Source organism: Propithecus coquereli, unplaced genomic scaffold (genome assembly GCF_000956105.1).
Source record: "Propithecus coquereli isolate 6110/MARCELLA unplaced genomic scaffold, Pcoq_1.0 Scaffold334, whole genome shotgun sequence".
Lineage (NCBI taxonomy): Eukaryota > Metazoa > Chordata > Mammalia > Primates > Indriidae > Propithecus > Propithecus coquereli.
The window spans coordinates 1,257,664-1,329,564 of record NW_012148997.1 but is presented as its reverse complement, the minus strand read 5'-3'; the positions used below and the strand labels follow the sequence as shown (position 1 = coordinate 1,329,564).

The following is a 71,901-nucleotide window of genomic DNA, read 5'->3' as shown; positions in this document are numbered from 1 at the left end:
CCATCGAGCTGTGATCCAGCCCCACATCTCCCAAAATCTTTTCCTCAAAACACTAATCCCTCCAGAGGACTTTATAAATAAGTTCTGTGGTCAACTGAGTCTGAGAATTCCTGCATGTTAGATGCTTCACTTTAGGGCTCTCAATTCATATGAGCATAGCGAGTGCTATAAAAATTTCCTTGGTAAAGAAGAATTCTATTCCAGTTTTTAGCCCATGTTTTCCAAACTTATTTGATCACATAAAATTACTTTTATAACACATATTAACAGTTTTCTGGAACAGGAGATCTTGATCTTTTTTGACTTATTGTGAATTCTTCTTGCAACCACCTTCTGAAGCAAAATGATTTTTTTTTTCCCCTAAAGGTGAGTCTCTAAAGAGGATGTAAATCTACAAACAGTACTTAGATTGGCCTGTGAGAATCTTGTGCTGTGTTTGGGTACAGACAGTGAGGGTCTCTATTTTTAATGGTGCATCATCGGGAGATAATGAATCCAACTCTCTTTCTCATCAAAGACCAGCATTCTAGATAAGTCTCAGGAGATGGCCTCATTGAACTTGACAATCTTCTAAATTGGAGACAAAATATATATGATTCTGTATACATTTTCCTCTGTTTGCCACTGCATGAAATCAATCTAATTTTTATGTCTCAGAATTTTAAAGGTAAAGCCAAATTTCTCACAGAAATCTAGAATGATTTCAAAACCCACTACCTACACAGTTAAAAGCTATGTCAGTTTGATACACCACAGAAAACAAGTAATTTTGAGATGATGCATTTTCCTACATTGTTCTCATAAACATTTGTATTTAATTTCTTACTGTGTTAGTTCAAAGAATTTACTCCTATTCCCTAAAATAACTTTTTATAACTGATGGTGACATGGTGTTGAATACAGAACCATATCCTAAAACAACTGCTTCCATGATAATTGTTTTAGTTTGGTACTAAAGTTTTTCTTGTATGTCAGTTTCCTGATTTCTACATTTTCTGAAGCTTACCTGGAACATAAAAAGAAATGGAAAGGTTTTGATATTTACGGATGGCCTGCTATGCAACAAGATTTTCACACGATCAGAAGCCATTTTTTGGTGTCCCTAAATGTGTGTTTCTTCTCACAGTGGATGTGTAGACTCAGAGCACAGATGGGCATAATCTCAAAATTTGATAACTGTGCCAGATTTTCCCCCAAGTTTATGCCATGACCCCAGCAAGTCAGGGATCACACTGTGAGGAACTAATTAGTTTGGAAATTGGATGACTGACTGATACGAGATTTCCAAATAACACTTTGACCACTTTATGCTAGTAAAAGAATGCAGCAAAATGCAAATAAATATGACAATATATTAAGTAGCAAATCTTCTCATCCCACAAAAGGCAGGAAGCTTCTGGGAGAGGGTCCTTTTCTCCCCTTCCAAGAGGCACTAAACTCAGAATCTTCCACATTCAAAACAGAGATTAGAGAACACTTCCAACAGGTGATCTGCAGTGGTGGCTTGTGCCCTAGAAGACCCTCCCTTCAGGCAGGTTCTAATGAGCCCCCCTGGGACACCTTGTCCCCTCCTTGGTCTCCCCAATCCACTCCACGCCTCCCTAACCAGCTCCCCACAGCATCTCCACACCTTGGAGTGTCACCTGCAATCTGCTGACTTTCCAGGGTCCCTTCTTCCCACTTCTGCTGCAACACAAGGGACCCAGATTGCATCGGGGAGAAGCTGAGCTACAGAGGTTAACTCCAGGAGCTTATTCATTGTCACACACGTCCTGCTTCCTGACAGGATCACCTGAACCATCTGGAGACTGGGGAACAAGGGCAGTGCTAGGATTCATGAAATTCAAATAATGCCAAGTATTCAGGAGCTGTAATGAGAGACGTTGTCCCAGAGGTGTGCTCTGTGGCTGTCTGTGTTGCCTAATTGTGTGTTCTGCTGGGGATGAGAACAGAAATAGAAAAAGACAATTGCTTTGTCTCTCCTTCCCAGCGGAGGAGGGCATGCATGAGCGGTCATGACCCAGACTCTCCAGTGAGCCCTCCGGAGCTGCCAACTGGGTTGAGCCCATCAGAGAATAGCATCTCCTTTTCTGAGGGCTCTGCTACAATTCAGTCAGGAACAGAGGTGAGGGCTCTGCAGCTCCCACGGAAACTTCCAGAAATCAGGACCCATGTCCCAATCTTCAGGTGCTTCCCTTTCGGAGATCCTTGAGTCCAAATGTGGGTGCAAACCAAGCTGCCTTATTTCACGTTACTATAAATTCCTCTTACGCATGTTGTAGCACCTAGTCTTTGGTTAACAGTCACTCTGTTAGTGACACTATGAAGTAACAAGAAAGGAAGTAAATTACCTCTCTTAATGCTAAACATAGATGCTCATCATTCATATTGGTTCTAGGGACAAAAAAAAAAAAAACAAAAACAGATGCACATTTGATGGACAAATTATGTAAAGGTGTTTAGGATTTGTCTAGATTTGTTTCATTGGTAGAGAAATATCCATGTGGTAGAGATTTGTTTGGGAAAGATGACACTCAAAAAATAAGTAAGAAATTTCTGTATTATGGATTTTGATAAAACATATGGAATAATTTTTCTAGTTTAAGGAAATTATAGGATAATATATTATGGAGTGATATTATGTTTCAGAAAAATTAACATATGTTGGTTATTTCATAAATTGTGCATTTAATTCTTATCAGCACAGCCACAATACATACTGACTCTATGAGAGTATATTTATTGCAATGGAATATGAAGAGAAATGGATACTAAATCTGTATCTTATACTTGTCTTTCATTAAGCAAGCATGAAAGATAGTATCAGGCACCTAGAAGGTACTCGATAAATATGTGTAAATAGTAGACTTTCTGTAACCTGGAGGAGAAGCCTTCACGGTGGGGAGGGAAAGAGCACAGAAAGGGGACTGAGGTGTTAGGTGGTAGGGTAGCAAAATGGGAACAGGATGCAATGATCAACATTACTTTAAATTTTTATGTTTGGGGATTTTTATGTTTAATATCTACTTTTGATTTATTTCTGTTCTTCCTGCTGAAGCACATTTCCACAATAAAATCTTCACAAGCTCAGAGTTACCAATCTGCTGCACTACGCATTTTCCCACAGTGACCGGAACACAGGAGGCAATTCAGAGTATGAACTATCATTATCCACATTTAACAGATTTTTGAATAGTCTGTAAGTACACAAATCTGACACTCAGTTCTTCTTCCTGCTCCCCAATAGTTCCTATATCCAGTGAAATCACTTACCTTATCAACCCTTAACCCATAAGACAACTTTGCAAAGTCTGGGCTTACAACTATGCAAGCGATAAGATGCATAGTTTGCAGTTCTCCCTTGTTACTTACAAGCAACCAGCCCTACAGCTCAGCTGAGCCAAATGATCAACAACAGGTGATCATTTTAGGGAGTCCGCTTTACTCACGTCCACTACTTTAGAAAAGAACCTGCCAGTTCATCAAACTTTGAGATTTGCTTTTTAAAATACAGGTTCTATCAAGTTCTGATGCTTTGTTTATATATAAAGAGATTATTTCCTTCTTAAACATTTACTTTAAAATTTTAGGGTTGCCTGATCATTCATTAACCAGATAACAATCTGCCATTTTTTTTAATTCTAAAATTATACATATATTATATAAATTAATGTATATCACTATGCCTGAAAGCTACATTTGTAACTGGAATATATTTCAATATGGAGCTACCCCCTTCACTCCCTCCAGCCCTCTGCAAACTTAATCTGTGTGGTTTCCATGTGTTTGTTTTTAACAAATATTAGGTAAGCCACACAGGTATTAAATAAAATTTTAAAAAACAATAAAAGAAGTGTATCCAAAATTCAAGTGTTTAAACACTTTGCAAATCCTTTGGTTGTTCCTATCAATTTTTAAAAATTCTGTTTTAATACAGCTCATTAGAGATAAACCTCTTCTGAATTGTAGAACTTTATTTCCTTTGGGAGGAATGAGCTGAATTTGCCTTAATTATAGTAGACTATATTTTTTTAAAAAAACAGGTCTATATAAAAACATCAATACTTAAGTGCCTGATCATTTGTTTATATGTATGTGTCATTTAACAAATGTGTATTAACTTCCAGGGATATAAAAATGAACAAGTCTACTCCATTTCTCTAAAAGAAACCAAGACTGAAGCAAATACGCTACTGTGCTGAAAGAATATTAATGTACCTAATTAGACCTTTTCTTTCGTAGTTCAGTGGCTATCAAAAAGTTATAGTTTTTATTGTGTTTCTTTTTACCTTTATGTTTTTACCTTCAGGGAAATAAAGAAAAATTAGGAATGGAAATTACTATTTTATAAGTGGGTGGACTAAAATACATTTTTCACAGCCAAATATTATTCTATACCTTATGTGTTTAAAAAATAAATTTCAAGCACAGAAATTTTTAATATCAGCCTAAAATCAAATAAGCCCTAGTCATGTGTGAGGAATTTTTTAATATATTATTCAGACTATTTTTGTGTCAGGTGATTTTATTATTTATCAATAATGCTCATAAGAAAATAGACAGACACCTCATCTGTTGCTGTCAGGAAGGAAATGTGTTTCTTTCTCCAAGTCTTGTTTCAATGAGGTTACCCTGGTCCAGGGTCTGGTCCTCATTTTTTAGATCCAGCTCTGGAAATTTTGCAAAGAATTGCATCATGCTATCCAAAAGCACAACAGGAAAATGCATAAACAGAATACCTAGATGTTCATTTATTTAAACTTCAAAATGTAACTGTAAAATGAGCAAAGAACTTTGCATATCAACACATTCCTTCTTTGTAGAAATATCTGCTTAAAACGATAAATTATTACCTAACGGTTGATTGATGATTAAGAAGTCAAAGCAAGAAGGGATGGTCAGAGATATTACTAGCTAGGGCTATTGATGACTGATCACCCAGAGTATCCATCTGGTCTGTAAACACAGAACCACCAGGCGAGTAGGATCCTGCTGCCAACAGTTTCACTTTTCCCTTCCCCTGAAGGTCATTAAGGATGTATTACCAAACGCAGCTCCTCTGAGCTAAGTCTACACTACATACTGATCACCTCCCTTCTTTTTCCTATAGTCATTCTCCAGACAGGTGCCCAATACAACTGATTTCATCTGGGTTCATGAATCAATCACATCCTCCTACCCTGCTTCCCAGAGACTGCGTCAAAGCACATGGCATGGAAGTTTGGAAGCTCCTCAAACTCTCCAGTCACATTTTCCTGATATTTTCTTGTTTTCCACCACTAGATTGTTATTCTCATCAGTTACATGTGTGTTTCAAAAGTTTATATCTCAGAATGCAATTCTGTCTCTTAAGTCCAAGTTCCTCGGAGAATATTCCTTGACATCTCCATTGGTATTAACAACAGTTAAATTAGGGACTGGCCAAAAACAGCACCTTTCCTCACATAAACCCCCCAAAGTAGCTAAACCTAACTTATTTTGCCCTTGCAATGGCAGCGACAAACGTTCGCACTAGAAACCAGGTTGAACGTCAACCTGGTTTATTGAGGAAATTGTGATCTAAGATCCAAGGTCAAAAAGCCAAATTCTTCAATTTAGCATACCATCAATTAGCCTCTTACCACTAATTTGCTGATTTTACCATCTGTCCAGTGACAAACTGAATTATCAACTTGTCAATAATTTGTTTATATGAGTTACTTGTAAAGTATATGGCAATTCTCGTTGCTGAGGTCACCCACCCTTTTTTCAGTTTAAATAGCAATTTCTTGTGTTTTTTATTTCATGTATTACAAATATGAAGAATTGAATTAACATGTGAGTATTACAAATATGAAGAATTGAATTAACTGCAAGATGGGATTATTTTCTCCTCATTTTCATTTCAAGCTATGACCTTTTTTATTCTCTTGATTGGTTGATTTTCTATCTTGAGAAAACGTAGAAAGTGAGATCTGTACAGATAGTGCAGGAAATTATGACTGCGATTGTTTTCATATACACGCACATAGGCACCTACTGTACTCACCCTCCAAATCCTTGAGAGAATATGGCAACATACACATTTATACAGGTGCACATACAGGCCAGGCTTGTAATATTGGGCTTCTTGATGAAACACAAATTGCCCTAAAGTGTATGTTGTATTAGAAAAATTCCAGTGGTAAATTAATAATTCTGTGAATCATCCAGCTGACCAGTAGCCATGTTGGTTTGTTTCCATTTTCCAAGACAATAATGCACATTTTGGATACACACACACACACATAATGTATGAGTGTACGTGTGTATAAATATAGATATATATCACATATAGCATTATCTACAGCTATCATATCCACTTTCTCCTTCCTTCTCCCTAACTCAAAACATTGTCATAAAGTTACTGTTTCACAATTTGCTCTCGTGCTGTCATACAAGGCACTCTCTAGCCTCTAGTTAGGATTTAGATATTGATAGTAACTTAGTCATGATTTCTGTTGAAGGAAGTAAAATTCTTTTCTTTCCTAGGTCTATTCTCATTTTTAAAGCTCTTCCATTACTGAGTATGATTATTATCCATTAATTCTCCTATAGATTTATATTTATGAAGCTCTGTGACGATCTAGGTTTCATCAATATTTTAATTATATTCTGGTTCGATATTTCTTAATTCCTTCAGAATGTCAATGTCTCTACATAGCCAATCACTGGTGACATATTTCCCTTCTAAAAATTGGATAGCATTAAAAGTTTAGTCTATGTCAAGCACTTATTTTAAATTTTTAATGAGTAAAACTTTAGTTATTTATAACTGAATGAGTTCTTAAAGGTGTTTACTAATAATTTTCCACACACTGAAAATTTATGAAACAAGGAATAAAATAGATGTTTTAAAATAATTGTATCACATAGCTATTTGGTTCTCTCTTTAATAGTGAAATGGAGGAAAATCAGACAATGGTCACAGAGTTCATCCTACTGGGATTTTGTCTTGGACCAAGGATTCACATGGTCCTTCTTGGACTTTTCTCTCTATTCTACACCTTCACCCTGCTGGGGAATGGTGTCATCCTGGGGCTCATCTCCCTGGACTCCAGACTGCACACCCCCATGTACTTCTTCCTCTCACACCTGGCCATTGTCGACATCGCCTATGCCTGCAACACAGTGCCCCAGATGCTGGTGAACCTCCTGAATCCGGCCAAGCCCATCTCCTTCACTGGCTGCTTGACGCAAACCTTTCTCTTTTTGAGTTTTGCACATACAGAATGTCTTCTCCTGGTGGTGATGTCCTATGACCGGTATGTGGCCATCTGCCACCCCCTCCGATATTCTGTCATTGTGAGCTGGAGAGTCTGCATTGTCCTGGCCATAACTTCCTGGGTGTTTAGCTTCCTCTTGGCCCTGGTCCATTTAGTTCTCATCCTGAGGCTGCCCTTCTGTGGGCCTCATGAAATCAACCACTTCTTCTGTGAAATCCTGTCTGTCCTCAAGCTGGCCTGTGCTGACACCCAGCTCAACCAAGTTGTCATCTTTGCAGCCTGCGTGTTCATCCTGGTGGGGCCCCTCTGCCTGGTGCTGGTCTCCTACTCGTGCATCCTGCTGGCCATCCTGAGGATCCAGTCAGGGGAGGGCCGCAGAAAAGCCTTCTCCACCTGCTCCTCCCACCTCTGTGTGGTCGGGCTCTTCTTTGGCAGTGCCATCGTCATGTACATGGCCCCCAAGTCCCGCCATCCTGAGGAGTAGCAGAAGGTCCTTTTCCTGTTTTATAGCTTTTTCAACCCCTTGCTGAACCCCCTGATCTACAGCCTGAGGAATGCAGAGGTCAAGGGTGCCTTGAGGAGAGCACTGTGCAAAGAAAGTCATTCCCAATTGGAATGGCGTGTGACTTTCCAGCCTCAGTAGTCTCCTGGATTCTTGATGTCCAATTACTGCTTAAATGCAGAAAATTTCACTACTCTCTTTTGAACTGTGCCTTAATGATATAAGAGTAAGCCTTCTCTCTTTTCTGCAGGACAAACTTTAGATGTGTTGCATGCATTGACTTTCTATGAGATGTTATTTATCAGACATGATTTTTTTCTTTTATTTCTCATTGAATTAAATATCTGTGAAGTTTAAAATTTTTAAATTCATTTTCTGAGTCCCAAAGGTTGGATATCGTTCATCTACTTCCTAACTTAACTATATAAACTCACTAACTGTATATATCATAACATAAAAGATTTGAAAGAACCAAAAAAGTTTCATCCAAAGGAAGAGATCCCCTAAACCCAAAGCACACTGGTCCATTCTCCCACAATTGTACTTACACCCTGTTAAAACATAACTTAGAGGTATTTAGTAAGTTTTGTTGCATGTTGTTGGGAAATTCAGTATAAAAATTATTGGTCCATATATGAAAGTTTAACAGTAGGCTGAGTGAAGAAAAAAAATTAAAACAAGATATATAGGAGAAAAGAGAGAAGAGAAAAGCAAAAGAAACCCTACAGACAGTGTGGGAATAGTGAGCATTGTTTACAAATTTGGAGGTAAACTCATTAGCTGATGGCTGGCAAGGAGACAAATCTAGGCATTGCCCCTTGAATAGGCTGAAAATGCATATCAGAGAAAACTCTCTGGGCTGTTTATGGATTCTTCAGAAAACATTGAGTGCTGAGCTGTGACTTATACACACGTACGTTTATCTCTACACGTGGCTCTCCAATGCCTTTTTTCAGCATGTCCACCTTGGTTAGTCCAGTTTATACCATTTCCCTCATTAGAATATCTTACCACTGAAATAGGAAATTTTACCAGACAGTGTAAGTACCTAGCTAGCTATATTCAGCCACAGCGGTGGAGTAATTTTTGCTGATTCAATCTATTCTACTGTTAAAAGGTAAACTGAGGCACAGTGAAATTTTTAAAGACTTTTTTTGAGCAAAAAGCAATTCATGAATCAGGCAGCACCTAATGGGAAGTGTTCAGGGGTCCACCAAGGGAACACAAGGGAAGCCTTTTATAGGATGAATGTGGAAGTAAAGAAAGTATTTGATTGGTTACAGTAGTATAGTTGCCTTATTCGATCTATCTGTTGGAAAGTTCCTAGTTATGTAACTCTAAGTTAGTTGGCAGCTTCTGACTGGTTGAGCCTAAGTTTCATTTTTGTTTAATATAGGCATTTGCAAGAGATAGCCCAAGTTAAGTTTCACTTGTGTTTACAAATCAAGCAAGGGTAAGATCACTGATGAGGCCTAAACTAGCTTTGTCTGCTCAGAGATTCTTCCGGCTTGGTCTCCATTTTAAGGTACTTTAACATTACAAATTCCATGGTTAGAGATGAGTCCTTCCCCATACATTTTGAATAGCTTCCCAAGGTGTTATCTATAAGTTTCATTTTCTAACCTGCCCTTGGATTGGGATGGCCACTTGCTTCCAGAGACTTTCTCAAGCTCACTATAAGAGTGCATGTAATATTTGTTCAAAAGAATGAGTGTTTACCCTTCACCTGGGGGTTGTACTTGATGCAACTCTTAATTACTGCCTGTGGGTGAAGATACTTAGGCAGAGTTTACTAAACATAAAAACGAAATGAGTTTTTACAATAATAGTTAACATTTTGATTAATCACTTACTTAATGGCATATGCTACATGGTCATGCACTTTTCATGGACCATCTCATTTAGTCATCATAACAAATCCATGAAGAAGGTCCTATTATCATTCTTATATATGCACACATCCACGCAAGCAGTAAATGTCGGACTGTTACCCGGACGGTCTGGCCCCGGGGCCTCTGTATTTACCATGTCAGTGTAGCATATCACTATCCATGTTATCTTCAGAAGCAGAGTCAAATACTGCATGTTTTCGCTTATAAGTGGGAGCTAAACAGTGGGTACGTGTGGACATATAGAGTGGAATAGCTGTCATTGGAGACCCTAAAATGTGGGAGGGTGGGGAGTGAGGGATGAAAAATTACCTGTTGAGTACAATGTACACTATTCGGGTGATGGGTACACCAAAAGCCCAGACTTCGCCACTACGCAATATATCCACATAACAAAACTGCACTTGTACCCCAAAATCTATAAAGATAAAATAATAATTAAGAAAATCCGTGTTATCAAAGAATAAGGGGAAGGTATTCTACGGCACAATCTGTTAAGTGATGGATAGTTTCTTTACTTAACAGATTCTGTGCTCTGTAAGGCCTGGAGAGCCAGAGATCACGTGTGACTGGCTTGTTGCCCCAGATGGTGAACTTATGTGCAGAGTTGCAAGAAAGCATTAAGGTTTTAGAGGAACACAGAACAGGAAGACAAGAATAAAGGTTGTTCTTGTTGAGACTGTCTCTTTAGTTCAGCTAAGACTCAGAACCAAGACACCACTTGTCTTTCTCTCTCAAAGAGAGCTTACTTACTATGGGCCAGTGAACACTCTAAGCGTTTTACATGTATTATCTCAACTAAACCTCAAAACAGCCCTTTGAGACAGAAGACAATCAATAGCCTACTTTATATATAAGGAAACTGAGGCACAGAGAGATTGAGTAACTTGCCCAGTACCTCACAGCTAACAAGTACCCCGTCCAGGATTGAACTAAGGCAATCTGATTTCCGACCCTACAGTCATAACCACTATGCAACAGGCCTGTAGGGAGAATATCTGGATAAAGATCAGAGAAGTCATGAGAGTGAAACAAAACAAATGATTAGGACCAAACGATGGGCATTCAGCTTTAGAAAGAAAGGGATTTACACCTGCTGAAGCAAGCAGCTTGACTCTAAACTGATATGTGAAGAAGCGTGTGTGGTAACAGGAAAGGACTTTGACTCCAAGGGTCAGGGATGCACTGCCAGGAGGACTCTGGTGATGAGATGGACATCGAAGCAGACAACAGCGGAAGAAGATTAACATTGTAGATTTACATCGGTGCCTTACCAATTGAGTAGAATTAGAATGGATGTTTTACAGTATTTTATCTAAAAACAGCCCTTTCTCAAGACTAAGGAAGTCATGTTTCACTTTTCGTATTCAAAATTGTTACAGTCTTTCAGGTGGTATTTACAGAACATCGCTCGGGCAGATATCAAATTTCACCTAGGAGATGGGGAGCTCCATGAGAACAGGAACTGGAATCTGTTCATTGCTTTATCAGCAAACTAGCACCTGCCTAGCACATGGTAAGCACTCAGCAGGCACTGGCTGCACCAATTCATGAGCCTTTAACTATCCGTTGACTACTTAGACACAATTTCCAATGTTAAACTATTTTCTGATTTCTACATTTTTAAAATCCTTTTATTTGCAGAACACAGAATGGTAAAAAATACCTGTAGCTTAAAAATTATTTAGCACTTGCCATATGCCAGACAACATGTTAAATTCTTTTGACGTAATGCTCACAACACTGTGAAGTACGTACTAATCCTATCCTCATTTATAGAAGGGAAATTGAGGTTTAGAGAACTCACTCAATGTCACAAAATTATCCACTGGTGGAATCAGAATTCTAGTCCAGTCGATCTGATCTAGATTAACTGTGAACCATTCGTTTAAAAAGGGCCTACTGATATTTGTCTCTTCGATGGCTAGACAAGTGTCGGGAGAGCCCTGGATTGCCGCTGGGAGAGGTTCACGCCCGGGACAAAAGGGGAGGGAGTTGTTTTGGTAGAGGAGGAGAGCATGACAGGCACCGTTCTAGAGCCGTGGAGTTTGAGGTTCCCCTGACGTCCCGGTGCAGGGTCCAGGCGCATCTGCTGATGTGGACATCGGGGGGGAGTGGCTGGACATTGGCCCTCCCCAGTATTTCTGTCTGATTTGCTCCCTCATTGTTCTGGGGCTGGGGTACCTGGCCACCTCCTGCCCACCCAAAGAAGAAACCGTACCCCGCTAAGGTCAGCAGGCCCAGGAAGGACCTCGGCGGGAGGACAGGGCTAGCCGGGCTACACACACTCACGGGGAGGATGCCAGTTTTTCCTTCCCGATGCTCTCTGGTTTCTCCTGAGGTTTGACCCTTCCTTTGTCTGCTTTTGTAGATTCTGAAAACAACACGGCCACAGAGGCGGCAGGCCCTGAGGCAGGCATGGAGTGTGAGGAGAGCTGAAGGAGGAAGGCAACGCTTGCTGTTCCCAGACTCCAGTGATTGGCAAGAAAACCCAGACGAGCCCTGTTCTGATGCCCCCTGGACTGTGCAAGAAGTAAGTGTGCCGGCCCTGCCTCCCCATATCCCTGTTCTCACTCTGCCTGTTTCCTAGTAGGCACTCAATAAATGTTGACTCCAGAAATAAATGGTCTGGGCACAGCGGCTCACGTCTGTAATCCTAGCACTTTGGGAGAAAGAGACAGGAAGATCACTTGAAGCCAGGAGTTCAAGACCAGCCTAGGCAACACAGCAAGACCCCCATCTTTACAAAAATTAAAAATAATCATTTAGTCCATAGTCCTATCTTAAAAAAATAACTCCACAAAATATATAACTTAAATATGGCAGCATTAGACATCTCATTGTCCATTAGTCACTTGTAGTTGCAGACAGACTTTGTTCTTACAAAAGCTTCTACTGAGGTAAATATTAGTAATTAATTACATCTCATTCACCAACAGCCACAGCGAAATTGTAAACATACTAGGAGAAGGTATTTAAAGCTTAGTATAAAAAATTAGGGTGATATATATTTGTTTTTACCATATGAAACAAAGGTTATGGTTCTTTGAAAAAGAGCATGTCACATTGCTAAAGCCTATGGTTATGGTATGCCACCAGGGCGCTTGTGCTAGCAGAGTGGTCATGTACAGAGTGTCGCCCCTCCTCTCTCTTGCAAGAGGGTAGAGATATTAGGGGCTGTAATTACTGAAAATGATAGTGATAGGATTCTGTGGGTGGAAGTCAGTTCATGTACCACCTGAAATTGGCCCCCATGGTGTCTTTGGCGTCCAGAAAGTGTCCAGCCATGTAATATGTTCTCGTTGCATTATTAATAACAGTGGCTGCATAAGTCATCTGGGGATCTTGCAAAAACACAGGTTCTGATTCAACAGGTCTGAATGGAATTGGCAGAGATTTGCATTTCTAACAATCTCTTATACCCTGCTGATGCAGCAGAGCCACAGGCCACAGCTGTTGTTAATGGTATAGAGGATCGCTGTTAAAGAGTCAGAGTGTGGGCTTCACAGCAGTGCTGTTTGTCCAGACGACTGGAAGGCTCCATTTTTCTTGCCTTCTTGATGAACTTTGACTAGAGCACTAGCTCCATCTGATTTGTTCGTTTAGTTTTTGTTTGGATTTTGTTTTGGATTTTCTTTTTTGGGCTGCCTTTGCTTATTTGTTTGTTTTTGATTTGAGTTCTTTTGGTTTTTGTTTTTGAGACAGTGTCTTGCTCTGTTGCCCTGGCTAGAGTGCAATGTTGTCATCATAGCTCACAGCAACCTCAAACTCCTGGGCTCAAGTGATCCTTCTGCCTCAGCCTCCCGAGTAGCTGGGACTACAGGCATGCGCTACCACGCCTGACTAATTTTTTCTATTTTTTTTTTTTTTGTAGAGACGAGGTCTTGCTCTTGCTTAGCCTGATCTTGAACTCCTGACCTTGAGCAATCCACCTGCCTCAGCCTCCCAAAGTGCTAGGATTATAGGTGTCAGCCACCGCATCCAGCTTGTTTGTTTTTATTTTTCGTAATCCTGTTGGGCCAAGAGAAGAGGTGCACTGTTGGGCACAGTCTAGCTTGGTCCAGAGAGGGCCGGCTCAGAACTAGGATTTCTGGATTCTGTAAAGATTGGAAGAAACCAAAAGTGTTTTTCCTACTCTTATACTCACATAGTCACTCCAAAATCCACTTCTAACACCAGATGTTTGGGGTTTTTCCCCACACACCCAGCTATCAATGGACACCAGCTGGGTGTCCTATAATTCAATTCTGTTCTGAAACCATCTACTTGGACATAGTGTCAAATCTCACAGGTTAAGGGCTCAGTCCCACAAGACTGCTCCCACTTCAGATGGCAGTTGCAAGCCCCAGGTTGTGACCTGTACTTCTAATCAAATGGCTATAAATTGGGATTATCATGATCTTCCTTCCTAGATTCAATTAATTTCCTAAAGTGGCTCATAGAACTCAGGGAAACACTTTATTTATGTTTAACCATTTGTTATATTAGAAAGGATACCAATGAAAATCCAGATGGAAGAGATGCACAGGGCATCTCAGAGGTATGGGAGAAGGGGTGTGTAGCTTCCATGTCTTCTCTGGGCACAACATCCTCCAGGAACCACCATTCATCTATCCAGAAACTCCCCAAACCCTGTCCTTTGCGTTTTCATGAAGGGTTCATTATGTAGGCATGACTGATTACATCACTGGCCACTGGTGATCAATTCAACTTTGTCCCCTCTTGTCTCCCCAGAGGTTGGGGGATAGGCTAAAAGTCCCAACCCTGGAATCATGCCTTGGTCTTTCTGGTAACTGACCCCCATTCTAAAGTTATTTAGGAGCTCCCAGCCACCAGTCATTACATTAGCATAGTAAGTCCATTTCCTGCTGCTCTAACAGAATACCATAGACTGGGTAATTTATAAAAAAATAGAAATTTATTTCTTAGAGTTCTGGAACCTGGGAAGTCTAACATCAAGGTGACAGCAACTGGAGATGGCCTTCTTGCTGCGTCCTCCCATGGCGAAGGGTGAGAAGGTGAGCAAGAGCAAGAGAGGGCCAAACTCATTTTTATATCAAACCCCATCTCGAGATACTGAACCCACTCCTGCGACAATGCCATTAATCCATTCATGAGAGCAGAGCTTTCATGACATAATCACCTCTTAAAGGTCCCACCGCTTAACAGTGTTGCACTGGGGATTAAGTTTCCAACATAAACTTTGGGGGCCACATTCAAATCAGAGCACATACAAAAGATACTCTTACCACTCCAGAGACTCCAAGGATTTTAAGAGCTGTATGCCAGGAAATGGGGACAAAGGCCAAATACGTATTTCATAATATCCCAGGTTCCTATCCCAGTTTTACCACTGACTGACTGCATGACCTTGGAAAAGTCACTTAATTCCTCTGGGCATTTGCTTTTCCACCTGTAAAGTGAAATACTGGACTAGATGATTGTTAAGTTCCTCCCAATTCTCTAATTCTATGCCTCTTTATGAACTTCCTAGCATTTATACTTTTTCTTTTACATAGGAGACAAAATTAAATCGATTCTTTAAGAATAATCGAATATAATTAAATTCTGAACCTCACCCATAGTAGGAATTCAAAAGTAACCATCAAATTAATGAATAATTTAAATATTAACAATCTAAGAACTATGAATGGTATGAGACTTGGAGAATAAGGTATACGTCCACATTAACTGTCCTCCCTAAGGAAAAAAAAAGGGTTTCATTACCCCATCTGGAAAAGATTAAGAAGAACTTTTATTCACAAAGTTTCCCAGATCTCTAAGACTGCGCTGGTGTTGCACAAGTGGTATAATATTATTAATAATACCTTGCATTTACTGAGTACTTGTTCCATATTAAACACTGTTCTATGAGCATGTGTGCCTTCACAGCTAATCTAATCTTCACAACAATAGTCAAGGGTAAGCATTACTATTATATGCAATTTATACACGAAAAATATCAAGGCGCAGAGACGTTAAGTACCCCTCAGTGGTCACACAGCTATTAGGTGCCACAGAAGGACTTTCCCCCAGGTCTTCCAAAGGCCAAAGACCATGTCTGTAACTACCACGGTCCGGCAGCCTGGACCTATGGAGCCTTTTCTACCCATGATTAACTAAAGCTTGTGAAGAATGAACCTGAATTTTTCACTGGCCTGAAATTTTATCTTAAGAAAGGAGATACTAATGCAGCTAATATATTTTAACATATATAAAAACCAAAAGGGTAATACAAAAAGCCATAAGAAAAACAAACAAAAATATGTAATACATACAGACTACAGAATAAGCACAAGTCACCAATAAATGACAATGTCTTCTTCCTCAATCAGGAAATCTACTTTGAAATGAGATACAATTTTTTGCGCCACAGCCTGTGGGGCGGGGAAAGATATTACTATGTGATATTGGTGACATTCACATATTGTTGGTAGAAGTGTAAACTGGCACAAATTATGGGTTAAAAAATGGGAAATATTTACTCAACATTTAAAACATGCACACAAATTCTAAAAATCCATTCTACAGAAATATATAAATGATTGCACAAAGAAATCTACAAGGATTTTGTATCAAAACATTGCAAAAATTCCAAAAAATCTGATGTTCATTAATTTTGAAATTGCCAAATTATGACAAATATGTTACATAGCCATTAAATAGCACAAGTATTATCTATAATGAGCTGCAATGAAAATAGCTCATTAAATATAGTAAAATGAATAAAGCAAGTCACATTTTGATAATGCTTTCTCATTTGTATAGGGAAGTCTAGCTATACATGAATTCATACACATGTATGTGTGTGGGTACACATGTATGCACATATGTTTACATGTATCTATAAGCAATTTCATGATCTGAAGTGATACATGCTAAGTAATCAACAGATGTTGCTTTTAGAAAGAGGAGTGCTCTATGCGAAATAAATACTTCTATGTTTTTTGATAGTCTTAAAGTGAGCATATATTAGTGTTAGAATTTTTTTAAAAAGCCTATTCTCAAGGCAGTTGTGGTCCCTTAAATTCTCAAATATGTAACAGTACACATTTCTCATATATCTTAATGAAAGCCAAAATTAAATTAAGCAATCATTAAAAGCAGTTTAGAATTTTGTTGGATTATGCTAAATTACATTAAGGTGCTTCTTTGAAAATATCCTTTTTGTATCAATTTATTATTAAATATTATTATTTATTGACTCCAAAGTCCTAAACAATATTATGTTGTAATGTTTAAAGAAGTTAACCTGTGTTACTAATTAAAATAATTTGAATGAGAAACCAAACAACATGAATAATAAACCATGAGTCCTCAGACTCTAAGACAACTGCATGACATAAACAGAAGCCAATATTTAATGCAGTAATTTGATGCTCTTTACAATATGAATTGATCGTGAGGGCTCCTGATACTTTAGTTTCAGAGTTACCAGTCCTTCTTTACTTCTCTTAGCTTCATAATAATGTTAAGTGATGTATTCGTTAGGATAAATCCGTAGCAGATCAATCTCCAAATCACAGTGATTTAATAAGATAAAAATTTGCTTCTTGCTCATGTAAAGTCCTAGGCAGGTATGGGAGACAGCCCTCCACGTGGTGATTCAGGGACCCAGGCACATTCCATCTCATGGCCCTGCCATCCCACGTCCTTGGAAACCTTCACTTCCCCCAGTGGTGGGAGGCGCAGGCGGGAGGAGGCATGCCTACTTCATGCCCACTGCAGCCTTCGCACCTGCACAAATCTCTTCTCGTATTCCTTCGGTAAGAATACGACCCCATCTAAATGTCAGCGGGCTGGGAATGCGGTCCCGTGCTGGCAGTTACATCCAGAGACAATGTGCATAAGAGGAGCCCACATCTTTGAGGAACTACATCCTAGTTAAGGGAACACTACCAGCTGAAACAAATGAACCCTACAAGTGAGTCCTCACAAATTCCTTCTCTTCTGTTCCCTGTTTCTAAGGCTTGCAAATGAACTTTTGCCCTTAACTCATCATTACTCACGAAATGTAGAGCATTACCCTTTCCCTCTGCTCCCACTGCATTTCTGCCACGCCATCCTGAAGACACATTCGCCTGTGTCTTGGCCGTTTATCCCAACATTATTAGCTGCTCTTTTACAAAGTATTTCTTATCGTAATTTACTTTGCAAGGTGGTTAAATCCACCCATTTCGTTAGCTTTTATCTGTGTTACTCTCAAATGAACACTATGGTCAAATTTTACAAGTACTTTAATTATAAAAGTTCTAAATGTTCAGTGATATCTGCTAGCCCAACGCTAGCAGATAATGTAAACGTTTTCATTCCAATTAATAGTGATTGTTGTCTGTATGCTGAGTTCTTTCATATTCTTATATATCATTTTTTACTCTCTTCAAATAGTAAACACACTCAAAAGTTATTTCAGTTTAATTTTAACAGAATATTGACAATTTTGAGTTATAGCTATTGATGTTTATGTTGTTAAAGGGGTTTCCTAAGTTTTAGTCTGTGTGACGTTCCCAAATATTTTATACTTAATTACTGATTATCTTATTTCTAATTTTTCATCTTTATATCCTCAGATGTGTGTTCATAACCACTGTTTCTAAGGTACTGTTTATATAGAAAGGTATTCTCCAAAACTGTTCTTCACACAGGTTTTCAGCTTGCTAGTTGCTCCTGACTTCCACATGCTGACATATGATGTAAACATCTGTGAGCACATTCTTTTCAATTAAGACCTGACTGTTTTCCGTGTGTCATTTCCTTTGTATACATTTATGTCTGGTATACATTTATGTTTCACTCTGACCACTTTTAGAAGCTAAACCTGTCTCAACTTGAGATGTAATTTTCTATTTCTACAAGTAATTTGAAGCAATGCATTTCCTAGATTTTAGTTTGTTTGCATCATAAAATTTTATATTTACCTGTCTTGGTTCAAAGTTTGTTTTTTACCCTAAAATGACTTTTTATAACTGATGTTTATAGGGTGAGGAATATAGAATAAAATTTCCTAAAATTATTGTCTTTGTGGGAGTTCACGGGATTTTTGCCCTTTGTATCAGTTGCAGTTCACCTGGGAGTAAAAAGAAAAAGAAGAAAAGATTCTAAAGTTTATGGATGGCTTACTGTATACTAGGCTTTTCTATGATCAGAAGCACTTTTTTTGTATCCCTAAAGAAATCAGTATTTCCCCTCACAGTGGACAGGCACAGTCAGAGCACAGGTGAACATATTCTCAAAAACCTCATCACCTGTGCCCAGTTTGCCTCAAGTTTATGCCATAACCCCAGCAGGTCAGGAATCACACTGTAATTAACTCATTAGTTTGTAAATTGCACAATTGCGTGATATGAAATCGCTACCTCTCCTATGTCCAGCATAAGAAAGAAATATAAATAAACATGAGACTACCTTTGGCAAGCAAATATCTCTGACCTCCTGGGAGAGGCAGTACTTCCAGGGGAAGCTGCCTTAGGGAGGATCCTGTCTTCCCGCAAGGGGATAGACTCTGGATCCAGCATTCCTCCTCAAAACAGAGATTAGAGAACACTTCCAACAGGTGATCTGCAGTGGTGGCTTGTGCCCTAGAAGACCCTCCCTTCAGGCAGGTTCTAATGAGCCCCCCTGGGACACCTTGTCCCCTCCTTGGTCTCCCCAATCCACTCCACGCCTCCCTAACCAGCTCCCCACAGCATCTCCACACCTTGGAGTGTCACCTGCAATCTGCTGACTTTCCAGGGTCCCTTCTTCCCACTTCTGCTGCAACACAAGGGACCCAGATTGCATCGGGGAGAAGCTGAGCTACAGAGGTTAACTCCAGGAGCTTATTCATTGTCACACACGTCCTGCTTCCTGACAGGATCACCTGAACCATCTGGAGACTGGGGAACAAGGGCAGTGCTGGGATTCATGAAATTCAGATAACGCCAAGTATTCAGGGGCTGTAATGAGAGATTGTCCGAGAGGTGTGCTCTGTGGCTGTCTGTGTTGCCTAATTGTGTGTCCTGCTGGGGATGAGAACACAAATAGAAAAAGACAATTGCTTTGTCTCTCCTTCCCAGCGGAGGTGGGCATGCACAAGCGGTCACGACCCAGACCCTCCAGTGAGCCCTCTGGAGCTGCCAACTGGGTTGAGCCCATCAGAGAACAACATCTCCTTTTCTGAGGGCTCTGCTACAATTCAGTCAGGGACAGAGTGAGGGCTCTGCAGCTCCCACGGAAACTTCCAGAAATCAGGACCCGTGTCCCAATCTTCAGGTGCTTCCCCTTCGGAGATCCTTGAGTCCAAATGTGGGTGCGAACCAGGCCGCCTTATTTTACGTTACTATAAATTCCTCTTAGGTGTGTTGTAGCAACTAGTCTTTGGTTAACAGTCACTCATACACTGCAAGCATTGGTAAGGAAATTCACTCCTCTCTGATCATGTGCTGATTACTATTCTGCTATGGGAATAGTTTGAGGGAAAGTCAATGCTAACTTCTTTGAACATATTGCTCACAAATAATGTCAGTATGTATAGAATGACATGAATCATGTTTATATAGTGGAGAAGCAGTTGCATGAAAGCGACAAACCTATGAGCGTTGATGCTAGACGAAAGAATAAAGAACAGGTTACCACGAAGTCACCCTGTTGGCTCACACTATTATAATCAAGACTACAAAACTGCCTTTCAGAGGATAATGGCAAATGAAGTGAATGGTTTTCAGGGACTACTGTGAATCCTGAGGGGGCCACACTTGTCAGGTCCATACGATCACAGGCTATCTAAGAAGCTGTTGAAGATGGATAATGATTGATCCCAGTTATTGAGTGTTCACTGCACACCAGGAATGTGTTCACTGTATGACACATATTATCTCAATTAATCTCACAACCACCTCATAAAATAGGTATTCTCATTTTTCTCCTTTTAAAAAAGAGGAAACTGAGGCTTAGAGAGGTTCAGAAATAACTCAAGGTCATATAACTAATAATTGTGGGTCCAACCCCTAAGCCCAGGCTCACTAATTGCTACTTCATAGAGCCTTTCACTGTTTCTTTCCCTGAGAAACTGGCTCACAGCACAATGTGGAGAGCTCATTAATGTTTTATTTTCTCATATTTAATCAAGTTGATATCCTTTCAGGCAGTAAATATTTATTGAATACCTACCATGTTCCAGGAACAATATATGGTCAAATATATCGTTTTTTTTTTCTTTTTTATTTAAGGCATGAGATTCTAAGGATATCATTTTTTATTACTTACTAGATCAAAAAGATTTCTTCAATCTAAGGGTATATTTTAAACACAATCCCTAAGGAAATTAATTTTGAAGTATGAGATAGCTCTTATTGGCTATTATGGAATCAAGAAAGAATGCTTCAATATCCCAGATAAGTGAGCTGGCAGATAGTACTACTATGATAAATTATAAGATTGTATTTTCCAAGGTTGCTTAGAAGACAGTTAGCCTGAATGCAGACCTCCTGTGTAATCAGAATCCTCTAAGAAACCACTCCAATGTTGGAACTATTGACAAATCTCTAGAAATACTGTGAAGATGTATGTTGAGGAGGTAGGAAAGAGAGATTCTGAAAATGGGAAATTGTAGGAGAGAAAGAAAACTGGGGATGGAGAGAGGACATCAGAAAGAGGTCCAGAGAAGGAGAGATGTACCAGGAGAGTGAATGGTTCGGCAAGGCACAGGAACAGGTATGCGGGAGACCCAGTCATCCAGACAGACAGAGGAGGCTCTGTTTTGTTAGTTGTAACAAATATGTCTTATTACTTGGAAGTAAACCATCTAATACTTCAGTTGAACTGAGGATTTAAAAATAGGTTTCATTTTTGGAATGCTGCATGATTCATTAGAAAAGAGTTTGTCAGCTCGTCAGATCTTAAATTTTACCTTTTGAAACACAGGTCCCATCAAGTACAGACAGGTTTGTGCATGTGTAAAGAAAGGATTTCGGTCTTAGATGTTTACTTTGAAACATGCAGATGTCAGATAATTTATTAGTCATCAAATAATTTGCCCAGATTTTAAATGACTAACTTGTAAGTATATGTAAAATATATCATCTAAAACACACACAATGCCTGAATGTTACATCTAGAACCGGGTTATATTTAATTATTGTTTTTAGATTTCATTTCACTTCTTCCAATCCTTTGGCAAATTTAATCCATTTGAGTTTAAGTAAGATGTTCTTAGTATCATATAGAATGAAATAAAATATGGAGAGAAAAAGAAAATAGAAGTGTCTTTCAGGTATTAAATGTTTAAACATTTTTGGAGATTCCACAGTTATTTTTATCAAACTTCAGAAAGTCTTTCTTTTTTCCCTTGAGGGAAATGTCCTTAATTGAATAAAATCATACTAGGCAAGAGTTAAGCAAGCCAGAAATTCCAGATATGGTCCAAAGATGATCAAAAAAAATCAATATTTAGGCATTCATTCATTTATATTTATTGATTCATTTGTTCACACAGCATTTACTAAGTGTCAGAATTACAAAAATGAGTACATCTATTCCTTGTTCACAAGGGGTATGTTAATGATACAGTCCTGTAAAAGAAATCAGACTTTCAACCCATATGGCAAGTGTCCTTAAAGAATCTTAATGTACTCATTAAGCCCTCCTTTCTTCTTGTATTTCCATTTAGCTTTTAAAGAGATTTATACTTTATAAATAGTGGGTTTTTTCCCCTTTATGTAATCATTTGGAGAGTTATGAAAGGAAATAATGAAGGACTGAATAAAGACATTAAGATTTCTATAAGATGTAAATTCAAACTCATTTGAGCAACCAAATATTTTCGCATGCTTTGTATGTTTTCCAAATAAATTCAGAAAGTTGGCCTGGCACAGTAATTTTTTGTAGAATCCTGAAAAAATACATAAGCCTTGTTCATGTGTTAAAAAGTTATAATATTCACTAGAATTCATTTGTATCTTGCTGACATAATAATTTATTGATAATGCTTATAAGTAAACAACCATTTTTTGCCCCTACAGAAGGATCCCATGGGGATATCCTTCAGGGTTCTGGTTAGATGCTCAGAAAAGCTTTCTTTGGGTTGTACTTCAATGAGTTTCTCTCGGCCCAGGGCCTGGCCCTCACTTTGTAGATCCAGCCTTGGAAATTTTTTCAGTACGCACATTTCTCAACTGTATCATACTATCCAAACTAGAATGAATAACACTGAATAGAATTGATTCACTTTAAAGTGTAACTGCAAAACTGTTCAAAAACTTTGCTGATTAGCATATTTCTTCTTTGATAAAAATATCTGCACAAGAAAGCAAAATAATACCTAATGTTTGATTGGTGAACATGAGATCAGGGCAGAGGGTTAACTGGAGATCTGATTGACGAGGGTTATCCATCACTGATCACTGAAGCCACCTGGACTGCACCTGCGGACCTGCGGGTGGACAGCACCCTCAGGCCGTAAGGCCAGACTCCCCTGGACAGTGTGAGGACGCGCTGGCAATCGCTGCCTGTCCTGGATCCACTCCCTTATTCATTCCTTAGCCTGTCTTTACACAAGTACCCCTCATGGGTGATTACATTCGGGTTCACTGACAAAGTCACTTCCTCCTCCCCGCCTCTGTGAGGTAACATCAGAGTGCACCGGGTGGGCTGTGGGATGCCCTCCAGCTCCAGTTCCAGGCTTCCTCACATTGTCCTGTTTTCCTCCTCCCGTTCTTCTCATCCACCTTGAGCAGATTGTACAAATGTTGCTTATCGAAAGGAAGTAATAGTTCTCTTATTTCCAAGTTCTCTGGGGAGCATCTCACGGATGTCTCCACTGGTATAATGACAGCTGGGCCAGGCTCTTACCAAAAGCAGCACCTTTCCTTGCATTAATCCTGGAGAAGATTTTGTTCTGCAGAGGCAAGCAGGCACAAGTTCAGTAATTTAGCCTTAGGTTATTTTTGCCTAGCAAAGTCACTAACAAGAATATTTGCACTAGCAAAATGCTGGATTTCTACATGGTATATTGAGGAAGACGTTATCTTGGTCTTAAGTACAGAAATCCAAATATTATTTGGCACATCACCAGTTCACCGATTACGGAAAGAGCGATTACCTGACTAACAATTTATTGCTACAGTAATTTGTAAAATGACAAATTCCCAAAATTAACTTTTTGCCAAAAATCTTTTAATTAGCCATATGTAAAGTATATAGTAATTCTCATGTTGCTGAAGAAAGGCAGAGTTTTTTTTATGAATAGTCATTTCTTATGTTTTTGATTTTCACGTATGATACAATGCTAAGCACGGCACAAAGAGTAGGTCCTCCCACACGCTGGCATTCCAGGTACGGTCTTTCCTACTTCTGTCAGTACGTGGATTTGCTCTTTTGATAGGAGCACAAAAGGGATGAGTTACAAATCATCCATGAGGAAGTACGTCTTGATGTTTTCACACACGTCTACACACACACAGCCTTCATATCAATGCAGGAATGCCTGACCTCGTCCTCATTACAACCCTGCACTCAAAGTACACAAATATACTCATGATACATGCAGTGGACAGCCCTGAAAAATCCAATTCCTACAAATTGTATGGGTTACTATTGAAACTAATTTTTTGGTAAATCAGTAACCATGAATCAATCAGTAGATTACTTGCCGAATTGCCAGTTATCATTGGTTTTTAGTCATCATCCATTGTAAAATAAAGATAATACTTACAGCCCATAAATAGCACATCCATTAATTTCTTCTTAGGAACCAATCTAAACAATCACATCATCATAAAAGTTGCTTTTTATCTCTTTGTTTCTCCTGTTATCATGGAAACTTCTCTAGAGTGCAAAGGTCGATTTCAGATGTTGAAAGCAAAACAGCTGATATTTCTATTGAGAAACTGAAATTACATTTTTTTCCTGGAACTACTCTAATTCTCATATTTGGAGTGCTTCCATTACCAATTATTGATTATTTTTACACTTCAGAAATTCTCTTAATCATTTTGACATGCGCTTATTACATGGTCATTTTACTTCCTGTTTTGGTTTGATACTCTTTCTTCCCAGGTGTCAAAGGCTCTATGTACCCTAACATGGTGAAACAATCTCTTCTGTAAAATTGGATGTCTAAAATTAGTAGTTAACTTAATTAAGTAGATCATTAGTTTTATTTATGTTTTGAAAATGACTAAATTCATAAAATGTTATAAAATAATGCCTAGACATTTTTTGACGGTCCTATCCTAAGCTATCCATTTCTTTTCCACAGTGAAATGGGCGAAAACCAAACAATGGTTACACAGTTCATCCTACTGGGATTCCTTGTTGGCAGAAAGATTCAGATGCTTCTCTTTGGGCTCTTCTCCCTGTTCTACGTCCTCACCCTGTTGGGGAACGGGGTCATCCTGGGGCTCATCTCCCTGGACTCCAGACTGCACACCCCCATGTACTTCTTCCTCTCACACCTGGCCATTGTCGACATTGCCTGTGCCTGCAGCATGGTGCCTCAGATGCTGGTGAACCTCCTGGATCCAGCCAAGCCCATCTCCTTTGCTGGCTGCATGACGCAGACCTTTCTCTTTTTGAGTTTTGCACAAACCGAATGTCTTCTACTGGTGGTGATGTCCTATGACCGGTATGTGGCCATCTGCCACCCCCTCCGATATTCTGTCCTCATGAGCTGGAGAGTCTGCACCATCCTGGCCGTCACTTCCTGGGCATGTGGCTCCCTCCTGGCCCTGGTCCATGTGGTTCTCATCCTGAGACTGCCCTTCTGTGGGCCTCATGAAATCAACCATTTCTTCTGTGAAATCCTGTCTGTCCTCAAGCTGACCTGTGCTGACACCTGGCTCAACCAAGTAGTCATCTTCGCAGTTGGAATGTTCATCCTGGTGGGGCCCCTCTGCCTGGTGCTGGTCTCCTACTCGCGCATCCTGCTGGCCATCCTGAGCATCCAGGCCGGGGAGGGCCGCAGAAAGGCCTTCTCCACCTGCTCCTCCCACCTCTGTGTGGTCGGGCTCTTCTTTGGCAGTGCCATCGTCATGTACATGGCCCCCAAGTCCCGCCATCTTGAGGAGCAGCAGAAGATCCTTTTCCTGTTTTACAGCTTTTTCAACCCCATCCTGAACCCCCTGATCTACAGTCTGAGGAATGCAGAGGTCCAGGGTACACTGAGAAGAGCACTGTGCAAAGAAAGTCATTCCCAACTGGGGCAGCGTGTGACTTTCCAGCCTCAGTAGTCTCCTGGAATCATGGGTACCGATTATCACCTAAGTTCACCACTCTCTTTGTATCTGCAAAGAATTCCCTTTTTCCCCAGGAAGTATTTAGATTTTTCTCATTCATTATACTTATTATACTTAACAACTTTTTTCATTTAACTGTTTATTGAATTGAGAATGTCTAAGGGAAAAATTTATTTTGTACAGTGCTCTGGGTCCCAAAAGTTTAAAATAGACACACTACCTCTGACTTGGTCAGGTGTGCTCAGAAACAGCAGAATTTCAGGCATTACCAGATGTAGCCACATCAGTAAGAAATTTTTAAAATACTGCAGCCACAGGCAAAGGCCTCAGAGCCCATTGATGCCTCTGTCCATCTGCATCCCACATTTGGGTCTTTCCCCTGAATAGTATTTTCTATTACAAGTTTTAAATGTCTACTTAGGCTTGGAGGAAAACTGATTTTTTATTGGTTAAATTCTATAATCTGTCTGACAATTTCTGTAGTCAGAGAGTGACTTTATACACATTCAACTGGACACCCCAGCAAATTACACAACAAAACCCACTTTCCAATCTGCCCTGAGATTTCAGTGGCCCCTTGTTTCCAAACTCTCCTCACCTTCTCCACAAGAGTATCTATGATTCTCTCTGAATACGCACATGCTCTTCATTTAGGGGTAGTTTGCAAGTGCCACAAACCTTAACTGGTATGAATGGATAGCCCCAGGCAGAGGCATTTCAATGGCAAGAAGGGTTTTAATCATATTATTAATAGGTAGCATTATTAAGTACTTAGTCTGTGGCATCCACTGCCCATTGATAGGTACTTTATAGGGACAGCCTCATTTGATCATCACAGCAATCCATTTCCCATTATCACCCCAGTTGTATGGGTGCAAACATTAAGCAAACGGAAAATGTTAAACTTATACCCAAACACTCTGACTCCCAAGCCTTCTCTACTTAACCAGGACAACGCAGGACGTTATTATCAACGTTATCAAATTCAGAATAAATCTAACTTATCTCAATATGTTAGGTGAATGTGGGTTTCTTCTCAGTCTAATACATATTATGATGTAAGGCCAGGAGAACCAGGGATTATTTATGGAAGACTTCTTGTCCTGTTCAACAAGTCTTATGGGCATGGTTGCAAAGGAGATTAAGAGTTTTAGAGGAACACAACACAGAGAGGGTGGGAATGGAGGCTGTTCTCATTGAGATTAGAGAGCTACTTTAGAACTGAACTTGGTCCTGGGTGGCTGGGTGGTAATGTCCAGAACAAAGACATCTCTAGTTTCACATACTACACACACGTTTGTGCACATGTGCACATACCACACACTTGAGTACTTGGAGAGGCAGTGTTGTAAGCACCTTATAAACATTAGCTCTTTAAACCCTCATAACAACCCTATGAAGTGGAGACTATTATTACAGCTTTTAGGTGAGAAAACAGAGATATAGAGCGATTACATAATTTAACCAATGCCCCCAGCTAATAAGTACCTAGTCCAGAATCAAACTTAGGCAATATGAGTGCCAGACCCATAATCATAACCACTGTATAAAAATTAAAGTAATCATGAAGTTCCAGAAGGAGAAGGAAGCAGGGGAGAAATGAAAAGAAATTTTCAACCTATAGCCAAAGATGGGCATTGGGCTCCAGACAGAAGTACTTAAAGCTGTGAAATACAGCTTGATTTCATAGTGGTGTGTGGAAGTAAGGATGAGGTAGCAAGCAACCAAGGACTGTGACTCCAAGGGTCAGGGATGGAGGAGGAGTCTCTTGACTGGCAGGAGAGTGAGACAGAAAACAATGGAAGAAAGAGGTTGACACTGCAGGTTTAGATTGATGGTTCACCAATTGAAGAGTATCAGAGAGTGTTCTTGTACTGTATCCAAACTGGATATAGCATTTGTGATTCCATTATTTCCCAACGCAGTCTTTAAATAGTTGTTTAGTTTCATGACAGATGTTGCATATTGCATTGCAACATTTGGAGGGCTGCATTCAAGTGGCAGGGCAAGGGTGAAGAGCTCTCATTCCAGGGGTAGGTCTCAAGGGAAGAACACTACCCTGGTACAAGGTGAGCAGCAAAAAATCATGGGGTACAGAAACCATGCTTAGGGAGTCACCTGTGTGGACCCTAAACTCTGTGTGCCGTGCTCTCCTAGGGTTGGCCTCGGCGTCCAGGAAGCCCAAGATGCTGCCCAGCCCTTAAACGCATGAGATTTGTACTTAAAAGATCTGGGCTCTAGTCCCAGGTCTACCATTAGCTAGATGTGTTCTCTAAAACAAGTCCCTTAAACTGCCAGAGTCTCAGGCCATCATCCATAAATTACGCATGTGAGAGCTGCTTAAGATGCCCTAGAGCACTACTGAAAACCTCAAAGGAGACATGCAAATGGACACATTTTGGAGACTTAAAAGTACTATGCAAGGCATGCCCTGTAACCCCAGGATTTTGGGAGGCCAAGGCAGGTGGGAGAATCATTTGAGGCAAAGAGTTCAAGACCATCCTGGGCAATAGTGAGATTCCCATCTGTACAAAAAATTTAAAAACATTAGCCAGGCTTGTTGGCACGCACCTTTAGCCCCAGCTACCAGGGAGGCTGAGGCAGGAAGATCATTTGATCCTGGGAGTTATAGGCTGCAGTGGGCTATGATCATGCCACTGCACTCTAGCCCTGGTGACAGAGCAAAACGCTATCTCAAAAAAACAAAAGTTTTATGCAAACACAAGAAAATACTGTTATTATCACCATTATGTCAGGAATTATTTTAATCCTGTCAGGGTCACTGAACTTTCTGATCTGAGACCAAGACTGCCCTTTAGACAGGAAGAGTATTGATGCTTATAGGTCACCCAAACCTATGCCCTCATGGCTTAAGTTTGTCCCATGTCCCCTCTAGGGGCACAGAAGGCCACTTGGCCTTGGAGGGAACAGCCTGATAGAAGCCTGAGCTGCAACCCAGACTCGGGGCCCCTCTGTGAGTCAGCTGGCAAAGGCTCCAGGGGGACCTCTCTGAACCTGGTCCTAGCCCATCCAGTAGGGAAACATCAGATTTTGTTTTTGGTTGCTAACGTTTTATAATCTTTATTCCGGGATTTACAGTACATATCTCAAATATATTAATATATCATCTCTCTGGAAGGGAAAAGACAAGAATTGGTTCATCTCTTTATCCCTAACACCTAGGCATTCCTAGCACATAGCGAGTGCTTACTTGATGAAAAATTAAAAGACACTACCTATTGATCTCATTTCCAAATTTTCAGTGTTGAGGTATCTTCTCATTCCTAACCTTTCTTAAATCCCTTTAACTGTGGGTTATAGTACAGTAGAAATTTAACTGTAGCTGATAGTGACTGAGCACTTGCTATGTGATAGGCTCTATGTAAAACGCTTTAATATCCTCACGTCAAATCTGTGGGGTAGGGACTAACTCTATCCCTACGTAAGGATGGGAGAAATGAAGTTTGGAGAAATTAATTAATTTATTCAAAGTCACCAAATTATTCAGTGGTAGAAACATGATTCAAGGTCAGGCAGTCTGGCTTTAAATGAACTCCGAACCACTCTTTTGCAGCGGACCTAATGATATCATGTCCTGAATGGCTGGCACCAGCCTGTTCACAGGAGACACTCGATAAGCTTTGACTAAGTGAACACATGAATGGTCATTGTGCTCAAACTTCTACCCATAATATATGGGCCTGGGGATGTGTTACCCTTCATTCTTTTAAGATTAGATATCTTGTTGTGCATTAGACTTGTCTAATTCTTTCTTTTAGCATATTCATATGTGGTACATACTAATAATCAAGAACGTGTTATTGCTCAAGAGCAGACAAGAAAAGAAACAGATTAGGGTAGAAATTTCACCTGACTATAAAAAGTCCTGGGAATGTTTGTTTATTTTTATCCTGGGGTCCATGGTCATTGTCTTCTGAAAGGTGCGTGCCAAATCTGACTGAAATGAACCTGTCATTCCGGGAGGCCGGGACGGTGCTGTGCCAGGTGGGAAGTCACGTTGGGGTGTTGCTCTGGAAAACTCTGGCAGGCGGGTGGAGAACATTGTGGGCAATGACACTGGAAATGACAGGGAGGGGAATCTGTGTGCTGTAGTGAGTTCACTCGCCGCCTAAAATTGGCACCTGCGGCATCTCTGCCATGTGGACCAGGCACTGCCAACCACGGGCCTCTAGGATTGCTGTTTGTTGTTTGTTGTGAGTGTAGAGCACCATTGCTGTAATAAAGACAGGTTGTTGAGAGCAGACAACAATGAAAGAGATCTGGAATGCTGTCTCACTGGACTTCAGCTCTGTAAGGTTTTCCCAACCAGCAGACAGGTGTCTACATACCTTGTTTTCTTCACAGATTTTAAATAGCATTGGCTTGTTTTTATCTGTCTTTTTTAAACCTGTGTTTCTCGGTTTGTTTGCTTTTAATTTTTGAAAACACATTGGGCCAAAAGAAGAAGTGGACCCCGGAGCACAGTGTGATTTAGTCAACAGGGTGCTGGCTCAGCCTCGGGGCTCTGGGCTGTCATCCCACGACCCTCAGTTACTCTCTGTGTGACCTTAGGAGAGTTACTTAACTCTTCTGGACCTCAGTTTCCACATCTATATAAAATAAAAAGTTGAACTAGACACATTTTAAGATTCCCCCTTGTTTTCTAATTCCCTGTCTTTCTTGGTTTCTTCACATTTCATATGAATTTCGATTTTCACTTTTTCAAAGAAATGAATAAATTCCATGCAGAGAAAATGAAATGGACTTCTGAAGATCACTGAATCTCACAGGACTTAAACACAGTAGAAACAAAAGAGTAAGCACTGAATTAATGAATGAGTTGACTATTTTAGTGCTCTAGGAAACAGGAATTTCATAGGTCTGGCTAAAACATCACATGATGTGTCCACGCTAAGAAAAGAGAGTTTTATTATTCTCAAATATTACTAAAAGCAACTTATATTGGGACAGGTTCTAGGACCTAGACTAAAACTTAAATGTCTAATTCTGTACCTGTATTACCCACATTTTAAACAATAATTTTAATAGCCAGTATTTGTTGAGAGCTTATTAAGTGTCTGGTATTGTACTGAGTGACATGCATTATAATCCTATCTAAACTTCATAACAATTCTGTGAATCCTTTTATTACATTCATTTTATAAAAGAGGAGACAGAGACACAGAGATTGTAAGAAAGTTTTTTGTGGTCACACAGCAAGTATATGATACAAGCTGGACTCTAATCTGGGTCAGCCTGACTCCAGACACCATGCCCCTAACCTCTAGGCACACGGCCGCCCTACGGCCTGGACTTATGGAATCTTTTACTGTCAACAGTCAAAAAAATCAGCCTTGAGATCTATTATACAACATGTTAACTGTAGTTAATAACAATATATTGTATTCTTGAAAAATGCTAAGAGAGTGAATTTTAAGTATTCTTACCACAAAAATGATAAGTATGTGAGATAACACATATGTTAATTAGCTGGATTTAGCCATTCCATAATGTGTGTGTGTGTGTGTGTGTGTGTGTGTGTGTGTGTATTTTTGAAAGCTGATTGAAATTTGAGCTATTTTTACCTATTCAAAAACGAATTTAAAGAATAATCAATCTATTTGCCAAAGTGAGAAAGAGAAATGACTAGGCCTCATGAAAAATTTGAGTTCATAGAACCAAATTCAGAACAAGAAAATTGCAAAAACTATAACAGTAACTACACTGAAATATCATATTTCACCTATCAGATTAGCACAGTTGAAAGGTTTTAAAAACATACAGTTAGTGAGGGCATGGAGTGTCATACATTGCTATAATTTGGTACAAATGACCTCCATGCAGAACAGTTTCCAAGGTCTCCCACAATTATAAATACACCCTTTGACCAGCAGTTTCACTTCCAGGAATATAGCCCACAGGTAGACCAGCACGTGTGCAAAGCAACAGATGTAAGGGTTATTCATCGCAGCGTTGTTTATACTGCCAAACTATTGGAAACAACCTTAATAGGAGACTGGTTAAGTAAATGATGCTACACCCACTCAGTAAAACATCGTGCAGCTGAAAAATAAACAAGGAAGCTCTTTATGTACTAACATAGAACAATCTTCAATGTATATTTCTAAGTGAAAATTGCAAGTTTCAAAATATTTTGTTGTCTACCATTGATGTAATATATTTCCGATAAGCACAGAATATTTTTGGAAGCATTTCACAACTTATAATATTGGTGTCTCCAGGGAAGGGAACTGGATAGCTGAGGAACATGTGTGAAGGGAAAATTTTACTTTTGTAAATTTCTGTAAATTTACTTTTTTACTTTTGTTTTGGAAACATGTCAATGTGTAACTTTTTCTAAATATAATTTTTACGGGGAAAAAAACACACTTTTAAATTTTGCAAAATTCACACCCACCTTAAACTCTTAACGACGCCTGTCCCAAACCTTCCAAGAGAGATCAAGTCCATATCCGATCCAGACCAAACTGGGGACAAAAAAGACTGAGAAGATTAGATTGGGCATATTTTTCCCTCCACTAGAAGGTGGATTACTTACATTTAAAAGTCTCAATAGTTATTTAATGATTAAATGAATGTATGATTGTAAATGGAATCTTTTTCCAGGGATTATTTTTTTAGTGGACCCAACAAAATTTCTAGGAAGTTATGTAAGTTCCAATCAGCTATGAATTCTTCTGTGAACTCCCAACACTGTTACTTTAGATTCTCAATGATTAAGGGACCTCCTTTTCCCAAGTCCTGTGTCAATGAACCCTATTGCTTACGGAGGGAGGTGTCTGACACACCAGAGGAGACAGAAAAGAACAGTACCCAGTGTCTGTTTGTTCCTTTATTTTTGTTCAGGATTTAGAATTACCTTGCTAAATTCTCAAAAGGCAGGATCCCTTGGGACGTGGTTAAAATCCAAATCCAAGGACACATATCCTAAAAGAAATGAGTCTGAGAGGTGGGTCATCTTGGATCCTAAATATGTATGATTATTCTGCAAATAAGAAATCTGCCACTGGTGGGGAGCTCCAACTCAGCCATCAAAGAATGAGAATATACGAGAAGTCTTTTCTTACTAATAGACTATGCATTCCAAGAGTGATTTAGAGCCTTGAAGCCGTTTCAAGATCGACTTTTTTTAAGATGACGAAACTATTCAAAACAAAAAAGCTGGTGGTTTGAAGCATTTATTTCCACAAGATGGTGCTATAACTTCTGCCAAGTCTCAGCTCACATTTCCTTCAGGAACTAGAACTATGAAATATATTTCCGATAGGGGACCAAATCTGCACGTGCTCTGGTGAGTCTGTCAAAGAAACACATTGATCAAGAATATTCTGGTGGAGGCTGATTTGGGCCTAAAGAGTGAAATTGTTCCAGGTAATAATACCGTCCACCGCCTCCACACATACCTGAGTTGATGTCTCAAGGCCTCATGCTCAGCCTTCAGCCCCCCCGCCTTTTCTAAAATCCTACTCTTCCCACTGTCAGGTCTGTGTGTGGCACAGGCGGGGCCCGGGTATTGAGGAGGGGCACACAGTGCCAACGACCACGGCAATGCAGCAGCTTTCTACCCAGGGCAGCTCAAGACTAACCCCTTTACAGAGCTTTTCCTTACCACTATGGCCCGCAGTAATCATACCTTCTTTTGAATTTCTGTCACATTAGTATTTGTACCCCTCTTTGGGCTTGCTAGAGGTTGCTTTGGAATACTCTTTTACTGTTTCCATCTAAATGTTCCAAGTTCTTTTGGGACAGAGTCTATGTTCTAATTATCTGTGTACAACACACAGCAACGAGCATCCTACCTTGGATTTATGCACAGTAATGATACCATGAACACACAATCCAAAGTAAGTGCTCAGTAACCTTGGTTGGTAGCCTGAGTGATAGGGAGGATGCTAGTCCCAATTGGCCACTACCTGCACCTAGGAATTGATGTTAGAAGTCATAACCTCTCTGGAGCTGTTTGATCATCTCTAAAAGGCTAGGACTGAACTTTCCTAACTTTGTGTTTTGCTTTTAATGTCTTGCCACTCTGACGTTAACATCTTCAGTATCTTTCCTGTGAGAGAGCCATACAGGCAGGAATGTTTATCATAAGGAAAACAGAAGGATGTATCTGCTGAAGTGAATGGCATCTCCCTCTCTATTCACTTGTATTCTTGTCTCCATTTTTCTCTTGTCCATTCTGTGTCTCAGTGCCTTCACAATCAAAGTTGTAACACAGCTCTATAGTTGGCCCTCTGTATCGGGGGTTCCACATCCATGGATTCAACCAACCATGGATTGAAAATATTGGGAAAAAAATGGGTGGTTGCATTTATACAGAACATATATAGACTTTTTTTCTTGTCATTATTCCCTAAACAATACAGTGTAGCAACTTTTTACAAAGCATTTACATTGTATTAGGTATTAATAGTTAAGTAATCTAGAGGTGATTTTAAGTATACAGGAGGATTGTGTAGGTCATGTGCAAATACTATGCCATTGCCTATAAGAGATGTGAGCGTCCATGGATTTTGGTATCTGCGGGTGGTCCTGGAACCGATCCCACATGGAGACCAAGGGATGACTGTACGTGGTTGATCACTCCCTCTCCCTTTTATTACTATGACATCTCCACTCCCACAGAAGTAAGGGAAACATAAGTAGAGGCCTAAGGGCAGAGAGGCCACAGGACACTCTGGGGCCACTACCAAGAACAGGGAGGAAACCTGCTGTGCAGCCACAGGCTTAAGTAGCAGCTGAGTTTTGGAAGAAGAGTGGAACAACATGGATCAGGGCGGAGGAGAGATACTCAGACCTAAGAATAATCACTGGGAACTTTGACAGTGGAATAGAAAACCTGCAGAAATAGACATCAATGACTTGAGATTGAGGATAAGACCAAGGATTTACTATTGGCAAAAGGGAAAGACAGTGTTAGACCAACAAGGGCTGAACCAAAATTATTTCTGTGTTGAAAATAAACAGCCTGCTGTCATCAGTTTGTGTCTTATGTCTATCAGAAGGAGAGAAAATACACAAAGATCCAACTTATTCTTTCAATAATAATAACATTTTAGTCCAAAAAAAATTAATAAGATATTAAAAAAGTAAAGATATAATGCATGTTTTCAGCTTCTCCCCAAAATAGGAGGAAAAAATAAAAGATAAATGTATAAAAATGATAGCAAATATATTTGGCTTGACGCCCCCATCATAGGAATTCTTGGAGCCCTAACTCCCTCCTCCTACCCATGTAACAGCTAGTGTGAACTTTTATGTATGTATCAATGCGTATTTGCATGTGTGTAATTCTCATCTTATACCAAAAAGAATATGACTTGTCAATATGCATACACACATATGTATACACAAAATAAGATGGCATTAAATTAAAGGTAGATAAAAAAAATAGGGCAAAAGAATAAGAACAGAAAAATAAAAACAGAAGGTTCACAACCTATGCTTTCCTTCCAATACATCTCTGGAAGGTAGGTTACAATTTTGCTATGGAATTCTATTCTCCAGTTCAGAAAGGAAATGTGAGCAGTATAAATGTTCTTCAGACTGGCCTTGCTTTCTCAGTTTCTTCTAGAATGTCTGTTGATAAAATTCCACTAAGGTGCAATTTTTATAACCCCCTATCTTGAGAAAATAGAAGCACCATTATTAAGGATAAATGTCAGTTGAGATTCATAGTTTTCTACTCAAATATATTTCCCACCAATAATTACCTAATGTCCTAAAATTCACTTGGGTGTGGGGATTTCTACTGTCTCCTATCTCAGGGTTAGTTTGATGCCCACCTGGAGTTCTCTCTCAGAGGTTAAAGGGTAATCATTGTCTCCCTTTATTGAATAATCTTAATTTGTGTATTCTAGGGACTCCTTTCTTTCTTATACAAAACCAAACCCTGGCAGATTGCTTTGATATGCAGGGAGCAGCAGAATAGGTGAATCCCCAACCTTTGCAATGAATAACACCACCCCAAATGCCATACAAATCAGAGATGAAATTTTCCCTGGTCTCTTTTCTATCATTTCCCTGTTGTCATTTTTAGGGCAAGGTTTATTGTTCACTCGTCTGTGCTCCTTGGTTGGAGAATTTCTTTTCAAAAGGCTTTAACTAGATTCAATGCCATTGTCTTAAGAAAAGAACATTTGACTTACTCTACAGCTACAACCAACTGTGGAAAGACCTGGTCTCTCTCAGACATTCGCTACCAGACATTTTGGAGACACTTAATTGAATAAGATTCAGAAGCATACATATTTTTTATGATATATGCAACCAAGTTAAAAATGTCTCCATGTAGGAGCTACTTCAAGAACCGTGAGCCTCTAGAGACCCAAGGAGAGGACTGGTGTCACTGCCGCCCTATTAGCATCACACAAAGACACCATCACTTCGGTGTTGATTTATAAACTCACCAGCAGGATAATCTATTCCTCCTCCAAACTCCCAAGGCACTTTGCACACACCTGTATCATAAAGTGTACTACATTGCATTATTATTATTTATCTATGGCCTCCAGTAGCCTGTGAGCTCCTTGACATCAGGATCAGTGGCCTGTTCATCTCTTAGAACCCAGTAGAGTAAGTCAAATGTTCTTTTTTTAAGACAATGGCATTTTTCTCTTTCTCCCTCCTAGACAAACACCCCCCATATACACAAACCAGGGAGAACATCAACTATTTTAAACTTTGCTAATCTGATTTTTTGGATGGTAGTGCATTTTAGAACATGAATAATTATTATTATACCATTTACTGATCTCAAGTCAGGGTTTTCTCTTCTTAAAGAAGTTCAGTGAACTACAAGAATATATGGATTAAAAGATATTTTAACCGAAAGACTCCAAGTGGCCTTTGCTCATGCTAACACGGCGCCTCTTAACCCAGCTCTAAGGCATGTGAAGAGATCCAGTCCAGAGACACAGCTCCATGTAGCAATTTGCTTCCTCATTGCAACAGGCCCATCACTCACTGCCTCTAGCATCCCAGGGTGAGCCCCAAACAAAAGGTTGCTTACGCTTTCCTAACCTCAAAAATAATAGCGCACACATGTCCAGTGTTACACTGCAGTAAATGATCACATTTGATGTCTAAAGAAATCATTGAAAACTTGCTCTGCTTTTCCCCTTGTTGGCCTTACAATCCCTGTTTCTAATTTCCTTCCATCCTCAGTCCATAAAACTTCACGCCCAGTGGCCTAGCACAAAGTCTGTCTTCTTTTATTTCCTCAATGTTCTTAAAACAGACATTGCAGTCCACTGCATGTCTCGCCTCTCCACAAGCTGTCACGCCATGAGTCCTAGGCTTTACTGTGCTTGAGAATGACCCACAAAGATTTGACACACATATCAAGGGGACACGAATGCGGGAACACCACGAACTACACTTTGAGACCCTGCACAATTAGTTGTTATATAGGTTATTAATAATTCACAAGTGAACACAATTCACAAGCATGCTTAAGGCCAGAGTGGCCTCTTTAACTTCTGTAACTTCCTACACTCCCATCCTTTTCCTGCACACAGGACTTGACATATCTGAGAATGAGTGAATCTTAAAATATCTGAGCTAATATAAACATTCCTTTCATAAGCAAAACAGACCAGTTCCTCAGGAACCCTCCCCAGAGCCACCCCTCTCGCCGGTACTGAGTAAAAAAATAAGTGGTCCCAACCAAACCAGGCAAGCTGAAGCCTGTGGCTCCCAGACACAGATGATAACAGCTGTGGGTAACCTCCTCAGAAGGCTCTTTAATGTGTCTGTTCAGTCTATCAGCTTCTAACTCTTGAAAGCAAAATATCCACATTGAGGAAGGGCAGGCGAACCTGTGAAAAGCAAATCCAAGGCCAGCAGCAAAGCAGTCAGTCTTCCTTCTGCGAGTGAAAGAGCCATGGGGACAGCCACTGCAAAATCAAGAGCAAACTAGGGCTCCAGGACCCTGATGGCTTAGATGGGACACCATCGAGGAGGTGTCTCCAGAGTAGATACCCAGAGAGCACATCATTTTACCCACCTCCACCTCCAATAGCCAATTCTTAAAATCTGATCTTATTATTTCGCCTTAAAAAAAAACCAGAATCAGCATGGCACTGACACCCATCCCACTCTGACTTTTCCACTGCCACTGCGTTCGCTCAGCACGCCACCTTTTCTCACGCACACAATTGGCTTCCTCGCCTCTCCCCTGCCCACTCCAATCCATTCTCCTCTTTTCCCCCAGAGTGTAATTTTCTAACCTTCTAATCTGATCACATCATGACCTTGCTTAAAATCCTTCAGAGAGGCCCACCTCCAGAAGGATAAAGTCCAAACTCAGTAGCCCGCATGGCCTACAAGGCCTTTCTTGATGCGGCTGCCCGACTACATTCCAGCTTCATTTTCTGCTGTTTCTTCACAATGTCCCCTGTTAAGCCCACATTATTTGCATGTCCCTAAACAGAAGGTGCTCAGGCTCCTATTTTTGCATATTCCATTTCTGCAGTTGGTGTGCTTTTCCTCTACCCTCCTCTATACCAGTAACAGAGCACTTTTCTAAGACAAGTCAGCTCAAATATCACCTTATCCAGGCTTGCCTGATTCCCCAAGCAGTGACACCTGCTCACTCCTTTATGCCTCCATTGCACTTTGTGTCGATCTCAACACAACACTTATCGTGCTCCATCACTATTTGTTATGTGTCTCTCTCCTCAATCACATTGAGAGCTTCTTGGGAGCAGAGACCTGGTCTATGCATATCTGGTTTCTAAGAATGCATACTGAGTAAACAAAGAAAAGGAAAAAGTAAGGCAATTAGTATCTATACCTTGAATGGCACTAAATTTAGGCTAGGGCCAATGTGCAAAGGTTGAGAAAGTAAATAAGGAGAAACCAAGGATGAGAAAAGAAAAATATGCTCATCACAATGAAGCAGGATAGCTAAGAACCACAGTGGCCAACACAGCTGGATTTAAAGAGACAGATGGAGAGACCATGGTTAGCCAAGTTAAAAAAAGAACTGAGTTCGAAATCAGTTCAAAAGGTTCAAAGGTGGGTCACAGGACCAGCAAAAACAAGAGTCAGAAAGGCCTGAGCAGTACTCGAAAAACTAGCATTGGATCAGCTGACGGTCAGGGTTCACCAAGTAGAAAACCATGCAGCCCATAACAGGGGACAGTGGCACCGTGACAACATCTGGTCAGGACAGTGATAGCCCCAGGGATAATGCCGATGAGTTCCTGCTTCAAAAAATGTCACTGTAATTCCTTCAGTCTCCATACCTAGAACTACACAGGACAGTTCCCTGTCCCTCACCTGTCTCATAACTATAATAGATCTCAAAAGCATTGTCTCTAATTTAAGTGGTCCCAAATTCCAGAACTTATTTTTATTCTTCCTCGTCTAATACTGCTCTCGTTTTAAAATAACTTTATTTTGAATCTGTTTACCCTTCCCAGTCTCTATCACCTTGTTATTGCAAAGTTATTCATTCAACATGCTTAACTGTCAGGTGCTGTTAGGAAAGGACACTAACCCATCCTGATCACCTGCACACATCAGGTACTTTACAATGGTGATTTCTATATTTATAGCCTATTGAATCACCACACAAGCCCAGTGAGCTAGGTATTATTAAATATTATTATCCTCATTTAAGACGTTAGGAAAATGAAGCATAGGAAGATTAAGATGAAGCACAAGAAGGTTACTATGTCCAAGATTTCACACGAAGTGAATGGTGATGGCAGGATTCAAATCTGCTCCTGTATGAATCCAAATCCCATTCTCTTCCCACTATATCATTCTCTCTCCTCTCTAAACCTTCATAGAAGAAATATAAGCCCAAATAAAATGTCAAAATCTCAGAATGAAATGACAGGCCTGATTAGGAAGCCCAGTTACCAAGAGCAAGTACCAAGAAATGGAAAAGAAAAAAATAGAATAATGAGAACCATAGTCTGTGACGTAAAGGGGGAGAAGACCCAGGAGAGCTAGATGGGTTCCCACATGCAAACACGCCCTGCAGACAGGGACAGGCTTGATGGGAAGAGCAAACTCTCTAAATGATCAGTTTTAACTTTCCTACATTTTCTTACTAGTTGAAAAGTCAGGTCAAGCCTTGTATGCTTAACTCTCTGGACAAGAGCACAGGTATCACTGAATTAAAAGTGGTGAATTCAAGAACCAAAATGCTTCTAGGTCAGAGCTGGCAGAACAAGAGGTCAGCGCTATGAGACTTGAGATGCAGAGAAAGCAAAGAGATGAGAGCTGTAATCAAGGAGAACTGACTGAAGCTGGAGTGAAGCAGAAAGAATACCCAGGCTGGTGTAGGGGGCAGTTCTGGCACCTCTGACCACACTGCCCACTCCCAGGAGGCACTATGGAATATGCCAGAGATCAACAACTTCTGCCCAAGAATCAGAAGTTCACTAGCTTTTCTTATCCATTAGAAATCAAGGGCCCTCTCATACCTTGGAATAAGTTCTCTCTCCCAGCCTAGAAATAGAGACAGTTCTAGTTTAAACTTTCGGATTTACTGCCCTCCCTGTTTTTATCTCCTTGCCGGGCTTATGACACACGCTAGGCCTGCCCTAATATACCTGAATCTTAGTCTTGGTTTCTCCCACTGTTTCCCATACATTCCATGGCAGCTGCTGAACTGTTAAGGCTTAACCCCTCAAAGTAACATGGCATAAGTAGCACATTCTTTGAACATAAAGCAGTTCAGGACTCTATCAGAGAGAAGTCTATTCCAACTTAATTATATTCTATTCTACGGTCACCTTCAAAACACTGGTGAACATGTTCAGCCAAGATCAGTGCCATAGCTGATGTATATGGTAATCTGGAAACGGCCTAAATGAGCTGTTTGGACTTATAGACCATGACATTCCTAACAGCAAAATAGCCAGAGAGTCAATTAAGATTCTGCTTGACTTATATCACCATGGAAACCCCTGGAGTAATGAAGGGCTTTGTGGGGGTGGTCTGACTAAACCAAACATATCAAAAACCTCTGTCCCCTAGGTAAAGGATTCTTTCTCTTTGTGCGTGTGTGCACGCACACCCTAGAGAGAAACTTTCGGCATTCTTCGAAGTTATTGGAGGGGCACAGAGATAAACCCATTCAGGCTTGGCCTCTGAGACTAACAGAACACCACGTTTTCCTGAAAGAATCAGAAAAAAACAAAACACAGGCATGAGAAAACACACAGACTGGAGACACAGGCTTACAGACTTCAATGCAAAGATCAACTCACAAACACACCAGGCCCTGACACCCTGAGATGTCTGATCATTCTAAAGTGAACTCAGGGATACAGGTGCTACCTAGAGGCAGGACATGGGCCTGTTGTTTCAGAGACGCACATTTCTAGGCCCCGGGAGAGGGAGAGCAGCGCGGAGGAGAGGGCAGGAGACACCCGCTGTCATCAGGGAGAGGCAAGCAGGCATCAAGGAAGAAGAATTAACAAAGGGCCGGTAGATGAGGGACATGCACAGATGAACATAGAATCTCAGACATCCAGAGGCACAGGCAAGCCGCAAGAAACGGGAGGCAGAAGACGGCCCCGTCCGGAGTCAGGCTCAGGTGAAGACCTGAAGAAAGAGACAGGAGAAGACCCAGGGAGATTCTGGAGGCGCGCAAGGACGCGGGACGGTCCCGACTCCCTCCTCCCTCTGCCCAGGCCCTCCTCCGTCCCTCCTGCCTGCGGCCCGACCTGTCCCTGCCGGCGCCGCGCTCCCGCCCTCCCGCGGCCTGCGGGTGCGCCCGCTCGCTGCCAGCCGGCCGGCACGTCCCAGCTCTGACGGGAGCTTCCTTCACACCAATGAGGCTCCTGCGCGGAGGGGCCCTGCCCCTCCCCCGGGAAGGTGTGTCCCTGTTTCCTCACCTGAAACTTCCTAGGAGGACCCGATCCCTCCCTCCCGTCGGGCGGGCCGCGGGCGCGGCGGCTGGGGCGGCCGGGCCTGCGCTGGGCACTGCGGCCGCGCCTGGGACCTGGAGGGGGCTCTTGGGCCGAAGCAGCATGTGACACCGACCAGGTGAGCGCCCCCGCCCCGTCTCTGCCCGGGACTCCGGCGGCTGTGGAGCCCGGCGGAGGGAAAGCAGGGACAGGAAGGAGGAGGAAACTAGGCCTTCCCCGGGGAGCAGCCCCAGCTGGGTCCGGGGCGCAGGCTCCGGAAATGGGGGGCTGGGCCTACCGGCAGGGCCTCGGCTGTGTGGCTGAGCACCGTGGAGCTGGAGGAAATGCTCCTGCCTAAAAATTTTGCTTCCGGTGGGGTCCTGCTTTGGAAATGGGCACCCTACCCCCAGATGTTCCCCAGGCCAGTAAGCAGTGCGCTTGCTTCAAAGTCTGGGCCCCGGGGAAAGCGAAGCCCTATAATAAGGAATAACTGAGATTCCTTCTCTAGACTGTTCCTCACCTGGAGAGGTTTTATTGTCTCCTTTTTCTTAACCAGGCCTGGGCCTTCCTTCATGTATCTTCATACGTATTTGCATACGCTTGTATGCCTGTGTATGCACCTCTGACCTGTTAACCAAGGCTCTTGAACTCTAACAACTCCTGGCTGGTCCCCCTTCCTGTTTCCCTGCATATGGGGAGCTTCCAGAAGCTTCAGGTTGATCACAGCATTTCATTCTTAGGGCTGGGGGATGGGAGCTGTTTGGAGATGGGGGCTGGGGTGGGAGTGCTAGAACAGGGGTTCCGAGCATCATTTACCACTGCCTTCCAGCAAGGCTGCCCCAGGAGAGCTAATCCTGATGCCACTGGATTTTCAGATCTCAGTCCCCTTCTCCCCTTCCTGGATCTTGGGTTCCCAAGACAGATTTGCCCTCCTTATCTACCTAGAAATGAACTCTGTCCAGGACTCTTGTCAGGATTGAGAGGAAAGGGTGTGTCGAACAGACAAGACAGAAAGGGTGATTTTCCTTTTGAGCTTCCTTCCTCTTGTCCTCCCAATGCACTCTGTGGTCTGGGTCCTTGGCCTACTCCAGAAATCCCAACTCCTAGCTAAAAAGTTCCTGATGTGTCCTCTGTCTCAGACTTCCTGTTTTATCTAAAAACTAAAAAGTACGAAGAAGCTTTTGGCCTAGGTCCTAGAGAAATGAATATCATTTGTTATCCAATCTGTGGGCCTAAAACTGATGCCAAAGCCATCGAAGGGGTCCTGGGGGGCCTGGGAGGGGGGATGGGGATGTCAGTTCTGAGGAAGACTATTGTGCAGGAGGAATGCGTGTCATGGTCCCAGCAGGGGAGAGAGAGAAGTCAGAAGGAATGCAAAGGAATCCCTCCTATCAAAAGAGTACAGCGATTCTCAGCAGAGCCACGAGTCTTCACATATTAGAGTCCCTAGAGAGTGCGGCTGCCCATCACGTGGTCTGTCTGAGGTTCTACAGCCACATTACACATGGTGTCTGTGGGATAGACAGGAACACATCATTCCATTTGTGGTGTCTGGAGTGGTCAGTCACTATGTCGTATGGACAGGAACAGTGTCATTCCTAGGGTCATGGGTTGAACAGGAGCAAAATTACTCTAGTGTCAGTATATAGATACAAACAGGTGACCTACGGCATCTGGTATAGACAGAAGATGGGTCACTCATAGTGCCTGCAGAATAAACAGGAGCTGGTTACTTATAGTGTCTACAAGGTAGACCAGAATAAGGTCACCATCAGTGTGTGTTCAGGGCACAAACAAGTCCCTCATGATATTATCTGTGTGGATGGTACCGGGGCCATGGATGAGCTTGTGGGGTATGTCAGCATTGCCACTAATAATGTTCTTATAGAAGACCATCTGGTCTGCAAGGTGATGGTGTGATATTTTCAAACATTAGAGAATAGATAAGAAATGTTTATTACAGTTTTCACTGACATGGTGGGACTTTCCTACAGTGGATAGAACACAGGTCATAGCCGTCAGTGGTCCAGAAAGCTACCCTTACTTTGATATCTTGGTAGTATTGGGGTTAATAATGTCAAAGAGTGAATAAAGTTATACATCTGTGTGGTGCTTTTATTTTAATCTAAATTTTAATGACTTGTGTTGTAAGTTGGAATAGTTGAAATTGACATAGCTAGAAAATCTAGGAAGCATGGTCCTCAAAAAATATATATGGCACTGGACATCAGTTCAAAGAATAAGCAGTTGATTGGGGAGGCGATGTGTCTTTGAAATACACTTTTATGTCCTGGTGACTACAAATAAACAATAGCTAAGGTATCGGGGCACTTTGAAGAAGATGATGAGCTCTGTCACACACTGTGGTAATGGGGTGTCTTGGACCTTTGTCTCATCAGAAGTCGCACATGGATAGGGTCATGCAAATGCAAATGCAAAATGCCTATGGTCTGCAGGGAGGCCATATCCCCAGTATGCCATGCCCTGCCTTTACCCTTGCTCAGATAAACAGTGATTATTCACCCCCAGCAGAGAAGGAGATGAGGATGTTTGCCCTCTAACGTAATGGGCATTGCAAAAAAACTCTCTCCTGACGCCTTTACGTGAGTAAGACCATGTTTTATAGATTTCCTTTAGCTTGTCACATTCTAGCTTTGTCATGCCTGATTGCAACAGGATTACTAAGATAGGATCAAGTGTAGAGAACATGGGATATGTTCTCCCTTTGGGGTAAATGGTGACTGAGCAGATGACCACTGATACTTCCAAATGAAATAAACAGTGTTGGAAATAATGTCAGTGAGGTTACAGACAGACATGCATTGTGCCACGAGATTGGAACAGAAAACATCCAGGTGACACGTACCATACATAGATATGGCCTGGATATGGCAGAAACATTCACATATTTGGGGGCTACTTGTTTTGAGGACATGTTGGTGTATGTTGAAGAAAGGGCCTGCCCAATACCGATGTGGTTGAGGAGAGACTATAGGTTTAGGCAGGTAGGACCCAAGTTTCAGAAAGTGTCCTGCAGTGAGCAAGTGTATTATTTAACATGTAGAGAATAGCGTCACATCACAGAATCACCCATAGTGATTCCTATATTTCATGTAATCACTACGGCCTAGATATAGGGAGCAAATCACACACTGTGTCAGCTAACCGGAATAGGAAATAAAAGCCCTTCTCCATGGGTACAATTATACCATCTATATGGGGCAAAGATGTATCATCTTTGCCCCATATAGATGGTATCTGTGTCTATGGGGTGGCCAGGAACGTGTCACATACTGCATTTGCAGGGTGGCTGGGGACCTGCCTGTTTGGTTATGCCAGGTTCTATTGCATAGAGATTGCAAGGGCAGCTCACTCAGGGTGTGTGTGCACACGTGCAGTGGCCCAGCAGGACAGCAGGCGTAATGGACAGGTGGGCTTCCAGTTTAAACCTGAACCAGACAAGAAAGGTGCAGGGTCAGGTTCAGCATAGGGTCCATGGGATTCTGGGGTCTTTTCTGGACTAGTGACCTCCCAGCTTTCTCATAGCAGGACATCTGGGTGTTAACAATAGGCTGAAGTCAAGAGACCTTGGTTCAGGTTCACCTCTACCATTTGCTTAGGAGATCTGAGCAAGTGTCTAGAGTCTTTGACCTTTAGTTTCCTCATCTGTAAATTGAGCAAAGTTTTCTGTGTGTCTCTAAAGGTCCTTCCAGCTTTATAATCTTATGTTTCTCTCTTACACTCTTTCTCTCACTCTCAGATCAACAGTAATTAAAATACCCATCATTTCTATGACCCTTTTTATGTTATTTAATCTTCATTGGAATTGTGAGGGAACCATTGTATCCCTTTTTTAAAGGTAAGAAAATGGATGTTCAAATAAATTAAATGATTTCTGCAATTGTGTTAAAACTAGCAAAGATACAAAGAGGCAGAATTCACAATTGAACCATGCTCTTTTTACTGTATATTCTTTCTTCATTCATTCATGCAATACAACTTTCTCCAGGGCCAACTAAGCTTCAGGCAGAAGGGATTGATCAGGTACTGTGGCAGTGTTTGTGCCCTCGTGGAGCTCATGCTCTAGCCTGGAAAACAGACATTAAATATGTCATTACAAGTGCAAGTTGCTTTTGAGGAGAAGCAAAGGATTCTGTGGGGCAGGAGAAGAGGCTTCCAGGCAGAGGAGCAGTGCACACGAAGGCCTACAGGCGAGGGAGGGGGAGGGGAGCTAAAGAGACCAAAAGCTAGGGGGCGGGGCAGGTGCTGACAGGTGAGGAGGCTGTCGGAGAGGAAGGCAGAGGCCAGGTTGTGCAGGGTGAACAACCCATGCTGATTATTTGGCTTTCATGTCAAGGGCATTCAGAGGCTACTGAAGAATTTAAACTAGAAATGGTGCTTTTGAAGCTCATTCAGGTGCTACATGGAGAATGAATTGTAATAGAGCAAGATGGGTGAAGGCCAGTGGCCAGGCTGTGTCCAGGTGCAGTGGCCTGGGCGAGAGGACAGCAGCACACACCAGGTTCTAGCTGTGAAGGTGGCCAGAAGTGGACAGCTTTGAGCGATTTTTGGCAGGTGGGGTCAATAGGACTTGGTGATTAATTAAATGTGGGGAATCTGGGCCAGGTGGGAAACAAGAATTTTATCCTTTATGTGAAAAATATTTATGAAGCACTTAGTATGGTCCAGGTATTGAGCTAGGAATAGACAATTGAGCAAAACAGACATAGTTCTTCATCTCATAAAGCTTGGCATTTATTGGTTAAGATAGAGAGTAAATCAAAATACATACATAATTATACAATTATAATTGTATAAGAGCTATGAAGGAGAAGGAAAGTGAATTATTGCTGATAAGTACTATAAAGAGAAGTACTACAGTTTAATCTACTTAAAAGATTGGGGAAAACTTTAAGAATAAAACCAGGGAAAGGTAACATCACAGATAATAAGAAAGAGGGTATTTCTAACATCGATAGTGTCAAGTGCTGACAAGAACCACACAAAATAAGAGTTCATAGAGCCTTCTTTGGAATTAACAACATAAAGATCATACAGGATGCTGGCAGAATGGTGCTTATTTGAGCTGGGTTGGAGGCAGGTGGGTTGTGAGGGTATGAAGACAGCAGAGAGGAATAACTTGTAGACATGTGAAAGGTGGGAAGAACATGGGGATGCTTAAAAACTGGTGGGGTGGTTCCCGCAGAGAAGCCGAAGGTGTGAGAGGAAGAGACCATCTGTAGCCTGTGGAGCCAGGCTGAAAATGATGGAGCTAGGCTAAAAATGACCGGGCTTGGGGAGGAGGCAAGATGGGAAGAGTGGAAATGCAAGTCACTGGGGATTGCAAGAAATTGAAGCACTTCCTCTCCATTGGTTTTAAATGCTTGGCAAAGTAGGAGATGTTATGCTGGAAGTGAGCAGAGAGGTAGGAGGTCAAAATCTTGAGAATGAATGGGAAGAGTTTATGCGGCTGTGGGCAGAAGGGGCGAGTAATGAAGGTAAAGGCTTCCTTGAAGGTGGTAACCATTGTGTCTACTACCGCACTAGTCTGGTAAGTCCAGTTATCATCCCACCTTATAGCGGCTGCCTCTAGAATCAAAAATAAAATTGCTCATTAGTTACAAGGCTCCACTAGACAGTGTGGATAAAAAGATGAGTAAAATCCAGATTCTGTGTAAGAAGATGAAACTGTGGTACCTGCACCACCCCCGCCGGCTTTCGATGTCTTTAGCTCCCCCCCAACCCCTCGCCTCATGCGCACTGCTCCTCTGCCTGGAGCCCTCTTCTCCTGCCCCGTGGCATCCTTGCTTCTCCTTGGGCACCCCTTGTATGTACCGATCACACACTGGCTATAACCCTTGTCCACAGCTAAGGAGGAAGATCCCTTCCTGACTCTACTTCTCTGGGCTGTTAGATTTCGGGTATGTCACACACTGTGCCTGGGAGTTCTATGAGGCTGAGTCACCCTTGGTGTCTGGAGAGCAAAGTGGGAGAGACAGAATGTGACATGATACAGTCTGGAGGGGACTGACAACTGGGAGCCCTTGGCCCCTTCGATGATGGTCTTGTGCTCTAACTCAATAGTTTGTGACCTGTTTCCCCCACAAGACTTCAGGCTCCATGAGAGCAAGAGCTTTGTCTCTTTCATTACTGAATGCCCCACACTTAATAGGGTCGCTAGGTAGATATGTATTGAATAAATCTATAAATGACTTACCGAGGCTATTGCTTGTTTTGTTGAGTACCTTTTGTCTCAAAGAATGACCCTAAATGGAACCAAAGAAATGGGTCACTCTTCTTTTTCCTGGCTGCCCCCCAAGAGGTAAAAGCAGAGGTGTTAGAAACCTCTGTCTTTCATTCCTCCTTAGGATTCAGCCCTGATGGAGGCTGAGGAGCCCCGACATGGAGCCTCCACTGCCATCCCTGCCGTAGCGGAATTCAGCACCATCCCTGCAGTGCCCATGCGGAGCAGCCAGATCCCTGCATTGGGGCCCGATGCTCAAGAAGGTGAGGACCTATCCCACACATGGAGAGAGGAACACGGACTCCTGATGACCCAGCAGAGAGAGTCAGGGGACGTGCGTGACTATGCAGTTGAGAATGTGCCTTCTTTTCCAAAGGAAGGTTCCGCAGATATAGAGATCAACCAGGAAAACCCTGTGGCTAAGGCCTGTGACCCTCTAAAGTACCGAGAGGCAGTGCCCCAGAGCCTGGCAGACACGGAAGTAAGGACAAGAGATCCCCCAGAGCTCGGGGCCTGCCCCTTCCAGGGTGAATGTCCAGGCATGGTCTCAATATCCAATGAACTGGGCAGCGGAGTGGAGGTGGAATTTCAGCCGGAACTCACTTCTCCAACATTGGGGTCTAGACAAGCAGAAGAGAAGAAGGAAACCTCTCTAGATACCTCTGCTCCAACGAGATTTTGGCCTTCCTGTGAGGAGTACCCTGCAGGGACCAACCAGACTGAGGGCTCTGAAAATGGAACTGTCAGGCAGGAAGAGCTGCAGTCCTGGGAGATTCAGGAAAGTCAGGGGCCAGAAGGGCTCTGGTATCCCCAGGAGGCCCAGGGGCTGGAGGGGCAGGGAGAGCAGGAAGTGGGGTTTCAGGGGTGGGGAGCACTGGGGGAGGATGTTTGTGCCAAGGGGCTTTGGGGGCAGCTGGTACAGAGGACAGAGCAGGTTGATGGTATTGAGGGAGGACAGAGGCAAAAGCAGGAACAGGTACAAGATGATGTGCTTCCTGGGAGACTAGGAGAAAAGGAGGGACTCCATGGGGAACCGGAGGGTCTGAGGGATGGTGCGTGGGGTCGAGAAGATGTGGAGAGGAGCACGCAGGGTCAGCGAGGTCAAGAACAGGGGGAACTGAGAAAGAGGGAGTCGAGGGGGCTGGAAGAAAGTAGGGTGGACTTTCAGTATGAGGAGAGTCAGAGCTTAGTGGGGCCATCAGAGGAAGTAACTGCAAAGCAAGGAGATCAGGGTCTAAAGGGGGAAGTGTTGTCAGCAGAGGGGCTGGAGGAGGAGCCAGGGAGTTGGGATGGAGGCATGCTGAGGGGAGTGGGAGAAGAGGCAGTCATGGACGAGGAGAAAGAGCATCATGGGCCTTCGACACTGGCTCCGGTAGCCCCTGAGCTCTCTTTTCCCAGTGACTTGTTTCCAGACGCCTCACATCCCATGACTCAGATTCCTGGAACTCAGACGGAGCCCAGGGCTAAGGAACTGTCCCCCTTAGCTCTGTCTCCTACACCGGAGCCCATAGGATGTTCCCACCAGCCCGTTTCTCTGCCTGGCTCCTTTCCTATGTGGGAGTCACCTGACGATGAAATCACTCAAGACAGCCAGCAAGAAGGATACAAGCTGAGGAAGGGGACAGTGTCCAGCCAGGAGCCTGAGGTGGTCTCTGCCAATACATCTGTGACTCCTCCAAGGACACCAGATTCTCCTCCTTCTAGCCCTGCTGAAGTCCCCCCCATCACACCTGCCTCGTTACCTGCCAGCCCCCCACCTGCCTTTCTGAGGGAGACCCCTCCTGCTGCACATTCTCCAGAAGGCTCCAGAGCCTCTCTCTCAATGGACACCCCCCCTCCCTGTGGGACTTCCCAGACTCTCCCAGCCTCCCTCCATGGGGTCCCCTCTGCAGAGGGCACCTTGGAGCCATGTGCCAGCTCTGACAGGGCCAGCCCTCATGGCCTCGTAGCCAACTGCACAGGGACCATCCAGCACCTAAGGAGCAACTCCTTCCCCGGCTCCCACAGGACAGTGCAGACTCCAGACCTGGTGGGAATGTCACTTTCCTTCTCCCACTTGGAGTTGCCCCAGAGGCCCCCTAAACCTGCCATCTACGGCTCTGTGATCCCAAGAAGGGACAGGAGGAGTGGAAGGGACTGCAGCATCATTTTGGAATCCCCTACTGCGTTACCTGTTTCAAAGCAGGACTCTCAAGAATTCCCCTCAAGTGCAGAGCAGGCCAGCGGTCCTCACGGCAGCCGGCTGTGGGGCTCCCCACTGAACTCAGACTTGGCCGTAGGGTCTCCTGCCTTTGGTTCTTCCCCACCCTTTGTCTCCACGGATATGAGGAGCAAGGACCCTCTGCCCCCCCCTCCCCTAGAGAAGAGGCATGTACCCCACTCCATGGTGGAGAGAGATGGCCAACCTCTTGCTGTGGTCCCCACCCTGAAGCGGCATAGCCATCCTCCTCCATTGGCCCTAGGTTTGGGGCTCCATGGCCCCCCTAAAGGCCCACTCCCCCAAGTTCCTGATCCCCTTGTGGCAAGGCAGCACCGACCTCTGCCATCTACTCCAGACAGCCCCCACCACACTCAGACCTCTTTCTCATCCAGGCTGAGGTACAACAAGCCATTACCCCCAACTCCTGACATGCCCCAACCCCACCATCCTCCTGTTCCTCCTTCAAATATCTCAAGGATCTACAGACCTCTACCCCCCCTGCCCATCATGGATCCTCCCACTGAGCCACCCCCACTGCCCCCGAAGTCCAGGGGCAGGAGCAGGACCATTCAAGGAGGACTGATGAACTCAGGGGGTCAAGCCAAAGCGAGACCTGTTTGTCAAGACTGGACAGTCTCCACTGCCCCCTCTGTTGGACGTACCTCCTGGCCCCCGGCCACAGGCAGATCAACAGAGTCTCTGGCTTCCACCAGCAGGAGTAAGAGTGAGGTGTCCCCTGGCATGGCTTTCAGCAACATAACAAATCTTCTGAGTCCCTCTTCCCCTAGCACTCCCTGGACTCAGGAGCTCCAGGGACCCACCACTAAGGATAAACCAGAGCTCTCAGAAGAGTCTGAGGCCCCTGCAAGAGAAACTTTAAGAACAGCCCCTCAAGAAGGAGCCAGTGGCCCAAGGAGGGCAGCAGTAGGCCAAGCAAGGCAGCCAGAAAAGCCCAGCCATCCCCAGCTGGAGAAGGCGTGCAGCTGGCCCCATCGGCGGGACCCGGGCAAAAAACCTGCAGGCAGCAGTGGACAGGTCATGGTGCCTGGCGAGGGGCCCAGCAAGCACAAGGGCTGGAACCGGCAGGGCCTGCGCAGACCTTCTGTCCTGCCCGAGGGCTCTTCAGGTGAGCAAGGACCGGCACACCAAGCTTTGTCCGGCTCTTACCACCTCATCCCCTCTTCTGTCCCAGGGCCTTATGGTTCCATCTGCTGGCCTTCCTCACACGCATGCCTGACCTCAACACAGAAGCCCTGGGGCGCCCCCCGAGCTCTTCCTTCTCCTTCCCCTCTGTCCCCTGTCTCTCAATCCACCAGGGCCTTCTTTTAATGTACATCTCTTTTCCCCAATGTTGTCTGGACGCCTTCCTTCTGTTACCAACACCTGCTTGATCCCCTGGGTAACGGAGAGCCCTCCTATCCTTGTCCAGTTCCCATCTTCACTTGAGGACTGGGGACGCAGCTGGCGCTAGTCTCTGATGCTCTCTGCTTTGGCACTTTCTTCTCCCCGCAACCTACATCTGCCACTCTAGATCTTACCTAGGTTCTCTCTAAATGTCCCTCTGAAATCTCAGTTACTTCACCCATTTCCACTTTCAGATTCACAAGGTCCAGCTGTGGAAAGATCCCCTAACCCGTCAGACGCTATTGTCTTTCGGTGAGTCACCCTCTCTCCTGACACACACACTTGCACTCTCTTTGCTTGGAATACTGACATTTCCTAATTTCCATTGATATGGGTTCTGGGATCCTGAATGTCTCTTTTGAGGGTAGGGAGGGGAAGAGAGAGATGCCAGCATCCTAGGGCAGGGAGATTTTCTTTATCTACCTCATTCTGTCAGCCAAGTCTGAGTCATCTGTCCTCCCAAGCCCTTTGGCCATGAACTAAACCCTATATCCAAGTTCCACATGACATCTAAAGAAGCTCCAAGCTGCCCCCGAGTGGGTCAGGCTGCAACTCTGTGCCTCTCCAGGGCATGTCCCAGAGGTTAGAGACTTTCTCACCTGTAGTCACCCCGGGGTGCTCTGTGTCTAACGGCAACAAGTGCCCCAGAGCCCTTCTTTACTCCACAGTGAGAAAAAACCAAAGGAGGTGACAGGAGGCTTTTCAAGACGCTGCTCCAAGCTCATCAACTCCTGTGAGTACCTTGAAACAGAACACTAGACCCAGGCGGCTCTTCTGCCCAGGACTGGAGAGGGGCTTATGGCTGTCAGCAGTGAGGCGGGGTGTCCACAGGGGTAGGGAATTGTCGGGAGAACTGTTTCTGTGTCTCCGCTCACCTGCCCTTTCTCCCCAATTCTCTCCCTGCCCCACACTTCTTCTCCCCCGCAGCCCAGCTACTCTACCAGGAGTACAGCGATGTTGTCCTCAACAAGGAGATTCAGAGCCAGCAGCGGCTGGACAGCCTTGCAGAGGTGCCCGGGCCCAGCTCGCCCCGGCAGCCTCGCAGGACCCTGGTGTACTCCGAGTCATACCTGCAGCGCCTGTCAGTGGCCTCCAGTGGCTCCCTCTGGCAGGAGATCCCGGTGGTCCGCAACAGCGCCGTGCTGCTCTCCATGACCCACGAAGACCAAAAACTGCAAGAGGTGCCAAGCGGGGAAGGATGAGGTGGGGGGAGGCAACACAGAAAAGGTCTTGTTTACTAACATCCTTACCTCCTACTCACCACCGCCACCGAGAGCAGACTGTCCCCACCATACACACACACACACACACACACACACACACACACACGTGTGCATGCGCCATGGCCATCGGTCAACTCCATTATGAAGAATTTGAATTATTTCCCTCATCCCCACCTCCTCATGCCCTGGACCACTTAATCCCACCTGCTATAGGTTTGGGCTCATACATAGTGACCAAGCCTCTGAATTTATTGGGAGGAGTGTGGAATTAACTCAGTCACTGCTGTTCTGGGGTAGACTAACACGTCCCTCATCAACCAGGGTTTCAGGCTACATTGCAGATTTCCTCTTCACTAAAGGCACATATGCAAGGGCTTGTTATTGGGTCGCTTGAAGAGGACTCCTTGCAGCTGTCCTGTGGCCCATTGAACTAACAGAGGCTTTGAAATGACCATCAGTCCCTGCTCAGTAGCGACTCCCAATAGCCAGACATAAGTGGAAGCTATTTGTCTGATTCTAAGCTATGACCAGTAATAAGTTTTACACGGAGAACTTCTCTTAATAATCTGTCTAAAATAAGGGGTAGAAATTTTCTTCCCCCAAAGATAATATGGCACAATGGCACGGAATGGTGTTTAAGGAATTAGGTTCTGGAGATAATGACCTGGATATGAAGCCCATTTTAATATTTCTATTTAACTTTGGCCAAATAACTTGATCTTTCTGAGCCTCTGTTTCCTCATGTGTAAAACTAAGATACAAAGAGTTTTTAGAGGAATCAGAAAAGATGATTTCCTGGTACATAGTAATTGATCAAATGTCGACTATTTTCATTATAAGTAAAGCAGACCTGGGTTTGTGTCATGGCTTCACCATTTACTAGCTGTGGAGCCTTAGGCAAGTTATGTAACTTCACTAAATCTGTTTCTTCATCTACACATTGAGGTTAATAATGCATACCTTTCAGGGCTGCTGTGTGCTTTAAATGAAATAACACATATCTTGCTTAGCATAGGGTCTGGTGCATAGTTTGATAAATATTCATGCCATACTCTCTGCCTTTCAGAGGCAGGGAGGAGTAAAATTTGAGTCACAGGGACTTAGGGATAGGCATTGCTTTTACCAAGTCAAACAGACACAGACATACATTTTTAGGCTTTCAAAGCTCAGATGCGAGGGTCCTGTTTTGACTGTAACTTTTTATGCACATGGAAGTTATGTAGAAAATCACTGGCCTTCCCTACATTTATTGACCAAACAGTGGGGAAATGACAGGAACCCTAGCCCTCTTTCACCAACTCCAATGTACTGGGAAGTCTACCAGGGCTCTTGTTCCAGCCCTGGTCTCGCATTTGTGAAAAGAGAGACCTCTACATCTCCACCTCTTATACACACATATTCATTTCATAAACTAGCTCCCCTGCAGTCTACAAAGTGCTTTCACAAACTCCACTTCCTCTGAATGTCACATCTTTGTGAGGTGGGGGTCATATATCTACATAAAAAGACAAGAGCACTGAGGTTCAGAGAGGTTAAATGAGCCCCCTGAAGTCATATGGTCAGTGAATGCCAGAGCAAGATGCAAATGACCCTTCAGTGTCCCGGTCAGGGTGGTTGTATGGGAGGATCACATGGCCACCGTGTCATTGATCATCCAAGTCATCGCCAAGTGTACATGTGTCTTCTTTCTCTTTTATATCCAAGCATCTATCTTGAAACCCTGTGCCTGGATGAAAAGCGTGAAGAACCCAGCAAGGGGCATGGCCATGCGTCATGGTGCACCCTGCTGGAAACTCCAAGCAAGTCCTCAAATGCTGGGCTTTATCCATTAAACCACAACTGCACCATCTTGTTTTCAAATATCTTACTACTTTCCATTTCACTCCAAACCCCAGACTGAACTCATCACCTTCATCTCCTGAATCTGTTTCTCTTTCAAAGTTCTCAGGCTTAGTATGGTTGGTTCCAAAAATGCTCAATTTATTTACTTTTTTAAAATAATTTTTATTATATATATTTAAGATATACAACATGATGTTATAGGATACATAGAGATAGTAGAAAGGTTACCGTAATGAAGCAAATTAACATATCCATCTCACATAGTTAACCCTTTGGGGTTTTTTGGTTATTTAGGTTTCTTGAAAGCTTATTTTTCTCTTACACCTTTGGGGACTTGCACTTGTTCTTCAACCCCTAGATAAAATCTTACTCAAATGCTCTTCCCCTCTCCCCACAGATCAAGTTAGGTTCTGGTGTGACTGTGAGCTGTGAAAGGTTCTATCTCACTCACCGCTCTCCCCCTAAAGCATTACATGATGGCTGGCATACACCAGAGAGTCAATAAAAGTTCTTAATTAGTCTTCCCCCCTCCAACCTCCTAGGCCAAATTTGAGCTGATTGTGTCTGAGGCCTCGTACCTGCGCAGTCTGCACATAGCTGTGGATCATTTCCAACTGTCCGCCCCACTCCGGGCCACCCTTACCAACCAGGAGCACCAGTGGCTCTTCTCTCGTTTGCAGGATGTGCGAGACGTCAGCACCACGTGAGACTCCCCTCCTCTCAAATACCACTCGCTCCGCCTCACTATTGTTAGCCTTTAAACTGTCAGGTAGTTTTTTTCCCCTCTTAGAAACCTTGTCATTGTCACAGTCACAGGATGAAATTGGCCTCAGCTCCCTGCACGATTCCCTATGGTTGTAGGGATTGGAAAAGCAAAGAAGAGAAGAGAACATGTGGGTGGATAGATCTGTTGATGGATAAATAAATGAATGGGAAATGCTTCCTGGGTTGCGGTTTTGGATGTACCGTGGGCATGGACTGCATTGGAGATGAGGTGTAGAAATCATCCAAAGATTAGAAAACCTGAACAGGGTCAAAAGATGGAGAAATGGAATATTAAGATCAGAGAGTTAGACCGGAGCAAACTAGGGACAGCCGTGGAGAGGATGCGAGCGTGTGGCAAGGGCGCAGAGCGGAGGAGAGGCGATAGAAGTTGGCTAATGGGGAGAAGCTGTCAAAAGCTCTCACAGCAGGAGTCAGTCAACTGCTTAGGTGAGGCCCAGAAGTCTCATAAGACTTGTTTATATCCACCCAGGTTTCTCTCAGACCTGGAAGAGAACTTTGAGAACAACATCTTCTCCTTCCAAGTATGTGATGTGGTTCTGAGCCACGCCCCAGACTTCCGCCGGGTCTACCTGCCTTACGTCACCAACCAGACCTACCAGGAACGCACCTTCCAAAGCCTACTGTGAGACTGATCCCTGTTCAATCCCCATGTGGGCCCTGCCATGACAGTCCCCTGCCCAGAGTGCCATCCCAGAGCACGTGTCCTCATGCCTGTCTGAGACCCCGGAGGCCCACCCAGCCCCCACGCCAGGGCCCCTGCACGTGGGCTCCCGCCGTACTTTCCCAGCCCACAGATGTTCCTTGAGCTTCTATGCCCTGTGCCTCCACTCCATCCCCGTTGCTCCCCACACCCCACCTCACTGAGGCTCCTCACTGCTCCCGCAGGAATAGCAACAGCAGTTTCCGAGAGGTCTTGGAGAAGCTGGAGAGCGACCCCGTTTGCCAGCGCCTGTCCCTCAAGTCCTTTCTGATTCTGCCCTTCCAGCGCATCACCCGCCTCAAACTCTTGCTCCAGGTACGGCTCATCCTACCTTGATCCTCTCCCCTTAACTCAAAGGGATGCTCTTGGGAAGCCCCAAGGCAAAGGACCGTCTGTTCTTCTGCCACGTTTCCACATCCTGTGGATGTCATGAGCAGCCTCTCCACCTCCTACAGCCTTTTTCTCAGAAATATCCGTGGCTGAAATTTTGTCCCTGGGCTTTTCCATTAACCAGCGCCCAATCATTTCTTCCTCTTTCCCTTTCCTTCCTTTTTTCGGGCTCCTGCCTACTCTTCCTTCAATAGAACATTCTGAAGAGAACACAGCCTGGATCCGCAGAGGAAGCGGAGGCCACGAAGGCGCACCACGCCCTGGAGAAGGTAGGCAGCCACCACCCCCACCCACTCCCTGTGTGTCCTTTACAGAGAGGTCTTCACCTCCCACAAAGCATGGGGGTGGGACCTGTTGGTGGGAGGGCTCAGCTTCCTCACTGCGTCCACCTAAGCCCAGAGCATGCACACCCCATGGCCTCCTCTCCCGCAGGGAGCACAGTCTCTGCCACAGACCCCACATTCACCCTCATCTTCACTCAGTCCAGGAATGTTCTGTCTGGTCACACCAAGTATACCAGAGTCCTAGGACTTCAACTTGATGCTGCCTTCACTCAATTTCAGCCTGGTGGAAAAGAGTGAGGCTGTCATAACCTATTTCCAGATTGCTTGAGAGGGACTCGAAGGTCCAACCCTCTAACACAGAGCTCTTCCCCTTTCCTCACCTCAGCTCATCCGCGACTGCAATAACAACGTGCAGAGGATGCGACGGACAGAGGAGCTGATCTACTTGAGCCAGAAGATTGAGTTCGAGTGCAAAGTGAGTTGGTCCCAGCCACCCTCCAACACAGAACCATCCTGCCCTCATGATCCCTGGTCTCTCATCTCATTTCTGCCCACCTTCTGTCCTGGCCTGTTTTGGGGAGGCTTGCTTCAGTCTCTAGGACATACTGTTAGGTGACAAAGGGAAAGCGCAGAACTGTGTGTATATTATGTTACCTTTGGTGTAAAACCAGGAGGATACAAATCTATATTTGTGTCTGCTTGTGTATGTGTAAGGCAACTCTGGGAGAATAATAGGAGAAAAAGGAACAGGAAGGGGGTACATTTGGAAAATGGGCAAGTAAGGGAGGGATGAGGGAGAACTTTTCAATATAAGCCTTTAGAAAATTTTTTTTTGGTGTTTGAACCATTCATTGTTTTGTCAAGTCTCCTTCTAGTCTAGCAGCCAAAGGAACATAGAATTGAATCTAAGTATAGGGCTAAAATCTGCCATCCAAACACAAATCCAGAATAGACATCCCACTTAGAACAGATACTATCCTTACGTCCCTGGAAGAGAAGGAAAATCCTTTATCTGCATACTAATCATAGTCCAGTACTCTCATCTTTACCCCAACTCCAACTCCCAGCAGAGCCCACCTGCTTCCTAGTCTCATCCCCACATCTGACTCTGACTGTTCCTCTCATGTCTCTGGTTATGATTCAGGAGGGGACAGATGCCAGAGCTGCCCCTAATCTTTTAACTTCTAAGAGGCATCATACTGTCCCTTCCTTGTTGCATCATGTGCCCTAATTGGGCTCTTCCACCTCTTCTTCAGTTCAGGCTTCTAGGGCAGAGCTTCCCCACATGGTCCCTGTCCTGAGCATATAAATGCAGGAGCCGCACACCAGTGGACAGTGGTAGTTAGAGGGTTCAGGAAGAAAGGGAGTCTAAGTGATGGGTTATAGGCAGGAGGGAAGATGTGGAAGAGATGACTGTCCGAGGTGGAACTTGTGTGGAAGCAGCTTGGGAAGGAGGGGACTGAGCAGAGCAAGCCTCACGCCTATGCCATCTGTGACACTGTCTTCTCTCTCTCCCCTGCCCTATAGATATTCCCACTCATTTCACAGTCACGCTGGCTGGTGAAGAGTGGGGAGCTGACAGCCCTGGAGTTCAGTGTCTCCCCAGGGCTGCGAAGGAAACTGAACACGCGCCCAGTCCACCTGCACCTCTTCAATGACTGTCTGCTGCTGTCGCGGCCCCGAGAGTCAGTGGCTGGAGTGGGAGGCCGGGACACAAGAGGGGATGGAAGGAGGCAAGAGGGAAGGTCAGAGAGGGACAGAGAAGCATCATGTTCCTAGAGAGACCCTTCTCAATGACTTAACCCAGAGTCCAGGTCATAGCTTGGAGAAGAGAAAAAAAAGCCCAAGGAAAAAGGGTATCCCACCAGGCTCTGTCATGAGATAACATGGCAGGATTTGTATTGTTATAGATACAGAACAAATGTAGCAAATGAGCTTATCACGTTCTCAAATCAGTCTATTTGTGGCTTCCTTGGGCTGGGCATAATCTACCAGCCTAGAGTTACTTAGGTAATTCCAGATCTTAACTCTCTGGTCCTAAGGGCCTTGGAATTTATATCGATTCTGTCTCTAACTCTCTAAAGTCATCAAGTATCCATTGCACTAGATATGTGGTTTGTCAAACTAGTGACAAATCCCTGAGGATGCTGGAGCTACCATCTTGGGAGTACATTAGGACCATCGTATGGTTTTTATGGGAATTTGCAGGCTACAGATGCTGAGGACAGGAGTCACGAATCCAAGGAGATGAGGGTGGATAAAGTATGAAAACTCTAGAATCAGGTTGAAAAGACTGTGTTTTGCAGGGGCAGCCGATTCCTGGTATTTGACCACGCTCCCTTCTCCTCCATCCGGGGAGAAAAGTGTGAAATGAAGCTACACGGACCCCACAAAAACCTCTTCCGACTCTTCCTGCGGCACAACGCACAGGGCACCCAGGCTGAGTTCCTCTTCCGCACCGACACTCAGTGAGACAGGGCTGGGTAGAGGAATTTGGGATGGGCTGCCAGGGAAGAAGGTGGGACCAAGGTAGAAATCATGTCTAGGAAACAGACACAGCAGCATTTGGTCCATTCTGGACTGGGGTGCATCCATAGAAAAACCCAAACCTAGAGCTAATGGACAACTTGCAGGAGACTGGGGGTGGGAGAGAGTATACAGTCACCAAGGCTTAGCATCTATTTTATACCTTTTACTCACAAAGGACAAGGCTGGTGGGCACATACGTGAATGAGACAAGCACTGGGTGCCTTTTGCTTTCTTTGCTCCCACCCCTCTACCCAGTCTTCTGTTGAGCAGAAATCCATAGTGTTGAGACCTTTGATTTGCTCATCTTTTCAATAATAAAAAAAATACATTCACACATACATACATTTTTGAGAGTGTTAATAATAACTTACAAAATCTGGTACACAGTGCCTATAATAATGAACATCTAAAAGAAGATTGGCTATTATTGCTGTTATAAAAGATATAAGAAGAGTCTCTCTTTAAAAAGTTTGACATATCTGATGATTTAAGGATCCCCATGTTGTAGACACTTTTTCAGTTTTGTCCCTCGGAAGACACTTCAGGGTGGGATCAATAATGCCTGTCCTCACTTATGGAACAGAGGAGCAGGTATGGGGGTTTGCATGCAAAATATCACATAAGTCAAATTATCAGATACAGATTGATGTTCTTTGTTTAGTGCTTTGGGCAGCATCGTCCTGGAACAGTAATAGTGTCAGCTCTCAATAGCCCAGGAAGATTTGGAGGCAGAGGCTCAGAAAATGCAAAAATTAGGTTTGGTTTACGTTGTGCAACAATAACAAAATATATAGATATATCTCCCTGATCTAATTATTGTTAGAGAATAATTTTTATTTTTGAGATATTTGATTGAAGGGAGGTGGGCAAGGGAGTATCAAGAGTCATGCAAAGTGATAGAGGGAATCTAAACTGAGATGAACATTCTGCTTAGTATAGTTTCCAAAATGCAAAATCTGCATGTGTATAATTGACAGTTGACTTTATGCCCCCACGTAGAAGATAGGAGAAGCCATTAGGAGGATAATCCTGGAAAGAGAAGGGGTAACATATAGCTCAAGATTTTGTCATATTTCCAACCAAGCTGAGTCCCATTGACTTTGAAGTCATGGAACTATGCAGCTTTTTGAACTAGACAAGTCCCTCTCACAGTCATTTGCCTTCCCCAACATTGGCCCACATCCTACACCCCAAAATTGCAGTTGAAGCTATGACGCTGCTTTGTTTTCTCAGAAGTGAAAAGCTGCGATGGATCTCAGCCTTGGCCATGCCTAGAGAGGAGTTGGACCTTCTGGAGTGTTATGGTGAGTGAGGGTGTAAGAGGGAGAGAAAAGAGGCAGGGTCAGAGATCTCCTTTGGATGCAGAGGTGTAGGGGGCTGAGCGGTAACCCTGGGAGGCTTCCACTTATTGCTTTTCCACAGAATGCCAGGGTGGAAGACTGGCTGCTGGAGCTTAAACACCTGAGACCCATCTGATTAAAACTGCTCATCACCATGACAGCGCCCCTCCCCTGTTAAATTATGTGTCCCCTTAAGTCTATCCTGCTGTTATTTTGCCTAGATTTTACCTGCTTGAGTTCTTGGGGAAGCAAGAGGAGAAAGTATGACTGTGGTAGGAGGTGCAAAGGATAGCAAAGGAGATCTGTTTTGACCACACCCCTTCCTGTGCAGGGTGACCTGAGGTCACCTACCCCAGGTAGCCACAGGCGCACACACATTACGAATGTGTCTGCGTTCATGCCAAGGCTGGAATTATTCTGGCTCTTGTATCAGCCCCACAGTTGTCCTCCAGCAAGAATTCCCTAATTTATATCCAGGAAGAATCTGAACTCAAGGGAACATTGAACCTTTAGTGCCTGAAAAGAACAAACAAATGCAACGGAACTTGTAAAGAGAATTAGGAGAACCATGCAGTGACTGAATTCCATTCACTTGCTCACTGTGTGCTCCATCTGCGGGATGTTAGCTCCCTGGTGGGTAAGGAGGGAAAGAAAATTCTGCCTCCTTCACTGTGATCTTGTGAGTAGCAGACGGGGATGAGCTTTAGAAAAAGAAGAATGAATAATAATGCCGTATTCTGTTTGTTCTCTGGGAGAACTGATAGATATGGTGTGGTAAAGCAGAGAAAGCAATAAACCCACGTTAGGTGGAATATTTATAGGTCGGGTATACTCTGAGACTTCTTGTCTTAAGCTTCACATCTGTGGAAATTTCCCATTTCACAAAAAGATAGACATATAGAGATCCAGAATTTCCACAAAAATCATCTTGATCACCCTTGATCAGTGATCATCTCAATCATTTATAGATGAGGAAATTGAAGCTACCAGGGTTTAAGACCCTGGATTACATCATACCTGGAACCCCACTGGTTAAGTCTCTTCTGGCCCCACATCTGTATGTGAAGAAAATGGAGAATGAAGCAGACTCAGATTTTAAAATCTAGTTGGAGAAGCAAAACACATGCATGAAACAATTAGATCATGGACAAGTGGTTTGGCTTGAACAATTAGTTTTAAAGGAACTCAGAGTCCATTGAAGGCTAAAGAGTCAGGGAAGGTTTCAGAGGGAAGTGGGTCTAGTCGAGTCTCCAGTATTTGTACTGACGAGGAGCTAACGGTGGTCACAACGTATTTCTCAATTCATCTTCCCCAGAGAAGTATTAAATAGAATTTTTGGTCCATTTCAGTTCTGGTATTTCTATTTCTGTTTCTTTATCAACCTTTTTGGTCCTTGTTAGAAGATGAAGATCTTTGCAATTGCCTCTTTTGTCTGTAACTTTCAACAGCACAAACTTACCTCTCTCACAAGTCCTCCCACCCCTGCTCTCCAGGATTCCATGTCTGTGTGGCCCCATTTGCCTCTCCTAACCTCTCTGCACACTCTTCTCTTCCAAAGACTCCCCGCAAGTGCAGTGCCTTCGCGCCTACAAACCCCGAGAGAATGACGAGCTGGCGCTAGAAAAGGCGGACGTGGTGATGGTGACTCAGCAGAGCAGTGACGGTAAGAGGGAGACTCCAGGAGGTGTCCGGGCCCTGGGGGCAGGACACCATGGGGGACAGACTAGCTCCCCAGGGCTGCTGCAATGAAGTCCCACAAACTGGGTGGCTTAAAACAACAGAAAGGTCTTCTCTGCCAGTTCTGAAGACAAGAAGTCCAAAATCAAGGTGTGGGCAGGACCTTCCAAAGCCTCTAAGGAGGCTCCTTCCCTACCTTTTCCAGTGTGGCAGCCCCAGGTATTCCTTGGCTCATGGCAGCCTAACTCCAATCTCTGCCTCCACCTTCCTGTGGCCATCTTCCCTGTGTCTGTGTCCAGATTTCCCTCTTTTTATGAGAATACCAACTATATTGTATTAATGGCCACCTCACTCCATCTTGACTTTACTAATTATATCTGTGACAACCTCATTCCCAGGCAAGGTCACATTTTGGGGCACCAGGAATTAGAACTTCAATGGCTCAGGAGTGGGCTGTAGACTTTGCCGGGCCCAGTGCAGCTGTGATTATATTAGTCCACGGGGAGGCTGGGGGCTCCCCGGTTCCTTCAGCCTTAGGATTCAGAAAAGTTTCCAGGAAGGAAGGTGGCCCAGGGGAAGCTCTCGTGAGCCTTTCCCAGGTAATTCTTCCCACCCACCCTGTGCCCACAGGCTGGCTGGAGGGTGTGAGGCTCTCAGACGGGGAGCGAGGCTGGTTTCCCATGCAACAAGTGGAGTTCATTTCCAACCCAGAGGTCCGTGCACGGAACCTGAAGGAAGCCCATCGAGTCAAGACTGCCAAACTACAGCTGGTGGAACAGCGAGCCTAGCTGTGCTCTGAGAGGAGCTTCCTGAGCTTGAGAACAAGCTGTTGCTGGAGAGGGCTGGCCCCAGAGCCAGCTACAGAGGCCTTCTGTGACCAAGAACTAGGCCTTCGGAAAGCCCAAGGACGGACGAACTCCAGCTAACCCAGTCACTCGTCCCAGGCCTCCCTTTGTGCTTTGTGCTTGGTGGGGGGATCTTTAGGGACTTTGCACTGGATTCTGGGAACCTTTTTTCATAGGAAAAGGGACCAGTTGGGCCTAAGGAACTTTCCTTCTACTGCCATATAGTACTTAGACATTCTCTGCTTCCAGAGTGCAGATTCAGAGCTGGCCAGAGTTTCAGTCATGGCCACATGTTAAACAGAATCTGACCTCAGTCTACTGCAGGGCAATGTTTAAAAGGGAGTAACATCAGATGGGAGCATCAACCTGGTGACCTCTAAGGTATCTTCAAGCCCTAGAAATTCTCCATAATTATTGGTGTGAAGTCAATGCCTGCATCTCTGAGATCTATGTCTGTTGGTGGCAATGTGAGGGTAATACTCTCTCACTCTAATAAACTTGGCACTTCTCCGAGTGTTTTCTTCTTAGACTCCTCAGCACTGAGCAAGGTTCAGAACATGGAATCCCAAGAAGGCTCCAGCCTATTTGATGTAGGTGTCATGAAAGACCAAAAAAGTACATAGGTTATAGCAGCTACTGACTTCCACCTATAGCAGCTATGACCCTGAGATTTGGGGCAGATTCTCTGCTTATTACGGCTTCAGAGGTTATAGAAAAAACTAGAAGTAATTGATGGGTAATGAAAACCCCATTCAAACCTTCTTTTTTACAATACCCATAAGGTATAGGCATAGGCTAGTTTAGGTGGATTTGGCAAATCCTACTCAGACCATCCATAATTTTATATTCTGAATTGCATTATTGTGGAGTTGTCCTCCCAGCTGTTTTATTCTTCTTTGTGAAAGGCAGCATAGTGTAACAGAAAGAGTCCTAGAATTCAAGTGAAGAGACCCGAACTGCACTTACCACCCTGCCATGATTCAACCTGTTCCTGTCCCTGTTCTCTCAAATGTAAAGTGCAGGATTGGACCAAGCAACCTCCAAAGTCCTATCCAACTCTAAAAATGTATTATTCTCTGTCTCCTTTTAGATTGCTTTTCTCAGTTGAAGAATATCCTCTAAATTTTTTCTCATATAGGGTTCTCATATAATAATAACATAGTCATCTTTTATGCCATCTTTTAAGCTTGATCGTTATAGTCCTTTGACACTCTACTACTATGTTTTACATTTAGGAGGGCTCGAAAGTAGAATTGCATTGCAGCTTTGTACAAAGGTAAGAATAATACTATAAAATTTGCCCTGTGCCCAATTAATGATGATATGAAATAATATAGTACTACTTTTGGCAACACATTCTGTTTTCAGTTCATCCTAATATATGTTAGTGTACTTAATTTTTTTAAAAAGTTATCCTATAGTAATTAAGATGGGGGCTAATATTTTATCAGAAGCAGGATGATACTAAAAAAGCAGGATGTGCTGAAAAATCTAAAATAAGGATGGTTTTAGAGAAGTTCAATTAAGGTTTTTCACTATTTTCATAAAGTCAGATTTTAAAAATAAATAATATTTATACATAATGTAATATTTGTACATATGTTAATATATAAACTAATATTGATTGCAATAACAATAATTATAATCCAAACTATTGATGCAAAACAGTATTTGAATACTGGCTGTGTGGCTCAAACAGAGCCATCTCCAACTCATGTTTTCTAGGCAAATTCTCTATTTTCTCAGAGAGGTAAAATATTAACTTCTCAATGATGCACATGCAAATAATTTTTGGAGTTGCATTACTGTTTCTTAACTTAAAGTTGCTAAGGCTTTCTGATCTCTTTGAACCTAAGTTCTGTTAAGACTTCTAAATAAAACAGTTCTTTAGATATTTATTAATAATATGTAATCATTTAATTGGGCTATTCTCACCTAACCTGGGAAATTAAAAGACATTTGGCTTCACGTGTCTTTAAGACCTTGGTTAAAAAAAGAAAGAAAAAATTTAGGCATGGGTAATCTCTCTAGAGTTGATTTATCAAATTTTCTGTACTTTGAGTTTGGAAAAATTGAGCATAGGTTCACTCATTGTTCCTTCTTTCTTCAAATTTCCAGAATTTAATTCAACTTCTTCAGTTCCGACGGGCATCATTGGCTTAAAAACTCTGCAATTTCTTATGAGAGATTGTGAAACAAAACATTAACTAATATCTTTTGGACAGAACTGCATTCAAAGTATATATGAATATACAGTATTTTGTTGCTTTCTTAATCAAAACAATGCAAAAGATAGTGTCTTCAAGAAACATCAATAATAGCTCTGTTTAAAGAACCTTTTCTGAATTGAACATGCTTAGAGCTTAAAATCATACAGATATATGCTGAATTATTTCCTTTGTGCACCCTACAACATTGAACCTCCATGTCATTTTTGCCTGCTCCCATAGCTTAGAAAGGTATTCACTAAAGTTTATTTTTACCACCAACTTTTACTTAATCATGACTTTCAGATTTTAATTGTGTACTACTCGCTCTGTCTCAGCCATTTATGATGATTTTAAGACCAGCCTACACATTAGTATCTGGAAGGCTCACAGTTTGAGATGTATTTATCTTCCTTAATTTTGTTTTCTGTCTCTTACGTAACTTCTATATCCATGACACAAGATACAATAAATCTGGGTTCTATGGTGACTGATTTTTTTTGTTGTTTTTTAAATTAGCCTCCGGGGTAGAAGTTGTTTAAAAGTCTATAGAAATCTAGATACATCCAATGGTTCTCCTTCTTTTGCACATGTATTTATATTCCTGAAACAAACCTTTTGGACCCCATGTTGGTCTACCCACAATAGCCTGTGTGCTTTTTAAGTAGTGATGTTGCCTTATCATAAACCCTTCTTGTTTGTGGGGCCCAGTGAGAAATCCAGTACTTTGGTACAGTGCCCCTTTATAGCCATAGTTATTCCTCACCCACCCCCCAAGACACGTCGTTGAGATTTGTGCATGTTCACGCCTGCTTTTTCAGACCTCTACGTAAATATCTTTTGTGGTGGTGACTTGGCTCTATCGCTCACACAGGCCAGTGACCCTAGAGCCAGCCGCATTTGCTGTAAACATGACTCAGGAGCTGCGTGATTACAGCAACTCCAAACCTGCAGTTTGGTGTAATCTTCTAACTCTGAAATCAGGTGTGTGGAAGGGCCAAAGGTTATGAGTAAACGAGCTGAAGAGAGACAGATGCCAAACTCAGTCATGATTCAAACGCACTTCTTGCTTAGATTTAGAACATTCTCTACGCTTAATAATATTTGACCCATTTTTCCGACACGCCCACTGTAAATGATAATCGGGGAGTGGAAATTTCCCTGGCCTCTTCCTCGGAAGAGCATCCATTCAGTCTGCAATTCCGAGGGAGCGTTGCAAAACACCAGGCTGAAGGCACGAAGAAAACGCGGGCAGTGAAGGTGAGTGAATGAGGGTGCCAGTTCTTTCTGGGTGGCCTGTGAACACGGAGTTTGTGAAGGAGCTGGGTCGGTGTGTGCTGTAAACTTCTTCCGAGCTGGTCGGGGTGGGGGCGGCTGCTGCCTGCTGCCGGGTGTGTGAGTCACGGCTGAGGGCAGAGCTCGCTATAGGGAGGGGCAGCGTCTGGCCCAGAGTTCTCCGGGAGCACCAGGGGACAGGTAAACATCTTCCTGGCAGTTTACCTGAGCATTTCAGAGAGGCAGCTTTCTCTGAACAGTGCAGTTGGAAACCCAGCAGAGTGGGAGCAGTCAGTGCGGTGCACTGAGTAAGATGGAGGCTCTACATCCGCTCACAGACCATGGGGCTCCTGAACCCCAGGGAGGAAATTCAGACTGTTCGGGAAAGTGTGACTGAGAGCAAGAGACTGTGGAGTGCTGTGGTAGAATCATATAAGCCCAGCAAGAGGGTCAGACCTTGGACTATCACAGAAGCAGTCTTAGGGAGAAAACAAATGCGGAAGGGGAGGAAAGGATGGGCCCTTGGATGGGACACAGCTGTCAGTTCTAGAGTATTTCCTCGCTGAGACCAGCTTGTGGTGGGAGTGAGAAAATCATCCACTGCTGGGGTTGAAATAACCATGAAGATGTTTGTGTCTAACACCCTTCTTTGTCACAATGGAGCCTGCAGAGGGGAAGTGACTTGCCTAATGTCACACAGCCAGTTGATTATGAACCATAGATTTGAACAGCTGGGTGTGCACCACTAGAATTTAAGCAAGTGATCTGCCGAGTTTGCGCTCATCACCAAAAGGCTGAGGGTGACTTGAGGTGCAAAGACTGAGCAAACAGAAAATAAGTAGACAGGATATTTTTGAGAGAGCAGGAGGAGAGGGTGGTCAGACTTGTGGAATTGTTAATAAGCAGGTTTTGGTGATAAAATTAAGCTTGGCCAGGCTGGAAACAAGAGTCAAGGTGTGGTTTTCACAGCAATCCATCACCCTTGCACAAGCAGGCCTTAGAGAACTGAAGAGTCCGGTAGAGAGAGAGAGAGAGAGAGAGAGAGAGCAGATGGCTGTTTAGATTTGGGGGAGGAGAGTACGAAAGGATCTTTGGGAGAGAATTTATGCAGAAAGACTAGGTTTCCTCCCTGAAATAAAATAATACTGGCATTAACAAATAAAAGGGGAAAAAAGACAAAGAGGAGTTTTTCAGCTGAAAAATCAAGGGAAATAAACATAAAAAATATTCTTTAAAACATTTGGCAGTTAGCCGGGCGCGGTGGCTCACGCCTGTAATCCTAGCACTCTGGGAGGCCGAGGCGGGTGGATCGCTCAAGGTCAGGAGTTCGAGACCAGCCTGAGCAAGAGCGAGACCCCGTCTCCACTAAAAAATAGAAAGAAATGATCTGGACAACTAAAAATATATATATATAGAAAAAATTAGCCGGGCATGGTGGCGCATGCCTGTAGTCCCCAGCTACTCGGGAGGCTGAGGCAGTAGGATTGCTTGAGCCCAGGAGTTTGAGGTTGCTGTGAGCTAGGCTGACGCCATGGCACTCACTCTAGCCCGGGCAACAAAGCAAGACTCTGTCTCAAAAAAAAAAAAAAAAAAAAAATTTGGCAGTTGTCCTTTAAATATGGTCCCGGGAACATTTTTTGTATTCTGGGTATGAATATGTAACTCATATCACCAGTTCAGATAATTCATAGTTATAGGAAGTAACCAAAAAGTCAAACCAAAATGAACAGTGTGTTCTGTACGGGGCAATGAGGTGAATAAAGAGGTGGAATTGGAGTGCTTGGAACATTAAATGCCTGTGGTCATTGGTAGCTCAGAAGAAGGGACGTCTGGCAAGCAGAGGATCACGTCCCTGGCAGGCTACGAGAGTGTGGATTGGGGCACAGGTGCGGGAGTTGGGGAGGGCATTGGAATTAGGTGGAAGGGGTGACATAAAAGCAATAGAGTGAAGGTGTCCCAGAAAGGCCCATGGAATCTCTGTAGGTGGAAATTCCATTCTCAGGTAATAAAACTATGGCAGGAGGAATGTCCATGAGGCAACCTGCCAGGGCAGTGAGAGGAAGAAATACGTAAGACATGAATGCCACAGAACAAAGATGCAGGTAAGATGCAGAAGCTTCAGCGATGCTGAGACAGAAACCAGCCCCTCCTTGGACTTGCATGTTTTGTAAATCTTACTTTCAGATGCCTGGGCTCTAGACCCGGCGGCAGTCTGACATTCTCTCCTCCCCAGCTGCAATCTGTGCTGGTTTCTTCCTAGTATCACTGTGAACGATTGCTTCCCTCTCATTTCTCCAGCACTGATTTAGTCCTGATGCTTCATTCCTGGGTGCTGGAATGACTCCCACCCCTGGTCTGTCTACTCCCAGTCTTTTCCCTCACAATCTTTCTGGAAGTGTCCCATGATCCCAAATTTCACTTTATATTCTTTACCTGTCTTGTCATCTACCAGGAAACAAGGCTTATCCCAGCAGGACCCCCCCCCCCCAGCCACCCAGCTCCAACAGGTGCCCGCCTCCCTCCGTCTCTCACACCTGCCCCGCGTGTGCACGCATGTCCCTAGCAACCTGCTCTCTCCACACGTTCCAATTCCCTTCCCAGCCTTGGAACATTCTGCTTCCTCTTCCCTTTGATGACTATTCTCTTCCTCCCTCTTCCGAATCACAATAATGTCCCTATTTCTTTTCAAATCAAACTAAGCAGTACTGAGTACTTAAATTATTTAAACACAGACCTAGAACTACGGAAGGATTTGATTCTAAATCTAAGTTAGTTTACATGCATTATTTTATGACACTTTTCCCACCCAACCTTCAAACTTTCTGTGTTATGTTCCTCTAAAACTATCAGTAGACATTGTTTATTGAAGTTGGCACTTCCTAATATGGCTTTAAATCCTGTACAAATTTATTCCTTTTACAACTCTGGGCAAATATTTAAATCTCTCTGAGTCTCAGATTTTCACCTGTCAAATGGATAATATCTTGCAGGGTGATTGTGAAATGAAATGACGTGGCAGGGAGCTAGATATACAATATATGCTAAATAAATGGTTATCATCATTAATATTTTGCCTGAGGACAATTTCTGGGCTAAGTAAGTAAGCTATTTCAGCTCCTAATGGTCTCGTAAAGAATATAAGCACACACAATTGGCTATCACTAATAGCCTTTTGCCTGTTAAGGCTCCTTCAGTTTTTTAAATGCTATATTGGCATTCACAAAGCAAGACTCCTCTACCTGCATTTGCGAAAGTGGAGAATGAAATAAACTCCAAAGACTTCCATCTAGACTTGGTGAAGGCGTTTTTAGGTAATCATTTAAACCTCAGTTTCTTGCAGTGTAGATTTGGATAATTGTATCTTCATTCGCAGACTTACTTGTCCAACCTCCCTCAGGACTCATGGCCCCATTTGGGCTTTGATCCTCTTCTGACCCAACACCTGGTCCAGGCCCTTCAACCTCGGTCCTCAGGCCATCCATGGCCAATCTCAGTGCCACATTTTCTTTCGCCTTGTGCTCCTTCCCTTGTGTGTTCCATGGGAAACAGTGAGTCTGTCCTCAGGCCACTTTTCTTCATGCTCCGTGCTGTGCCTGGGCAACTTTGTGTGGTTTCTTGACTACAGCCTGTGCTTTCTATGCTGAATAGCCCAACAGCAACCTTTAGTCCTTGTCTCTCCCGCAGGCCCTAGTTCCCTACTCTGCTTCCTACACAAATCCACCCAGATAACCACAGGAACCTCAACCTCAACATATGGAAAAAAAAAAAAAAAAAAACTCCTCTTTCCCAAATTTGCTTCATCTGCACTATTTTTTCCTCAATTATAACATGTCTTAGTTACCGAATCTTTGTTCTCTTCCCTTTCTCCTCATTTCCTTTCAACTAACTGCCATGTGACATTGATCCTGACTCTAGAATATAATTCCTCAAGTCTGTTCCCTCTTCTCTCTTCGCCCTGCCTGACCCTACACATCTCTCAGGCTAACTCAGTAGCCTCGGACTGTGTCCCCGAATCTCCTCCCTAAGTCCTCCAATCTCATTCTTCGTTCATCTTGCTAAAACACGAATTTGGGCAAGTTATGCCCGTGGGTTAGAACTGCCAGTGCCACTGTTGGCCCAAAGGATAGAGCCAAACAGCCCTGCCCTGGAATTGAGGCCTCCCCGATCCCCCACATAGCCCCGTCTTCCACCACAGCCCTGCCACGCGAGCCTGGCCACTCGGAATTTCTCCCTCATCATCTTTCTGATCTCAGTGTCTTACACTTGCTATGACTTCTGCCTGAAATACCCTTTCCTCCCTTCTCTGCTTATCCAAATTCTACTCTTGCTTTTCAAGCTGGCTGTAATGCCTCAGACCTCAAAGCATGTGTGGCCGCTCCTCCTTTTGGGCTCCTGCCATACCTTGTTCTCAGGGCTGGCCCTGCACAGCATTGCCCCCCTGTCTTCTAACTGGTCCTGTGTGCTGTCAGACTCCCCAATGAGACTGGCAGTTCCCTGAAAGCTGGAGAGACTTTTTGTTTATCTCTGTGTTCACCCAGTGCCGCCAGTGCCCATAAATCCCCATGGAATGATGGAATGAATGTCTGCCCTGATTTCTCAGGGCTTTGTTATAACGCTCAAATGAAAGCGTATTTATGAAAGAACAGTATGAACTAAACTACAAACATAAGGATGCTAAATCTCCACACTGTCCCTTTGGACTCAAATAACACCACTTCCCGGTGAATGAAGGAAATGTATCACTTCCAGGGAAACAGATTTACTCTTAACTAATGAAGACCATTTAAGACTTAAAGTGCAATCAGCAAAAGCCAAATTGTCTTTCACAGCCTGTTTCCATTCTGTGTTGCATTTATGCAAATGATGTTTTAATATGTATTTAAAAATAAATTCTAATGGGCTATCTCATAAAGTTATCCAAGTAACTAATATAAAATACTTAGCTTACAGGAACAGAAAACATAATGGGACCCAAGCAGATTTTAGAACATGAAAGGGAATTATTTTCTTGGACAGCTGTGGAGCCGGTATGGAGAGTTCTAAAGCTGGGGTTGGGGGGGATACTAAGATGCCAGCAATGAACCCGGGACTGCTTGGAAGCCTGAACAGCAAGAAAGCTGTGGAGGACACAGAGGCCCGCTCTGGGCCTATCTCTGAATTGTGAAGCTATCACAGATGCAGATGTCCTTAGCAGAGTACTACAACTAGAGTTT

The 71,901-nt window shown here is 43.3% G+C and overlaps 3 protein-coding genes across 3 annotated transcripts; all 3 read left to right on the top strand.

Annotated features, from left to right (window-relative positions):
* Nucleotides 1–6,939: 6,939 nt before the first annotated feature.
* Nucleotides 6,940–8,048, top strand: LOC105815413 (olfactory receptor 2A1/2A42-like). The gene has a single exon (XM_012650560.1). It carries the CDS (start codon nt 6,940–6,942, stop codon nt 7,726–7,728), a length of 789 nt encoding a protein of 262 aa, XP_012506014.1. The 3' UTR covers nt 7,729–8,048.
* A 16,826-nt stretch (nt 8,049–24,874) lies between these two features.
* Nucleotides 24,875–25,840, top strand: LOC105815412 (olfactory receptor 2A1/2A42). The gene has a single exon (XM_012650559.1). It carries the CDS (start codon nt 24,875–24,877, stop codon nt 25,838–25,840), a length of 966 nt encoding a protein of 321 aa, XP_012506013.1.
* A 15,840-nt stretch (nt 25,841–41,680) lies between these two features.
* Nucleotides 41,681–63,721, top strand: ARHGEF5 (Rho guanine nucleotide exchange factor (GEF) 5). The gene is made up of 15 exons (XM_012650601.1): nt 41,681–41,881; nt 48,111–51,312; nt 51,785–51,842; nt 52,259–52,323; nt 52,518–52,771; nt 55,198–55,358; nt 55,911–56,063; nt 56,327–56,456; nt 56,726–56,800; nt 57,201–57,290; nt 58,343–58,500; nt 59,122–59,283; nt 60,578–60,648; nt 62,243–62,347; nt 62,992–63,721. The coding sequence occupies exons 2-15, from the start codon at nt 48,123–48,125 to the stop codon at nt 63,147–63,149; spliced, it is 4,830 nt and encodes a 1,609-aa protein (XP_012506055.1). The 5' UTR covers nt 41,681–41,881; nt 48,111–48,122; the 3' UTR covers nt 63,150–63,721.
* Nucleotides 63,722–71,901: the final 8,180 nt, after the last annotated feature.

Bases quoted from the DNA above. Each gene is read 5' to 3' on its own strand.
- LOC105815413 (XM_012650560.1), top strand. From the start codon at position 6,940: ATGGTCACAGAGTTCATCCTACTGGGATTTTGTCTTGGACCAAGGATT.
- LOC105815412 (XM_012650559.1), top strand. From the start codon at position 24,875: ATGGGCGAAAACCAAACAATGGTTACACAGTTCATCCTACTGGGATTC.
- ARHGEF5 (XM_012650601.1), top strand. From the start codon at position 48,123: ATGGAGGCTGAGGAGCCCCGACATGGAGCCTCCACTGCCATCCCTGCC. The intron at 52,772-55,197 runs GTGCCAAGCGGG...CCAACCTCCTAG, and splicing joins AAGACCAAAAACTGCAAGAG to GCCAAATTTGAGCTGATTGT. The intron at 58,501-59,121 runs GTCAGTGGCTGG...TGTGTTTTGCAG, and splicing joins CTGCTGTCGCGGCCCCGAGA to GGGCAGCCGATTCCTGGTAT.